General features: G+C 40.0%; 2 protein-coding genes across 3 annotated transcripts; one reads left to right on the top strand and one right to left on the bottom strand.

The window, feature by feature from the left end:
- The first annotated feature begins 17,865 nt into the window (after nucleotides 1–17,865).
- LOC131231825 (probable serine/threonine-protein kinase At1g54610) lies at nucleotides 17,866–38,128 on the top strand. Of its 2 annotated transcripts, XM_058228129.1 has the most exons (7): nucleotides 17,866–18,475; nucleotides 18,551–18,835; nucleotides 19,343–19,660; nucleotides 27,144–27,371; nucleotides 34,012–34,112; nucleotides 34,419–34,539; nucleotides 37,365–38,128. In XM_058228129.1, exons 1-7 carry the CDS (start codon nucleotides 18,113–18,115, stop codon nucleotides 37,692–37,694), a joined length of 1,746 nt encoding a protein of 581 aa, XP_058084112.1. In that variant the 5' UTR covers nucleotides 17,866–18,112; the 3' UTR covers nucleotides 37,695–38,128. The 2 variants fall into 2 exon arrangements, with proteins under 2 accessions (XP_058084112.1, XP_058084113.1); XM_058228130.1 differs by lacking the exon at nucleotides 27,144–27,371.
- A 2,340-nt stretch (nucleotides 38,129–40,468) lies between these two features.
- Nucleotides 40,469–68,089, bottom strand: LOC131231826 (uncharacterized). The gene is made up of 11 exons (XM_058228131.1): nucleotides 67,835–68,089; nucleotides 67,190–67,318; nucleotides 58,427–58,578; nucleotides 58,179–58,272; nucleotides 55,784–55,854; nucleotides 55,560–55,666; nucleotides 53,386–53,507; nucleotides 51,184–51,272; nucleotides 42,593–42,652; nucleotides 42,143–42,250; nucleotides 40,469–40,927 (listed from the first exon to the last, which is right to left on the bottom strand). The coding sequence occupies exons 1-11, from the start codon at nucleotides 68,034–68,036 to the stop codon at nucleotides 40,808–40,810; spliced, it is 1,254 nt and encodes a 417-aa protein (XP_058084114.1). The 5' UTR covers nucleotides 68,037–68,089; the 3' UTR covers nucleotides 40,469–40,807.
- Nucleotides 68,090–72,089: the final 4,000 nt, after the last annotated feature.

Raw genomic sequence — 72,089 nt, 5'->3', positions numbered from 1 at the left:
GGGTGTAGAGGCCCGTATTCTGAGATTGCCCCTTGGAGGTCTGACAAACATGACAACGTTGTACGGCTTTTTCCACATCACGTACTAACTGCGGCCAGTGATACTGCTCTTCCACAAGAGCTTGCGTCTTGTCTCGCCCCAAGTGTCCACCAAGACCACCTCTATGTAGCTCCTGAATAATTTACCCCCTCAGAGAACTTTGGGGGATGCACAATCGATTCCCTTTGAAGAGAAAATCGTCCTGTATATGAAGGTCACTGGGGTGACCTTCTCGACACTTCATCCAAGAATCTTTGAAGTCCTCATCCTCGGCATACAGCTCCTTGAGACAGTCGAACCCGACAATCTCGTTGCTCATTGTAACTAGTACTGATGCACGACGGCTAAGTGCATCAGCCACCTTGTTCTGCTACCCTGACTTGTGCTTCAGAACAAACGTGAATTTCTGTAAAAACGCAACCCATCTAGCATGCACACGATTCACGTTAGTCTGACTATTAATAAACTTTAATGCTTGATGGTCAGTGTACAAAACAAACTCTCTTTGAATCAGATAATGCCGTCAATGTCGCAGCGCCTGAACAACTGCGTACAACTCAAGCTCATAAGTCGACCACTTCTTTCGGGCTTCACTGAGCTTCTCGCTATAGAAGGCTACCAGCCTGCCTTCCTGTGATAATACTCCTCCAATTCTGACGTATGAAGCGTCACACTCAACCTCAAACAATTTTTCAAAATTAGGAAGCACCAAGACCGGTGTTGTAGACAAACGATGCTTGATCTCATGAAAGCTCTTATCAACTTTATCGGTCCACTAGGACGGTCCTTTTTTCATGCAATTTGTTATAGGCGCGACTATGGTGCTAAAATCTCGCACAAATCGACGATAGAAAGTCGCCAACTCGTGAAAACTCCTCACCTCATGAATGTTTGTCGGGATCGGTCATTCCCTAATAGCTCGCACCTTTTCATCGTCCACACGAATGCCTGTGGACGTTACAACAAATCCTACAAACAACAGGCTGTCAGTTAAAAAACTACACTTCTTCAAGTTGAGGTACAACTTGTTAATTTGTAGGACCTATAGCAGCTGCCTGAGATGTTTCCTGTGCTCCGCCTCATCTTGGCTATATATCAATATATCATCAAAATATACTACCACAAATCAGCCAGTGAACGGTTTTATAACTTGATTCATCAAACGCATAAAAGTACTTGGTGCGTTCGATAGGCCGAAGGGCATAACCAGCAACTCATACAACCCTTCCTTAGTCTTGAATGCCGTCTTCCACTCATCACCGGGTCGAATACGAATCTGATGGTACCCGCTCCTTAGATCTAGTTTAGAGAACACATTGGCCCCTTCTAACATATCGAACATGTCGTCCAACCGTGGTATTGAAAATCGATATTTGATGGTAATTTTGTTGATTGCTCGGCTGTCGACACACATGTGCCAGCTTCCATCTTTTTTTGGCGTTAATAATGCTGGTACGGCACATGGGCTCATGCTCTCTCTCAAGAGACCCTTACGGATCAATTCCTCCACTTGCCCATGAAGTATCTCACACTCCTTCGGACTCATCCGATAATGAGGGTGATTGGGCAGGCTAGCCCCAGGGACAAGGTCTATGTGATGTTGGATGTCCCTAATGGGGGGCAATCCATCAGGTGAATCCTCAGGCCAGACTTCTTTGAATTCGTTTAGCAATAGTCTTAAATTTGGAGGGATGTTTAAGGGTTCCTCTTCCTCGCCCTTCACCACTACAGCGTATACCTCGCCGGTTTCCTTGGATTCCTCCATAAAATCCCGAATGGTCAAGAGGAAACTCCTCTCCACTTTAGAGGCTTCAAGGTGGTTCTCTGGTGCCATAGGGGCAATGATTATTTTTCGACTATCCTTGATGAATACGTAAACATTATCCCATCCCCGATGGGTCGCATCACGGTCCGACTGCCAGGGTCGACCGAGTAACATATGACAAGCTTCCATATCGACCACGTCACAAAGTATTTGATCTTTGTAATTTTTACCAATTGAAAATGAGATAGTGCATTGTTCAGTTACCTTAATCTCATTCACCTTTTTTATCTAGCCAACTGAGTACGGGGAAGGATGTTTTATCATTGGTAGCCGTAACTTGTCTACCATTACTCTTGAGACGATGTTCTCGCTACTACCACTGTCTATGATCACATCACAGACCTTTCCATTGACGGTGCACCGAGTACGAAATATATTGTGTCGTTGTAGATATAATTCCTTTCGTGGGGCATACATCAATCGGCTCACAACTAGAAATTCGCCACGATCCTCGCTCGTCATTTTATCGCCACCTGCTACTTCTTCAGTGATTTGTTCATGTTCATCAAAGCGATGGTCTTCTTCTACGGCCTCATCTTCAGTGCCCCCTTCGTTTATAGTCAAGTATGCTGCGGGACGTTGAGGACAAGTGTTTGATAAGTGGCCTGGTTGGCCACAGCGGTAACAATTGTTCGACCTTGGTCGAGCATAAGGATTTGGAATCCTACTCGGACCCGCTGTTGTGAGTGCTGCACGTTGAGGTCTGGATGAGCCGCTCCCCATATCACGGTTTGCGGTTGTTGGAAGTTGAGGTACTGGGTCTTTTCCTCGTGGCAACACTGGATCCTGCGTGGAAACCATCATGGGGGGTCGAGTTGAAGGATATGGACGAGCAGGAGCTCTTACAAGTTGTGTTTCTGCCCTACCCGCCAATTGAACTGCTTCGTCCACAGTCCCGACTGGGTACATCTGAACTCGATCCTGAATTATCGGTTGCAACCCACCTATAAATCATGCCACCTTCTGTGACTCAGATTCAGACAGATCGTTTCGTGTAGCCAGCCGTTGGAATTTTTCAGTGTAATCTGTGACTATTCGATTTCCTTGTCTGCAATTTTGATATTGCTGGAATAATATCTGCCCATAATCACTGGGGAGAAATCAAAATCGAAGAAGACGTCTCATCCGTGGCCGTAATGAGATGGGTGCCTTGTTCTGGCGGGCTCGTGAGAGTTGTAATTGTTCCTACCATGCAGAAGCACTAGATTTTAATTTAAACGCTACCAATTTTACCCCTTTATGATCTGGCACGTCCATGTAATCAAACTATCTCTCTACTTCGGCTAGCCAATTGAGAAAATCTTCTATACGTAATAAACTATTAAAACTAGGAAGTTCAGCCTTACCTCGATAGTCTCTTTCACCATGATCTAGATGATCACCTCCATGGACTGGTCGTTGAGAAAAACCCTCATTAAGGTTCTCGTCGATAAAACTTGAATCATCTGGTGTAGCCCTACGGTTTGCCACTGGTAGTCCTCTACGAAAATCGGGGTTATGTCGTACAACAACCATGGGTGGTGGAGCACCGCCTAGGGCTCGGGGCGGAAGTAGCGCATCTGCAAGATGGTCGAGAGTTGCCTGCAACCCTTGCATGGTCAACTGACTCTCCCGGTGGAAAGCTTCCATTCTTTCCGAAAGATAACGAATCCCTGGATCACCGTCCACAGGATTTTGATTCATACCTTCGTTGTTTGCCATTTGCCCGAGGGGAATCCTCGCTTTGATACCAATTGACGCAGGGATGAACGTGATGAGGATAACTACTCCGAATCCACGGAGCTTCTCTGGACTCCTCACAGAGACTTCTCGAATCCACGAGGAAAGAAAGCAGAAAATAGAAATAAATTCTAATAAATTTGAAATTAATTAATTGATCCATAAAAATGAGTTCACAACCCTTTAAATAGGGGTACCAAGCAATAGGAAAGAAATCAGAATCAAACTACAACTCAAACTCTTAGAATCCACGACTTACTATAAATAGTAAACTTACTATTTATAGACGGTTGTGATTCTACTAGTGCGCAAGGTTTTCGGCCAAAAATAGTAAGTGTCCTATTTGGCTTCACCAAACCGTTCTCCTAATTATTCTAAGCTCTTTTCACGTTGGGCGCAACTCCTAAAGCCCGACGGATGAAGAGTTATAATCAAAATAAAACTTACTATTTATAGTAAAAACGAAATTAAAACAGGGAAACGACTGTCGATCCAGGGGTTTTTCGCAATTCTGGGCTGCACAACCCAACATAGCAGGTTGGTTGGCTTCAGTAGCTCGTTCTACCGCAAAATCATATATTTTACGTCAGGTAACTCATTCCGGATTGCAAGATACGCCCGATTTAAAGTTCGATGGTTTGGATCACTTCTGTCGTCGACCGGGCCTTTTCTGATCCATCTTGGCCATATAACTGTCCGCGACCCGCTCTACATCAAATACTGTCAGCCGTATTTAGGTCATATAAATGCAGAAACATGGCAACCCAAAATGTTAAATACCGCGAATGCAATGCAATATGCGGTGCGAATGAAATGACCAAGCTGGAGTGAAGTCGGGATGATAGTACGTAGTATCGCAGGCTATGGGGTCCATCACAAGAGACTTCTTTCCAAACCAATTCCATACCTAAATTTGGATAGCCAAACTCAATGTGGTAGACTCCTGATCTCAGGTTAGTCGTGCACCCAACCGAAATTTTTATCGTACGAAGGTACACAACAATTAGTTGCACACCACCAACCCGAGTGAATGGTGAATGAATGAATGAATGAGTATGCAACTCCTACTCAATAAGTCTACGTATCAGTACTGTACATCTTTAGGATCATCACCATGGTCTAGTACACTTCAAGCTGGCTGCCGCCCTTGCCGGCCGCACAGCCCAGTGAGTGGAAAAGACCTCACTACCCACTGCTAGCAGTATACCAATGCCTACCCGGCTCTTCGATAGCAGACCCATTTATGAGCTAGTCAAACTCAGCCTAGCTTACAGCTCCCTCACTCGGGGGGATAAGGCCATACCCCCTTCCAACCGACCACGACACAGTGGGAGACGCGGTCTACTAGTATTTTGCACTCGGGCACTCATGTATATCCACTCGGTCTATACGTTGGAGCATCTCCTGGCCACGGGAGTTTTGGAGACTTTCACCCTACGGACATGCAAAGTGCCCATATACTAGAATCAAACATTTTCGATATCCCATCTAGTCATCCACGATATGCTTGTGGAGGCTATGACCCTAATATCACCAAGGCGTACAGTAGTCACATCATACCAATGTGAGATGCATGAGTCATATCATCCAGCCCATGCATCAAACCAGTGCGTACCGTGCGCTCATGTGGGGCAACTCCGCCTATCAGGGAGTCTCATAAACAACCTGCCCAATGGCATATGCAATGGTTAACCACATCTCATAACAAATATGCAGATGATGCATATATGCATGTATCATGATGTATATGCTGTCACATACTCATAATTGGTATCGATAATCGACATCGATAATTGGCACTGATAATCGGCCTCGACAATCGACCTCGAAAATTAGCAATCGGCCTCGACAATCGGAATCAGCCTAACAAAGGGCCTAAGGAGAAGTCACAATGTGGATGTTTAACTATCATTGCCCATTAATGTAGACATTTAACCAACATTGCTCCCAAGGAGTGGTCCACATCTCACACAAGGGCCTACTATACATCGTAATGGGCCTCACTCAAGGGCGACATATACACTACATCGGGCCTCGCCATATGGGCCTTATGTACATCACATCGGGCCTCATTATATGGGCCGAAAATACATCACAATGGGCCTCATAATATGGGCCTAATACACATAATAGGTGGGCCCTGCACCTGGGCCTCAAATACATAACAGGTGGGCCCCATCACATAGGCCTCAAATATATCACATGGGCCATATCTCATGGGCTTCAAATACACAATAGGTGGGCCCTACACATGGGCCTAACACACGTCATGATGGGCCGCTCACACAGGCCTAAAACGCATCATGATGGGCTGCTCACATGGGCTTAATACGCAGCACAATGGGCCGCATGACATGGGCCTCTCATACATCAAGTGGGCCACACCAATGGGCGGCACCAATGGGCCTCAAACACATCAAGTGGGCCGTATCAATGGGCCACACCAATGGGCCTTAAACACATCAAGTGGGAAGCATCAATGGGCCTCAAACACATCGAGTAGGCCGCATCAATGGGCCTCATATACAACATATCAAGCCTCGCCATCTGGGCTATAAATACATCACAACGGGCCACAACCCATGGGCTTCATGTAGATCAAAGCGGGCCGCATGACATGGACTTCGGATCAAACACGTACATCACGTGGGGGCCACATGAATGGATGGTGTGAATATATAACATATATATCACGGTGGGTCCCATGTCCTGATGGATGGTAGGGGCTTGGATTACATCTAAAATCATTTCAATAGTGGCAGGTGCAACATGTGTATCACTGTACACTATCATAGGGGTACATGGCTCACTAATGTGATCAGCACTGTCCAAACATTGTCCAGCACTGTCCAACACAATCTGGATGGTGTGGATAAAATAAATACATCATGGTGGTGTCCACCATCCCATGGACGGAGCGGATATACAACACGTCATCAAAGTGGGTCCCATGCTGGCAAAACAGGTAGACGGCTGTGGATATCAGTCCCACAGACTGCTGATGTCATCACAGCAGTGGGTCCCACCATCAATGGACGGTGTGGAATAGCATACATCAATGTGGGCCCCATCTCCACACGTGCAGCACGTGTGGAGTGGGTCCCACTTCCTAAAAAAACATATGGACATTGTAGATATAATACATACCTTACAACAGGGCCCACAAACCCTACTGACGTCAATACAGTCTGCTGGCCCAGCAGATAAACGGTTTAGATATAACACATCAAAGGTGGGTCCACGTGGTGTGGCCCACCAGAGTTTTGGGTCAACAGATATTTGTGTTTTTACTTCGTCCAGGGTGCTGGACACCCACTGAACAGACGGCCCTGGATGGGGCATGTCACCAGGGTGGGCCCGAGATTTAGCTAAACTGGATGGATGGTGAGGACTGCACGTGTGCAGTGGGTCTCATGGACGGTGCAGATAAAGCACATACATCAAGGTGCGTCCTACTCAGATGGACGGCTGGATGAACAACACATGGGCTCCCAGCTGCTGGACATCATGGGGCACAATACATACATCCAGGGGGATCTCACCGTCCAGGCCTTTGCACTGGATGGTGTGAATAAAATATAGCATCAAGGTGGGCCTGCTAGCCCTGGATGGTTTGGATGTACTTGCATATTAGGTGGGCCACACATCATCAAAAAAATGAGAAAGAGGGAGAGAGATGGAGAGACGTGAGAAGGGGAGGGACCCCGCCACTATGGGCCCTTCCTATACAATGCATACATCAAGATGGGTCCCAAATCATGTGGACCCTAGATCAAAATCAAACGCTATGAATATCCACCATTAGATCTTGGATTCCTCCTTCCACCGATGCGTGTTAGAGTTCCAAGGAAACAATTTCAACAGTTAAGATTGGCTTTGGAGGGTGGGATTGGGTGGTAGGGAGTGGGCCACACTAGCTTCTCTCATGGAGAGCCATGGACGGTTGCTTGGAAAATGGAGAATGGGTAGAGAGAGAGAGAGAGAGAGTTGTAAGGAGAGAAAGGGATGGGTGAGTGAGTGATAGAGTAATGGGGAGTGAGTGATATGTACTTGACATGTAAGGGTGTGAGAGAGAGAGAGAGAAAGAGTTGACTTTAGGGGGTTGTTTGGGGATGGGGCATGTACTTGATTGATGGGATATGATGTGATTGATTGATGGGACACGTTCTCTTTAGATTGCAAACGTGTGGTGTTTTCTTCGAACTGAACGCGGGCCCACATCTCCTGGCCCGGGTATCGCCTCGGAGCGCGAGACACAGCATCGGAACTGCAGTGACGACCCGGTCGCTAGGGTACAAGTCTTGGGCCAAGCCGACTCTGGAATGTGGGATACGCCTCAAGATTGCAAGCAAACGCCGGTAACAGATCGCGGGTCACCAAAATTCAACTGGGAGGACCATGGAAGCCTACGGATCAGTATGATCTCAGATACGGGTCTTACATCCATCATCTTAGAGCTCAGATGACAGTCATTAATGATGAAATGTGGAGGTGAGTTCGATACCCTATTCTGCTCAATCAAAACTCAAGTGGGCCGCAAGAGATGAAAAAGTGCCTTGGGTTTATATGCCCTCTATGCTCTTCATAAGGTCATTTCTACTAGGACGAACCAAAAACACAAAATTATTAGCCCAATCCAAAACTTTTGTGGCCCCATGATGGTTTCATTAGGTGGACATTCATTCCCCACTTCCTCGTATCGTGCGGCTCACTTGAGCTTTGGATTTGCCTCATTTTTTTTTTTGGGTCAATGCCCTAACATGATCTGAAGAAACAAATGGACGAGGTCAATTCCTCACCCCACTTGAGTTTTGAATTTGCCTCATTGTTTGGGCCAATGCCCTAACATGATTTAAAGAAACAAATGGACAAGGTGGATTTCTCACAAACATCATAATGGGCCCCACCTTGCTTCTATAGCATGACATTCATGTGAATTGCTCTCACAGTAGAGGAATTCACCTTGATTTACTGTGCAATTTCTAGATACAGGAGAGATATTTCTCCATGGATCCATCAATGGTGCAGTTGACTCAAACACAGTGGAAAAGTAATGATGATCCAATTAACTAGAATTACAAGTAATTCCCTGAAATAAAAAAGGCCCTTATAATAGAAATTGAAAAGCAAGAATATATTGTACAATTTTTAGGTCGAATCGTTGTATAATTCTGTTCAAATTTAGTCATCCAGCCTATTCGATAGGTAGAAAAGCCTCACGAAAGAAAATAAATCACAATAATTATTTTCATTAGCATTATTAAAAAATGGATTCTATTTTTAGGAATTTATTTGTTTCACAAGTGAAATTTTAGTATTTCGTAAAGAATGATCACCTTAATTTTCTATTGTATTATATTAAAACATATATATATTTTTCTATATATATATATATATATATATATATATATATATATATATATATATATATATAAAGTTATTATTGTATAGAATTTATGGTTTTCTTTGCGTATCAAATAACAAAACATCTTGTGAGAGAAAAATCCTCTTTTCCTTTCTTTTCCTTCTTATCAAAGTAGGCACCTTAGACAAAATGCTATAATGACTCCTACTTGGTAAATCTATAAACATATGCCATGTTTCACACACATGTGAGATCTGGACCAATTGTTAGGTGGGATATGACCATGCCCTATACAATAAAAGAGACCAATATACTCATCATGTGGGCTATGTTCATATTAACCAATACCTTAAAAGTTTGACATTAACCATTAAATCATATAGTTTGTAATTAATGATTAGTATATCAAGTTGAGCTAAATAAAGACTGGTCAAGTCTCTTGAGTGGACCTGACCCAGTGGGACATTATGTCGAGTTGATTTTTCCAGTTTTCGAACTATGGTTGAAAAGGCAAAGAAACATGCTCCATCCATGGCTGGATTTATCATCTTCTTCTATGGAGGTTTACCCATATTTTAACACATGTATCCACCTATTTCTTAAAAAAGTTATACCATTCAATGTCCTAATAGTTTAATTAGGGCTCAACTAGCAGCGTAAATCAATAACAATTGGTGCATTTGGGAGGAGTGTATCTGATATGAAATGAAATTCAACAAAATTAAAAGGCATTAAAAAATTTTTTACATTAAAATCATGTGATTCCGTTTCATACGGATTTTAATTATTATTGATTCGCAAATCATGATCATCTTGTTAAGCTTCGTGGAGTATGATCATTAGAAATGTATTGTTTATCTAGCCTTATTAGGCTCTGTGGAGCTTGATCATTGGAGATGTATTATTCATCCAACTAGCATGTTCCCATGGTCTAAGAGCTATGCTTGGAGAGCAATTTTGTAATTTCACACCGTTTTTTTATATAAATCTTAATTTGTTTGGTATATATTTTGCCATAAGAGAGAGAGAGAGCCATTATTATATTGAGAGTTGCTTCTTCATTTTCAGTACAGTAGTGTGAATCCATGAATGTAAGAGAACAATAGAAATCTCTGTTATGGTTTGTCTTTTCTTTGATTTCTTAGATTTTGATGTTGATGTGTGTGACTGAGAATGGACCTCCTCCCAACATATCTGTTTCTCTCTCTTCTAAATATAGGCTACTAAACAAATTTTAGTGAATCTAATTAGAGGATTGTTGGATTCCAATGGTTTTCAATTGTGGTTGCTAAAAACACTAGTGATTCCAATTCACATGGATTCCTTAATAATTAACCATGTATATGGAATGCAAGCTATCAAACAAACCTAGAATGGGCCATTAAAGTTTACTAAGTCCACACTACTATACAAGGTGTTTTGTAGGCACACAACCGTATCTACCATCATTGAAGAATGTTACAAAATCCAAGCGGTCTACCAGGTAGTTCCAATCTTGAAGATGTTCTTGCAAAAGAATCAGGTTGGTTCACTCATGAGGTGGGTCTGGATGCATGAATCAAATGAACGGCTTAGAAATCTTCAGCCATGTTTTCTTTAGTTGTACATTTGTCTCACTAGCTATGGCCAACCTTATTAGTGGACTGATATGATCCTTAGGAAATGCGATCTACATAGAGGAGACCACCAATGCATGAATTAGATCTCATGGCTACATGCCATGTTGGCATATGTGGGGGCCACTACATGAACTGTGTTGGGATGGTTTCCACTCTGGTAATAGTTTTCCACACTTTAAAGATGGTGGTGACTCTTCAAACATACACATTACATGGTTGTAAGGCAATATAGATTTTGTGAATCTTTGGCTAAATTGTGGGCGGAGTATACCAAAAATTACATGGAGGAGATGATGGCAGCCATTTGATTTCATCATCTAAATGTGGACCACTCATTATTAGTACCCTAAGATTTTAGTAGTAGTATAATCGAAAAATCATACATACATTATTTAATAAAGCATCTGAATTTTCTCTCTTATTTTTATTTTTTATAGACTTGGGAATTCATCCAGTGGATTCAAGGATTTGTTTACTTAGGAAAGATAGTAATCTTCCTCTTATTGTTTCACACTCTTTCTTATATCAGCCCATCGTGATGTCTCCGTTAAATCCACTCCATCCATCAATTTTGATGACTTTTCTCAAGACTTGGCATAAATTTTTGGAAAGAACCGACAACTTGCATAGGCCACACCAAAAAAAAAACTTTAGAGATAAGGATGCCCACCATTAAAACCCTAACGAACCCATTTAAGTTTTGGATCAAGAAAATATATTTATCTCTCCTTGACTCGCCTTATGAATGGGTTGAGTGGCATATAATCAAGATGGTTGGCACCTAAGTTTTATATAAGCCCAAATATTTGATTCATGCCCTAAGATAAGATGGAGTAATTAATGGGCAAATTAGATTTCATGCGGACATCAAGGTAGACCCTAAAAATAATTTGTTGCGCAATCTCCTTATAATACCCACATCCGAATAAAACCAAGTGGTTTTTCTCATAAATTGCTCCCATCACGCCTTCAATGAGAGTGCAAGTTACCCCTCGCAAGTGATTTGCGCAAATCACTTTAGCATTTCTATTGTTATTATGCATATGTTCTTTCTCTCTCTCAAGCACACCAACACTATGATTGGCTTAGGGCATGTTCATAGCATACTAATGAATATTTGAATTTTCGGTGCCGAACTTTTTAAGTAAAATCATTTTACACCTCCATACATCCATTTTAAACCTTTTGAAATTTGGGTTTTCTTCACAAGATTTTACATTGCATTTTTCAATGCCGACATCAATGATGATAAAGCTTTTTGTTGTACTATGTTTTTCCCTTTTGGCCATGCCTTAAAGTTAGGGTTAGTAATATGCTAGGTTTGGCAAATGCCAATCCTAGCTTGGATTGGCCCAACACTTAAAAGCTAAGGTCCAAGCCAAGCCCATCATCGGCAGCAGGCCGAGGTCCGATTGGGCCAAAATTGATAAAATTCTTATTTCCCACTTGAATGTTGTTGGCCTAGCCCGTATATAAGGGACCATACATGCACAAAGAAATGGATGCTTAGACGCTTAGATGAATGAAATTTATCCATATGAAGTTGGGTCTGTAGGGTCGGGTTGGGCTAAAATGACTTGAGCACGAGCCCGGCTTGACTAGGCCATGCATGGGCGTAGTTGTGCGGAAATGACTTGAGCTCGAGTCCAGCTTAAAAATTAATCAGGCCATGGTCCTGGCCCATGGGCATGGGCCAGCTAGTCGATCCAGGCCAGTCCAAAGTGAGGTTGGGCTCATTGGGGTGGGGCCGGCTGCCTAGCCTTCGGGCCTAAATTCCTGTCATGGAGAACAAATGGGCTGGGCCTATGTTGGCTTCGGCCCGCCAACCCTTGCCTACTATATTGAATAAAAGTTTTATTTGGATCGTCAAATGTGCTCGAGCCAATTAACACGTGTGATGCATCTAGGATGTTCGGGGTCTGGGGACGACCATGGACATACCCTGACCAGAAAATCAATCAGGTCCGTTCATAAGGTGGTCCACAAGCATATGTTAAATGTAGACTGTTCGTTGTACTTCAACTAACTTTTCACTTTTCTTATCCATGGTGGCCCACTCGCGGACTAACTTGATTCTCTGGTTGGACATGCTCATGGTGGGCCTAAGAAGATGAATTGAGTGCTGCCTCTAACCGTACTGATATCAGTACTACGTACAAATGTAGTAGGATTTGATGGGATGACATGTCACTGTCAAAGATGAAGCCTGAGTAATTTAAAAAAAATGTATAAAAGTCATTTAATTCTAACAGCAACATACCATCCAATCAAATTCGGTTATGTTATCTCTTTACTATCTTTAGTAGAAACAAAGCATAGGCTTAATATACATCATTTGCTTCTATGCTTGCAGCAAGATGAATGGTTTAGATTTTAAAAATAAAATCCATTAAATGATTCTATCCATTACTTTGTTTGTTGTTTTATCCTACTGCTTGTTGGGCCTTTACCGTTTTGTTTTCAACTGACACTTTACCGGCAACGGCCAAATAGATAGGATGCGGTGTGATTTTGAGGGGAGAGGATTAGGTGAGACCCATATTCACTAAAGTGGTGGGACCCTGACTATAGGACTCACAGTGATGCATGTGCCTTAAATCCACTCTGTCCAATAGTTTTGAAAGCTTATTTTAGGGCATGATCCAAAAATTAAGTGGACCCAAATCTTAAGTGGACCATATAACAAGAACAATAGTAATTGAATACCACTATTAAAATTTTCATGGGGCTTCTGGAATGTTTATTTGCCATCCAACTTATTGATAAGGTCACAAAGATATGGATGAAGAAACCATATAAATATTAGCTTGATCCAAAACTTTTGTAGCCAATGAGAAATTTTTAATGGTTAATTACCACTATTTCCTATATTATGGTCCACTTGAGATTTGAATTTACTTCATTTTTGGATCATGCCCTAAAATAATCTTTTAATATAGATGGATGGCATAGATGTAATCACGTACATCACATTGGGCTCCATAGTTAAGGGTATCACCCACCCCAGTCAGTCTAGGGTGGGTGAGACCCTTAACTGTGGGGGCCTAATGTGATGTAGACCATCTATTTTAAGCCCATGCATATGAATGGATCCAATTTATCATATCACCCTTCCAAGTATACTATAAAGGAATGGCTATTTAGGTTTTTTCAGCTCGGCTGCATCTATCTTTCCCTGATTATTTAAAAGAACTCATGTGAAATGGTGAATGGGCATGAATAAAAAAATTTGACAATTCTAAAAAACTCATGTGAGACCTACAGTAGAAAACAATTGTGATAGAAACACTAATCATTAAGACCATTATATATATATATATATATATATATATATATATATATAGCCTTGTATAAGTTTGAATTGGGATGAGCTGAAAACTCTAAAACTTCAATGGCCCACACATAATTTCAATAGACTGTTTATTGTGGCATGGCCCACTTGAGTTTTGCATCAGTAGCCCACTTATGGGTTCTAGTCCTTGCCTGAGTGGTAGACTTTGAAGAGCTTCAACACCAGGTCTTGGGCTCGAAACCCACCGGTGGTGAAATCTTACTACAGCATGTGGGTGTGTAGCGGGTGCGTGTGTTAAAAAGAAAATGCATAAAAATAATAAAAAAAATAAAAATAAAAAAAAAAAAGAAAAAAGAAGAAGAAGAGTCGAAGAAGAGTCGAAGAAGAAGGAAAGGATAAGCTTCCATAACTAATGGACGTGAATATTAGCTGAGCTAATAGCATCCTATGTGAATTCAGTGCAACCCATGAGATTGGGGCCACCTTATTTTATGTGTTTTATATTTTCATTTTTATAGAGCATTTTAGAAAATTTCAGGTGGGCCATGGTAGAAGAAACAAATGGCCAACGTTAAAATCTCTCTACAACCATTGTGATATTTATTTACCATTCAACTTATTGATATGGTCACACATATCTGGAGATGATGGGAAAAACAAATATCAGCTTGATCAGTTTTGTGGTGCCAACGAAGTTTTTAACAATGAGCGTTTGATCATCACTGTTTTCAGTGGTGTGGTCCATCTTGGATTTTTATTTACTTCATTTTTGGGTTCATGCCCTAAAATGAGCTGCCAAACCAGGTGGACGGTGTGGATATAAAACATATACATCACAGTCGCCCCCACAATCACGGATCCACCGAACTCAGTAGTCCCGGGTCCACCGTACTCAAGGAAAACTCCACGCGTCACATTTCTATTGGATGACTTGTTAATTGCAGAAAAGAGCAGCCACGTCGGACGCCAGTGAGATCCACACTCTACAGTCAGTTTGACTGGTGGGTATTAGAACTTCTACCTCGGACTCTCTGAAGGCAGCTAAGGCTACTCGCGCCAGTGGCCACATGATCCTACACAAATACAAAAGTCTCCACAGGCCATACAAATGGAAGATCGGACCGTTGATCTGGATTCTCCTAACGTATTTATGCCATAGACCAAAAATTTTACCCCTTTCATCATAAAATGAGTGACATGAGTGCTAAAAGAGATGGATGGCTTAAAATAAATTGATCAATCATCTAATCTGACGAGATAACCGGCAGGATTTCATCCGGGCCGTGCCACAACGGTCCAAAGATCACACCTTCCACTCATTGGTGGGCCACCCGTACAACTATAGAAGAAAAAAAATAAATATAAATCAAACGTCCACCTTCAATACGAAAATGCGCGCTGGACAACTATAATGCGCTTTGAAAAATAAACTGTAGTGGCTGCACGATGAACGGTTCGGATTTATGCATATTTGTCATGGTGGGACCTGATTGCGTGCTGCCTTCTTGCAGTCTGAAGTTAGGTGGGCCATAATGATGTTTGTAAGAAATCCATCATGTTGATCCGTTTTTTCATCTCATTTCAGTTGAGGAAATGGATTGGCTACTCCCCCTGGCACCAGCCCCGTGGCTGGTGGTCGGTGCTCCGTGGGCCCCACCATGATTTATTTGTTTCATCCATTTCCACGTATCATTTTATCATTTGATCCCAAAAATTCGAGGTATATAAATCTCGGGTGGACCACACTACATGAAAACGATAATGACCGGATATCCATTATTAAAATCCTCCTTAGGCCCACTGTACTGTTTACTTGACATCCAATACATTGATTAGGTCATACTGGCCCAGCTGAAGGGAAAAAACAAAAATCAGCTTAATTGAAATCTTTTATGGCCTTAAAATGTCTTTTTAATGGCCAAAGCTCATCCAACACTGTTTCCAATAATATGGCCCATTATATAATTCCTTTTTTATTTCATGCCATAAAATGATTTGTAAAAATATATGAACGGCATAGATGAAACACATATATCATGGTGAGGCCCACGGAGCACCGGCCAGTAGCCATTGGCTGGTGTCAGGGGGAGTAGCCAATCCGTTTCCTTCAGTGGAGGCTGATGCAAAACCCGAGTGGGCCATATGACTGAAAAAAGTGAGAAGGAAAATGTATTCCGTTTAAACCTTGATGAGGTCCACCGGTAGGTTTTAATGCCATCTAAACCGTTCGTAAGGTCATTTCTAAGTGGATAAGCTGAAATGTCAAAAAATATTAGCCTGATCCAAATTTCTGTGGTGCCATGAATGTTTCAACAACACCCATTCAATCCACACTATTTTCTGATGTGTGGCTCACTTGAGTTTTGGATCTATCTAATTTTTTGTCCCATGGACTAAAATAATGAGGAAAAAAGGATGGACGGATGGATTTATCAAAAAACATCACAATGGACCCCACATGGCTTCCGACAGCAGGGACTTCTTGCAGTTGGGGTTGCAGACGGTCCGCGTCCGTCACGGTGGTTCGCGTGTAGATTCTATTTCCATCGGTGCGAGTAGGCATGCATCTTTTTCACATCCATCTCACAAAAATGATACGGTAGAATCGGTAGAACCGAAATAAGGTAGATAGCAGTACAGTTCAAAAGGTTATCTATTATTGGAACCGTCCATCCAGTGGGACATACCCTATATAAACACCTTTTAAAAATAAATATATATCATATATGGTCATAATCATCTGATCAAGCTTCTCAAAAAGAGTAGAAAATGAGCTAAAACTAACAATCCAGATTCGGAATAAAGAAGTGAAGAGAAATGACTGTTAAATATTCTAATTGAAACTACTTTTTAACAAACGACCCAAAAATAACATGGCCCACTACAATGATGGTCCCGATTGATAAATCATCCAGCCACGTGTACGGCAGAGAGATGACTCTACCAGGAGTATTCCGACACTACCGGTTATTTCTTCTCTTTCTGCATTTCCCGCGTGAAAAACTTTGATACTCTGGCAGACTGTGATGAATGATACACAGGCACTTAGAATTACTTACAAATTTGCGTATTTCAAATATAAGTAATTCAAATTAAACTGTCCAAATTATATATACAATCTTATATTGACCTTGAATAAAAAATTAACCTTATTCGATCATCCATCTATCTAATTAGTGAAAAATTACTGGACGGTTAAAAATAAAAAGCATGAAAGTCTTATTTAAACAAACAAGTGTCCACGGATCAGAGGCTATAATTGCTCTACGAACCTGACTGTTGGATTTGGAGTCAGATACAGCGAGTTTCACGATGTAATCGGTTTATTTTGACTTAAGTCATGCCACGTATACAGTTTCTGAGAGCCCGCGTATCAAGCGTGCGCAGAGTATCAAATTACAGTTAATTTCCAACCCGCAAAAGCTTGCGTGACTTTCGTCCGAATTGGCCGTTTACCTTTTGGCTGACATGGACGGAACAACTTAACGTGGATAAGATCCGACCGTTCATCAGGTGCGCTGTGTTTGGTATGGGCCCGAAAATTAGCCGGATTCAACGGTCACGTGGTCAACACCATACGAATTAGTTGAGATTGGAAGTCCCACTATCAAAACCGTCCATGTTGTGTGCCCGATCCATCGTGGTGTATAAATACCATCCAATCCATCCATATGATGTACCAGATAAGTACGAGTGGATTAGCTAAAAATCAGGACATTTCAATACTTAACTGGACCACACTACGTGAATTTAGAGGTTTCAGAATGAATTTCACCGTTACTTCTGGTATGGCCCACATAAGTTCTATATTTGAATTATTTTTAGGATGCATGGTAAAAATGTGATGGTTAATCTGATGTACGGGGAGGATCTGATACATGTATGTTCCATGGAGATATCAGACGGCGCATGTGCAGGCAGTCGGCGTGCATACGCAAGTCACGCTAACGTAGTCCTTTACGACCTCTCTCAATCCGTCTGGAAACAGTTAAAAGCACAGTCTCTCTCTCTGCATCTTCAATGGCAGATTCTCTTCTTTCCGCATTATGCTACCGTAAATCGCGGAACATGTGAATCATTGCTCCTCTCCTGTCTGTCTCCACGAAAATCTATTGCTTCTCCGAACCTGCGGACCACCCGAATCCCTGTCCCGCACCACTTCGTTTTTCTTTCCTTTACTTGTCCTCCTCTTCTTTCAAGGCAGATATGGAAAAGCCAAAACCCTAAAAGCGAGAGAGAGAGAGAGATGAGAGATGGGCTGCGTCTTCGGCAGACCGGATTCTTTGCCGCAGAAGGAGAGCGATCTTCCGTCGTCGGCAGCGGCGGCGGCGGAGGCCGATCGCAAGCCTTCTCAGATTGCCGTCCCGAATCTCGAAAGCGGCACTGCCGATCATGCGGTCAGGAAGGGTAGCCAGGAAAAGGCCCAGAAGGATCGGCGGCTGCCGCGGGGCGAGCGGAGACGGCACAGGCCTGACCCGTGGCTCAGCAATCCCCCGAAGAATGTGCATGGCGAGCAGGTTGCCGCCGGGTGGCCGTCTTGGCTGTCTGCCGTCGCTGGCGAAGCCATCCAGGGGTGGACCCCACGCCGAGCTGATTCTTTCGAGAAGCTCGATAAGGTCAGTTCCTAAGTTTTCTTTCTTTCATTTTTCAAAGATATTGGATTGCTTCTGATGGTGTTTGATTTTTATTAGATTGGACAAGGGACTTATAGCAATGTTTACAAGGCTAGAGATTCTTTGACGGGTAAAATTGTTGCATTGAAGAAGGTCCGGTTTGATAATTTGGAGCCGGAGAGTGTGAAATTTATGGCGAGAGAGATTCTTATATTGCGGAAGCTTGATCATCCGAATGTGGTGAAATTGGAAGGTTTGGTGACCTCGCGGATGTCGTGTAGTTTGTATCTGGTTTTTGAGTACATGGAACATGATCTGGCAGGGCTTGCTGCAAGCCCAGCGATCAAGTTCACGGAACCTCAGGTTAGCTTGGATTTTGCTGGATGGTTGCTTGGAATTTTTGAATTGGGTGATTCTTGAATCATCTCATTCGTGAATTGGGCAATGGGGACTTTAATCAAATGGTCATTTTGTTTGGATTGGGTCTCCATTTGCGAATGAAATGACTTTGGGTGGGACTTGTTTTCTTGTCATTTTTGAATTGGGGTACTGCATGTGTTTGGACAGCCACGAAAGCACGTGGGATGGTCATTTCACTGCTAGTGCTAGATTATTGCTCCAATGTGCAAATGAGGTGCTTTTAGTCAGGATATGTTTTCATCTCATCTGTAAATTTGGGTGCGTGGGTATTTGTACAACGATGAAGACACCAGTAGAATGGTCATTTCACATTTGGGTGTTTCCCCATTTCGCAATGAGATGATTTTAAGTCCAACCTGCTTTCATCTCATCTGGGAATTGGATGGTCATGAATCAGAGCATTTGCCGGTTATGCATTGATCATAGTTGATTTCCATTCTGAAATGGCAGGTGAAGTGTTACATGCATCAACTGTTATCAGGTCTTGAGCACTGTCACAACCGTTGTGTGCTGCATCGTGACATCAAGGGCTCGAATCTCCTCCTTGATAATGGTGGGATACTTAAGATTGCTGATTTTGGGTTGGCATCGTTCTTTGATCCGGACCACAAGCAGCCGATGACGAGTCGGGTGGTAACTCTATGGTATCGACCTCCAGAGCTTCTTCTAGGGGCCACGGATTATGGTGTAGGTGTAGACCTTTGGAGCGCAGGTTGCATACTGGCAGAGTTGTTGGCTGGGAAGCCTATCATGCCTGGACGTACAGAGGTAACTCCTATATGTATGTTGTTTCTATGCAGGAATACTGTTGATTGCAGCACATGGACATCTGTAATCTTGCTTTGATGTTGTTTCTCCGAAGCTTTCCATTACACTCCTTATAGATCATTTGAGGGATATTACTCTGATTGGAAACTTCAGTGATTTTTGTTCATGTCATTGCAGGACTTAAAGATACAACTGCTCTTTTTCATTGAAGGGTGGGTTTTGTGATATTTTGTTATATTTGCAATATCTTATCACTTATTCTCCTTCCCCAAATGAAACACCAAACAACTGCCAGACTGCTGGTTCATCATGACGTTTTGACAGAACATGTTGCTATATACCTGCAATACTATGTATTCCTTACCTAAGTAAATTTTTTGAACCTTCCTTAACTAAGTAATTTTTTTGAACCAAATAATTTCTAGGATACCTGCAATACAATGTGTTCTTCTTTTTAGCTAATTTTGAAAGAAATTAACTTCTATGATACTCATTAATAGCTAAAGTTTTGAGCAAAAGAAGATAAAGGAAATCAAAAAGAAAAAAAGACAATATCTCGGAATCAGTCAAGCTGATACATAGTTCTCATTTTTAATTTTGCACCTCAGGTTGTTTGGTTATGTTTTTGGTGCATGTTCCTCTCACAGTTCCAGTTGTTATACTCTCTCAAGTTGCTCATGTTAGCACTTAATTAACCATTTATGCATGTAACTAGTCCTGTTTCTAGTTTCCTTATTCATGGCTGTTCAAGAACTGCATTTCAGGTTGGTTTTGACTTTGAGTTCGATTTATTCATGCCCTGTAAATATTATACAAAATTATGTCATGTTGATGCAAGGAAAATCAAAAGCTGTTGCTCAAGAGATTTGCTTATCCTGTTATGCATTCAAAAGGGATTATGTGCCCTGGTAGTGTTACCTTTCAAAAGAAAAAAAAGGGATTATGTGCCCTTCATTAACCTACCAGCCCTGGTAGATGTCTATGATTTAACCCAAATTTAACTTGAATTTGACTGCGACCCAATTGTTCGCTATTGTTTCTGCACTGGGTATGCGGGCGTGCCAGAATTGGAATTGCGGCTCCAATTCGAACCGAACAACAATGACCCCGAGCGCCGAGGTAGGCAGACACGTAGTGTATGACCGAAATCTGGAGAGATCGGTCACCTATTCAGCCACTAACTCAATATGTAAATTGATTCAGGTGATATTTAGAGGGTAGGGTTTATCCTCTGATGATGGGTCACTTCTTTGCCTTCTGTACGAAATGACTTCTCAATATAGATTAAATGAAAAGAGAAAGAAATTCTTACAGTCAGTCGCGCGAAGCAGCTGAAGAACGTCTCCTCGATGGAATGATTTGAGCCCAGTGTGTGAGCGTAGACTCGAATTATAACTAAGATTACGTGCTACTGGATTACTGCTACGGTTTACGCTAAGAAATGTAAATTAGCAAACTTGGAAAGTAAAGATTGTTTCGGAAACGTAAACTTGCTTGATAAGGAAAGTAACAAATTACACTAGGAAATGTAAATTGATAGGATAATTTAAAAGATAGATTTGGTTTGTTTGGGTTGGTGTAAGACTATTTTCCTTGTTGTATTCCTCTTCTATTTATAGCTCTGATCCGGCTGTTCTGGATCCTTCCCATGTTCTGACGGTAATCATAACCGCTCTCCACTACTCGGCTTCTGGATGCTCCCCACATTCTGCTTCATTCGTTTCTCCATTTGCCATCTATCCTGCGATCGATCGAGCTCGACCGCTCTCCTCTCGATCACTTCAGTGATGCATGGCACCTCTTGATACGTCATGGCTCCTCTTACCGAGAAATCTCTTTACATATCTGTAGATCTCTGGGCACGCCATGCACATCCGTACAGATCACACGTACTCCCCTTTGATTGGTTGTTGCAAGGTACGACCGTAATGGGGATGAACACCTGTGAGTCGACTCGGTTCAACTCACTCGATTTCTTCTCTCTCTCCTTCTTTCTTCTACTTAGACCTATGTCCAACAAGGTCTCTGGATACAACCCAACTCGACTTATTAAACCAGCTTGTCGACTCGGAAAGTCTCTCTTTCTCTCTCTCTCTCTCTCTCACGATTTCTTCTTTCTTTCTTTTTCTATGTTGTAATTCAATCACTACCAATTCAGGGGGTTTTATAGTTTCTCTGGCCTCTCTCGAAAGCTTCGGAAACATGTTTGAAAGAATGGTTTTGCATCAAGTTGTTCTATGCGGAGAACATTTTAGCGACACACTTTTTTCGTTGTTGTTTCGTGTTACTGACATAGGTCTGATCTTGATTGGATAGATCTTGATTTCAGAATGATCCAACAACCCACTAGATGGTCGATTTGGATCTTGGATCAGGTTCTTTATAAAATAGCTACAATTGAGCTTCTTTATTCGGAAAGAAGCTGGATCTTCATCCGGGCTGTTTTTCCTCAATCTGTTAATCATGGATGGCTTGGATTGATCATATGGACCTTATGGAATCATAAGATTGAAGCTTTAGAAGGTTTTCATCGGTGGTTCACGTAGTTGAAGGTTTCGGGAGCTGTTGGCATGAGGCTAAAAAAGCGGATAATAACGGCTATTGTTTCAGTTTCTTGTAATCTAACCGGGAGTCCTAAATCTTCCGGATGCCAAAGATTGAAAGATCTTAGACTTGGATGGTCTTGATCGTCAGGTCAGAGGCTTCATCACGAACCCGTGTTCTTTCTCCAACTACGAGTTTCCAAGAAAAACGGTGAGAAGAAGATACAATATCTTCGACGCGTGGTATTCTTGTAACACAACTTGGATTCGAACAGAGATTGTGTGGTCTGAATTGCATCTAGTCAGTGTTTGGCGACGAGGAGGGAAAAACATGATTTTTTTTTTTGCTAGCATCGCTATCTGCGATATTAATTGATGACCATACTCTTGAAATTAGATGGCTATAACCTGTCTAATAGATGGTTTAGATCACACAGGAACAACTCTTCCAGATCGTAGTTAGTTTCAGATTTCCTGTCGTACAAAACGGAGAGGATAACTTTCCTTTGTTTGCTGTCTTTACTCTCGTTGGTGATTTTTGGGCTCCAATCTATCTATATGCACGCACATAGGTTGACAGGGTGTACCAAATTGGTTACGTATCGGCTGTAACGACTAATACGTAATGGTAACAGTCGAGTTTGTTACACGATACGGGGGTCAAAACGGTGACCCCCAAGTTTTTGGCTCGGATCGGCCATCGCGAGGGCTGTAGCGGTCGTTACGCCCCATAGTGGCCGTTACTGCCCTGTAATGGTCATAAACTGCCAATTATTTTATTTTATTTTTTCTCTTTTTAAGTTACAATTTTTCTCAATTTTGGCACTTTTCTCTTTCATATTCTTTCTTATACTATTTTATTACAAATTCTGACCACTCGTACCTTGAATTTGAGAATCAAAACAAGTTATTTCAAGGATTTTGTTGAATCAAAGCGCCGTGAGTCATTTTCAGGAAATCTTTAAAAATAGGTATTTATAAATTTTTTTTTTTTTTAAAATCTCTGTTGTTATGGTTGAATATGATGCGTTATCGGTATCACGTTTTTTTGAATCTCTGTACTAGTGTTTGAAATATCGGTATTACGTTACGTATCACACCCTTGGGATACAGATACATATCGGTTATCGCATGGGATATATCACTTATATCGCGTAATGCATCATTGTTGTTGGAACCATGGGAAAACATTGGGAAATTGGTCAAAATTTTCAATGAAACTTCAATGATTGTTAAAAAAGACATCAATACACACTTATAAATAAAAACAATACAAAAAAGAAAAAAGAAAAAGTGCACATAATATGTTTTCTTTGTATGAGGTCCTAATCTATGCATTGTCTAAGTGAATTGATGCAAGTATATTCAAAGTCTATTCATATGATTTATAAATGTAAAAAGATGTGTGGAAACACAATCAATACATTCAAAACCAAAAGAAGAATCACTAGATTAAGTTACATACGTGTTTGATTTTTTTATGTTTGGACACAGATTGCAACCGATTTGCGAGAAATTGGATTTTTTTTTTCCAATTTTTTGTAGCTTGGCCCATCTCCTCCAAATCTCGAAATTGAAGCTCCCAATCTATGATTTTTTCATGCAAAACATGAAAAATCATGGATTATAACAATTTGACACTGATTTAACATGATTTATAGAAAAAAAAAGGATTGAAAATCGAAAATGCTCACCGGATCGAACATGTGGGATCCTTGTGCGTTTCGTATCGCACAGGTGGGATACAAGATATATCGTGGGATGTATCGGCCGATATCGTTGATACTTAAAACATTGCTCTACACCACCTCTGGGGCTACTTTCACTGTCTTTCTTTTCTTAGATTCCTCCACCAATAGCTACTTGACTTCCTCCTTTGTTGAAACAATTCCCCCATTTTCCTTGGTTTTTTTTTTTTCCCATCAAGTCATTATCTCTTCCCCCCAAGTGACGTCCATATGAGATTTCCTTCCTTTGACCCTCTTGTCCTCCTGCTTTTGTGGATTGTCCTCCATGACCAGCCCCTAGATGGATCCACGTATTTCCCAGTCCTAGATTCCTGACAAGAATCTGGGCTGTATTTTGCTTTGTGCACGCTTATTCTTTTACCAGAACTTCATGCACCATCCATCTGGTTTGAAGCTTCATCCACCTGTTCAAGAGTAATGCGAAGCCTTGGATGACAACTGAGTGACACACCTGTGGAATAACCACTTCAATGACTCTATGGATCTCTTGAACACCCTGAAGAAATTGGTCTCCAGCCATATTCTCCCAGAAAGTACTCCACAGCGCCATGAAACCCTCATCTCTATTTCTGGCTTACCACCAGAATCCGGTCACCAATGTCTTCTCAAGGGGACTTAATTCGGACCAATTTCAAAAATTCTCCTATCACAACCATCTAGCCTTCTGTTAATCGGCCAATATATTAGAATCACATGGTCTTGAGCTCATTTCAAACCTAAATCAATGGTCTTTCAAAGAAGATGTGTCATTCCACGTCTTTTAGTATCCCAGAGTGGCCCCCCAAAACCATCATCATCATTATCATCTAACCTTTATCCCAAGTTCCCAAATAATTGGGGTCGGCTATAGAATCTCATCTGCCATTCCAAAAACTTAGTGAAGAAAGTAGTAGAGGCAGGTTGTCACTGACTAACCGCCATTGTAGAAAATAGCCCCAACCCTGTGGACCATATGCTCACAATTGGACCACCTTGTGGGGCCAACTGATCAGCCAGATCATTACGGGCCACAAAATTGTCTAGACAAATTGCAGGGACCGAGTTGCTGATCGAACTGACCGTGGACCCAATTCTCTGATTGGCGTTTGGATAGGCTGAATCCACTTCACTGATTGGATGGATCATGGAGCCCACTCCACCGATTGGGCACGTTGCCATTCCTGGGCTATGTCATCTTCATTGTGCATAAGGAGGTTGGTTGATTGTGGTGTTTACCAAGTGACGATCAATTCTTAATAGTTAAATGTTTACACCCTATTGTATCGATCCCTCTATTTTTCTTTTCTATCAATAAACCTCACTAGCATATGGAGATTGGTTGATTTTGGTGTTCTTAAAGTAAACCATAAATACTTACAGTTAAGTGTTTACTACAAATTGCAGTGGTCCATCTTTTTTCAGTGATTGTCTTTTGGAACATTATTGGGTACCAAGAATGAAAAATGCTATTGTGATGAGAGATCTATTCTCTCCATAGTTCATACAGCAAAAAGAAAAAGAAAAAGAAAAAGAAAAAAGGGGTACTAGTTTGGCCATAAGTCCCTGAGGTTCCTAAAGTACTAGCTCACACCATGATGGATCTTGATCGTGGACAACAGACCCAATAACTGTGCAATGTGGTTCTGTTCTGACATAAGCATTAGAAGACTGTCCTGTGGAGTTGGCCATACTATCCCCATATGCCTAATTAGTAGATCAAACCACCATATGTTTGCATAAATAAACATAATATCTTCATGTCTAGTCATGCTGTAATTTGATTGTCTGCCCTTCGTGGATCTAATTTTCCCTAAATTGCAAATCTTGCCGTTTTTCTTTTCTGACTATTGGTTATTGTAATGGACTTCTCTCATTTCTAGCCTGGAAATACAATCAGAACTTGGAATTACATATTCATGCTTTCGAGTTTGTTGTGTTCATGAGTTTGCAAGTCTCTGAATGGACTAAAATGAGGGTGTAGAAGTCTATTGCACAAGCTTGTTTTCCTTAGAATTTTAGTTTCACTTCCACTCCTCTGGGATTATGAAAGCATCTCTTTTTATGTAGAGTTGAGAAATAATCCTTCAATGGATGAACACAAGCTGTTGGTAATGGCAGCAGATATTAGCAGAGTTATTAAGAAAAGATAAATAAGAAGTAAATGATTAGGCTGGAAGAAAATAATCACCTTAATGAAAGATGGTGTGTGCAGATTATCTTTTTTGTGTGTATGCCCTTGACCATAGTTACTGACCAAGAAACAGACGCTGGAACTGATGTGAGGAGTGGTTGTGTGAAATGCATCATTTTGCAACAGTTGCTACAACATTTCTCGAGAAGTGTGAAACAAATGACCCTTTTTTTTTCTTTTACCTGATACACATGGTTGTGGGTGTTGCGTGTATCCGCAGGGATTAGTCTCACTTCAAAAAGAGGTGGGGACACCCTGTGTCTTCAAATAAAAAATTAAAAAAATGACCCTTTTTTTTTTTTTTTCTCGAGAGAGTGAAACAAATGACGGAAATTGGTTGCAATAAATGTTGGCATTTGTAAGAGGAAATGAGTTATCCAATTAACTACGCTCTAGACATGCATTTTAGATTCTTGAACTTGTGGTCCTTTCTGGTGTGTACACTATGTAAGACTTCAGATATCATTTTATGGCCAATGCTAAATATGCATGTGCTAAAGTTGCTGGCTTCCTTGTTGGCTAGACAATAATCGAAATTTAGCAACCATTCGATAAAAAAAATAAAATTTGTATGCCAATTATCATAAATGTTTTTCTATATTGGTTACTGCATGTAGCAAAATTAAATACTGGAAATAGTGTGGCACAAGAAGGTGTAGGCCATAAAGGGTGAATTCTTTGGGGACTTTTCTTGCTGGTTTGTGATTGATTTGGGTGCAATAACAGATGCTTTGGCAATTGCCTCCATAGTCATGACTGGTGTTCAGGAAGGCCAAATTGGTGGTTGCTTGGGGCCTTGGGGGTTGATCCTCAAGCCATTTGTCAGTTGCTCTTGAGTCATTTGATTCTTTTTGTCTGAGTTGTTGATTCCTCATCTTTGCCATGTTTGCTCTTTCTTAACAAAATTTGTGTTAGGTAACCCCCCCCCCCAAAAAAAAAAAGAAGAAGAAGGAAATAGTAATCACTAAATAATTTTTTTCTTTCACTTGGCAGAATAATTTTAAACTTCTTTTGTTTATTAGGTGGAGCAGCTGCACAAGATTTTCAAGCTATGCGGCTCACCTTCAGAAGAATATTGGAAGAAGTCAAAGTTGCCACATGCAACCATATTTAAGCCCCAACAACCATATAAGCGGTGTATAGCCGAGACGTTTGAAGACTTTCCACCATCATCATTGCCACTAATTGAAACTCTTCTTGCAATTGACCCAGCTGATCGCAAAAATGCCTCTGCTGCATTGAACAGCGAAGTGAGATTTTAATCCTAATAGTGGTTTTCTTCTCATTTATTCTCCCTCATATATTTAGGGGATGTAGCTAACGGCATGGCATTTGTGGCTAATAAGTAAAAATGGCATTGCTGTTGTATAATGTTTACCTTTCTTTTAATAGGATTAAACTCTTAATAAACTCATCCTACACTGGAGCTCTAGCCCAGCCCATTGCAGGCCTCTGCTCTATCACCATCAAACTTCAACTAACTTTTTCCTCTTTTCTCATAAAGATTTTTGAGGAGTTCAATGTTCACTTTTTCTATTTCTTCTTGGGTCCTCACCAGTTGGCCTCTTTTTGGGAACAGGATTTTCCTTTTCTTGCATTTGGCTTTCAGTGAAAGAATTCTTCATTTTATCCATTTCTTTGAGCTCTTCCTCACCCCAGTTTTGACTGTTGCTAGTGAATCACATCATTCTTTCATGTGGGATTAGTCTCATTCAAAAAGAGGTGGGGACACCCTGTGTCTTCAAAAAATTAAAAATAAAATTGTCATTTCTTCTGGCACTATTCTGGAAAAAAAATATGGTTACTTCTTCCAGCTTATCTGATGCATGAGTTTCCTAATGCGGACCTTGTTAATTCACTGTTACCTTTCAAAAATTTCTGAATTCCACACCTAAGTTGTTCCTTTCAACTCTTGGAGCCTGCTATTGAGATTGTTCTGGAGACATGGTCAAAGCCCAGCTTCATCAACACTACTAGGATTCAGACCGGTCGGTGATAGGGAGTGTTTATCCAGCTAATCCTTCATACTCAAACTCTCACCAGCACTTGCACAAAAGCCGCAGCCTCAAGCAACATATTTCAAACCTAAAAGGTGACTGATGCTTCTAGTTCTAGCAAAGTAGGAACATGACCTGATGCCAGCCTTCGGAGTGCTGAATAAGATACCCTCAAGAAGTGGGCTTCATCATTGGTAGAGACTACAAAGCAATCTAGTCTACACAGTATTGGTTCTCTAGATTGTTTGAGCATGTGAAAAATCACTTCCCAATGGCAAATTGATCAACTTATTTCTGGCCATCATCATCATGTAATCCATATCCCAACTACTTGGGGCAAGCTACACGAATCTTGTTTTGCCATTCCACTCTATCAAAGACGATATTGTTCAGTGTATCCCTGACATCATTGATATATCCCCGATATTATCCTTCCCACTAGCTCGGAGATATCGATAACACTGATAGTATTAGAAATTCTAGGTATCGGCGATATATTGCTAAGCAGTGTTTTAAATACATAGCATAGCGTTCAGCCCTTTGAAGTGTGACACGTAAGCTACATAGTGTGTAGCATAAGCTACACACTAATATATTTTTAATCAAGGTTGCGCTTGGTTACACCAGTTCATGATATTTTGCACCAAATTAGACTGGTTAATAGTAAAATTTAACAAAATTTCATGATATTTGGTGCAACCAAACGCAACCTAAATTAATAGGAAAGGGCAATTCTTAAGTATAAAAGTAAAGAAAGAGTAACGAAACTAATTTGATATTGTTACTTGTATTATTTTACTAAAATAATTGAAAAGATTAACTAATTTTTATTGAAAATTAAAAAATGTTACAAATCAATGAAACCATTAACTTATTTTAATGTTGTAGTAGAAGTAACTAGTAATGTGAGCTGCATAGCATGTAGCATTTGCTATTAATCATGTAGCATAGACTACATGCAACTTAAGCTATTTGCATGAGCTACGTAGCGTTAAGGCTAAGCTATGCTACATAGCCTAGCTATTTAAAACACTATTGCTAAGTATCGCCAATGTAGTTATATCACCAATTTATTGATATTGCCAATGTATCACCAATATTTTCAACTGTGTAAATTCCAAGTGTTACTTCTATCGCCAGTATTTTCGACTGTGTGACTTTTGGGTGTTACTTCTATCGCCAATATTTTTTACTATGTATATTCTAGGTGTTGCTTGTATCGCTAGTATTTTAGCGATATTTTGATAATATCCCCAATGTATTGATATCGCCAAAATTTTGTTTATTAGAAAAAAATCCATTTCATTTAAAAAAATATATATAAAATGGGTGCATGGTTGTATGATGAAATTCATGTTTGGACACGTGTATATGTATGCAATCATGGATGGATGGATGCATGTGTGTGTATGCGCACATGCATGAATGGATGGATGGATCATGCATTCATGTTTGTATGTATGTATGTGCATGCATGTTTGGATCCACCATTTTTCCCATGTTTCCCTAAGTCAACAATACATGCTTTTAGGCCCCATTAAAGGGAAACTTAGTATTTGATTCCTAAGTATGCAAATATGCGTCTTTCTCGCTATTATAGTATTATTTGATTCTTAAATATGCAAATATGTGTATTTTAGCATCTCTTATAGTATCATTGAAAAATTCCACCATTTCCCCCATGTTCCTCTAAAGTTTCCTTGAGTCAGCGTTACATGCTTTTAAACCCTCATTAAAAAGTATGTATGCGTCTTTTTTGCAATTCTTTGATTCCCAAATATGAAAATGTGTATTTTAGCATCTCTTAAAGTTTCCCTGAGAAATTCCACCATTTCCTTTTGTTTCCCCAATGGATATCGAAATCAAGGCTCCAACTCTATGATTTTTTATGTAAAACATGAACCAATGGATTGTAACCATTTGACACTGATTTTACATATTTTCAACAAAAAAATGGATCAAAAATTGAAAATGCTCACCGGATCGAACATGTGGGATATTCGGCACTTACATGTGCGTTTCATACTGCACAGGTGATACAAGATATATCTTGGGATATATCGGCCGATATCGTCGATATTTAAAACATTGATCCTAGTCAGCAATACATGTAATGATCCCGATACTATGAACATTGTTTCCTAGTACATCTACCCACGTCCTTTTGGGCCTTACTATTCCCTTTTAGAGCCTTCCAACTTGAAACAACTCGCTCCTAACTGGTGTAGTTCCCAGTATTTGTTGCACATGGCTAAACCATCTAAGTCTACTTTCCCCCATTTTATAACCTATTGTTGCTACTTCTAAGTTCTCTTGAATGTATTCATTTCTAATTCTATCATTCCTTGCCTTGTGACTCATCCATCTCTACATCCTCATTTCAGCTACACTCATCGTGTGAACACATTGTTCAAAAAATTGCCCAACATTCTTTCCAATAAAGCATGCTGATCTTATAGCTCTCTTATAAAATTTCCCCTTTTGTTTCATTGGTATGGGGCGATTACATAAAACTCCAGAGGCACATCTCCACTTCATCCACCCAACTCTAATTTTGTGACAACATCCTCCTCGATCTCTCTGTTCTCTTAGATTATTGACCCCAAATATTGAAAATGGCACTCTTACCTGGGTGGCAGACTCCTGGGAGTTTCAACACCGGGTTAAGGGTTCGAGTACCCACCAGTGGTGAAATCCCACAGCGTGCGTGTGTGGGGTGTGTAAGCGTGTGTGTGCATGTGTAAAAAATAAATAAAAAAAAATGGCTTGTTTCTGTTGAGCATGGCCAATCTCATTTCTGCCTGTAATTTCTGGAACTTTGTCATTCTCGATGTGATTCTACTAGGGGTGCAACTTGGGTTGGGTCAACCTGCACACTATTAGCCCAATCCAAACTTTAGGTCAAGTTGTGTTGGGTTGGATTGAGGTTAGTTTTGGGTTGCGGGTGGGTTGAGCTTGGGCTGAAAATCCTCAACCCAACCCAAAGTTGGCTTGGGGTTGGTTGAGGCCTCAGGCAACCTGACACAACCTGAACCCGATGTTATGTGCAGTTCATATGCATGTGAGTTATGACTGTTGACCAACATGCATTATATAAATGTACAATTATGGTCTTCATGAAAATGGGGTTCATGATTGGAACTGTCCATGCTCTGGACATATATAGGTTTTCTGATCCAAACTGTCCATGCATAATAAATAGGGTTCATGATCCAAACAATTGGAACCATCCATGCTGCGGACTCTATGCTGTGGGTAGTTATAGGGCGTTACGTTAATGGTGTTATTTGATAGTTAGATGTTTGACTTTGTGTTAGTTTAGTAGTTGCACATGTTAACCCAATCTAAAGCCAACCCAACCTGAATTGTGTTATGGTTTTGTATTCAATACCTTGGGTTGGTTAACTTGGGTCTCAGGCTGACACGCGTGGTTGGGTTGAGCCTCAACTGACCTGATGCATCTGAGTTCCATCTCTTGATTATACATCCCCAAAATACAATTGTCTTAATGTTAAAGGTCTCTACCGAGACGCCATGGAATGTTCCATCTGCCGTGATTACAATTTCATCTTTTTCTTTCCGGGTTCTTCAGACTGTAAACTGCTCTGGGTGTACATTGGATTTGTCAGCCAATGAAGTAAATATGATCAAAACTGGAAACGCCTGTCAAATTTCCACCTATGCTATCGCTACCCTGCACTACGGAGATCCCTCCTGCTGTTTCCCCTGCCAGTAGGAAATTACCTGCAGTCTTCTTACCCATAGAATAAAATACCCTCTCCTATTTAGCTCTTCTGGAACCTGATGATGTGTATCTTTCTTTAGTAAAATTTATTTTGTTTCAAGCCATTTTCGTGAACTCAAATCCCTCAACATTCCATGACAAAATCTTCTTAGATCTCTTGATTTTCCTCTCCTCTTGTCCAGAGATCATCATTTAAGGGACCGTTTGGCATCTCTACAAATAAGATCTTATTTGCTTATTTCTATAATAAAAAAGTCATTTTTCAAAAATAGATTGTTTGCTAATGGTCTAATTTTCCATCTTACTAATTCAGACATAAGAGGTTTTACCCCTTAATTCTCTAGGTATGGAAAGTTTACCTTCCCCCCCTTTTTAAGAGCTTATTTTGCTAAAGCTGGTAGACGGGCTTTACTTGAACAAGTTTTTCCCTCAACTTTTTAAAAAAATTCCCATATTGCTCACTTCTCTTCTCTTGTTGATCCCATCCATCACATCGAAGGTGGGCCCACATGATGAATGACCCGTAATGAAGGTTATGGTCCACATCAAAGGTGGGACGCACACGATGAATGGTGGACTCACATGATGGACTGTTGGCATCGAAGATGGTCCCACATGATGAACAACCCATATTGAAAGTGGGCCACACATGATAGATGATCCACATCAAAGGTGGGACCTACATGATGGATGATGGACATGGAAGGTGGGGGCCTACATGATGGACGGTTGACATCGAATGTGAGCCCACATGACGAATGACTCATATTGAAGGTGGGCCACACACGATAGATGGTCCACATCAAAGGTGGGACCCACATGGAGGTGGACATCGAAGGTGGGTCCACATGATGGACGATTGACATTAACGGTGGGCCCACATGGACAGTTGACATTGAAGGTGGGACCACATGATGAATGACCCATTTTGAAGGTGGGGTCCAACATGAGAGATGGTCCATATCAAGGTGGGCCCACATAATGGGCAGTTCACATCAATGGTGGGCCCCACATGATGGATGGCTCACGTCAAAGTGTGGCCCCGCATGATGGCGGTCCACATCCAAGGTCTAGCAAGGTGGCCCGACATGATGGGCGGTGGACATCAAAAGCGCGCCCCACATGATGGACGATGGAAATCAAAAGTGGGCCCTACATGATGGATGATCCACATCAAAGGTGGGCCTAGATGATGGATGGTCCACATCAAAGGTGGGCTGATGGATGGTGGACATCAAAGGTGGCTCCTCATGATGGACGAGTCGAAGACCCACATCGAAGGTGGGTCCCACCTTTGGTTGCCCATTCCTCTTGATTGGATGATTTTAGCCATCCAATCAATAGCCAAAAAATGAACAGTCCACATTGATCATAATGGAGTTTTAATTTTTTAAATTGACAGCAACTATCTTTTAAAAAAAGCTCTTATTTGAATGTTTTACCAAACGTTCTTATTTTCAATAAGAACTTTTTTCGGTTTTGAAGAATTGATTTTACCAAACAAGCTTATTGTAAAACAAGAGTTGGAACAAAAAGTCCTAATTCTTTAGCTCTTATTAATTAGATAAAAGTGTCAAATGGGCCCTAAGCAAATTTTCTCGACTCCCCTTGTCCTTTGGCAGTTGTCCCCAGACTAAATCTTCATTTGTAGCCCAATTATCTTCATTCCCCTTTTACAAAACAAACACTTCTTGATTGTTAATAGTTACAGTAGCTATCATGACACTGTAGCTCCAGATTCAAATTACAATAATTTGAATCTGCATATGGTATTATGATTTATGATTTGATCATATTAAACTGTTATAACTTTATACTTCCAGCGAGTTTCACCTATTGTTAAAAATTCACAATTATCTGGAAAAAAAGCTTTAAAATGTAGAATTTAGGAAAACATAACCAGGCTGCGCAACACATCTTTTGCCAGACCCTGATGTTGCCTTAAAATTTATCCTTGCAGATTAAATAAGGTAGTACAGAATCCTATTTTTGTTGACATCAATATAATTTCAGAATAGCAGTTATTTTTGTTGACATCATTAAATGCTGGAAATTCAGCAATCTTTCAAAAAAAAAAAAAAAATATGCACTCCGCACCACATTCAGTAGAAGGTTGTCTTTGTCACCTGATTGGTTTCTATTTTGCAGTTCTTCACAACTGAGCCTTATGCCTGTGAGCCTTCAAGCCTTCCTAAGTATCCTCCAAGCAAAGAGATGGATGCTAAACTGAGGGATGAAGAAGCTAGAAGGTTTCGTACTTTTGTATGCCTTGATATACTGAAGACTTTAGTATACCTTGGATTCTCCATCTGGTGCTGGACAATCTAATGCTGGAAGAGTGTTTCTAATCTCACGTGAAAATAGTTTTAAAAAGGGGGGAAAGATCTCACTTGAAATGGGGAGAAAGTGTCTGCACTCCCTTTGATTGGGAAATGGATCTGGTGCACTGTGTGGCCTGTGATTTACTCCTACCATTTCTTCTCGAGCATCTTTATCTAGATGAATTCTGTGGTTTATTCCTATTATGTTTCTGAATCTAGTTTATTGCTATGTAGGTTGAGAGCTGGTAGTGGAAGAGCCAACGGTGATGGTATGAAGAAGACTCGCATACGTGATCGAGCTGCTAGGGCAATGCCTGCCCCAGAAGCTAATGCTGAGCTTCAAGCAAACCTTGATGTATGTCATGCTACTGCCTCTATCTGCTACTTTTTAAGCTTACAAGAGAGTAATCAAATGCAGATGCTGAACAAAAACATAACGTAGTTGAATTATAGTCAGAACATGTTGAACTTTGAAAAATGTCAACAAGTTGTGTAGAAAAGCTGTCTGGCAATCTATATGCTACCTAGTAATAGATTGAGAAAGAACATAACTACAGCCACTTTGGCCTGTTTGATGTTATCCCAAATCACCATTGGATTAGATAGCTATGGTGATACGGAGATACATCGCATCAGCACTACATTTGGGTTGGCCCCGTTTTTGGGATTTGCATCCAGAAAAGGTGGGTTTTCCACTTCAAACCATCGCTATTTGGAAAACCTCTAAGGTCTTATTGTTATGTGGAGCCTCTGTTTTACGATTCTGTTACTCTGATAAAATGATTGTCTTCACCATCATCATGGCCTTGCTTCATCTATTTTGGTCATCATTGTGATGATTTTCTCAGCAAAGATTTCATGGCTGGCTGCCCATCTGACATCAACCTCCTTCAGCCATGCTTATGACCAGCTGGCTATCACAATGCAGAGTTAAAATGTGCTGATAAAAGACAAAAAGAAACCAATGCCATCGACCCTAGAAGGCAGAATTATCCAGCATTACCTCAGGCATTCTGGCAACTCACATTTTGATGATGCTTTTAAGAAGAAAGTGTGCAGATAGAATTAAAAAGGGAGGGAAATGGCAAAATGGTAGCTGTAATATCATTTTGAAAGAATTAATTCCCACGTGGAATGCAATATGATTTCTCACCTAAAACAGAATCACTGAGGGATATTGCATTCTGCCCATGGTAAATCTGTTTGTTTTGAGTTTATTGCGGCATTTTACTTTTACATAATCCTTGAACTGAAGTTATGTGTGTACAAGCGAGCCCCATGGCATAGGGATCCAGATGGTTTATTTCGTTGGCTCAAAACTTGGATGGGCCACGCCCCAAAAATCCTCCAAATCGGACAATTCTCCCAATCCCAGCTTTGGCATTTTGCCAACTGAGTATAGACTGTTGCTTCTTTCATTAACCATTTTTCAGGCACCTACTGAAAGGTTAATATTTTCTTATCAAGGAGATTTTATGGGAGTAATCTGTCATCTGCCTTTCAAATCAATAAATAAATAAATGAAGTGGTCCAATTTTTTGGTCTATCAGATCAATGTTTTAACTATCGACAATATCGGCCGATATATCCCACAATATATCTTGTATCCCACCTGTGCGATACGAAACGCACAGGTAGTGCTGATATATCCCACATGTTCAATCCGGTGAGCATTTTCAATTTCCGATCCCATTTTTTGTTGTTGAAATTATGTTAAATCAATGTCAAATGATTACAAATCCATTGGTCCTTCATGTTTTGCATGAAAAATCATGAAGTTGGAGCTTTGATTTCGATATCTATTGGTTTTTCATGTTCTCCATTTTTTTTTCCCGAAAATTTCCTTCTACCAGCTGTCATTTGAGACTAATTTAAAAGTATTTGATGAAATGATCATTACATATACTCTAATTTCGAAATTTGAGTATAGGTGGTCCGATTTGGGGGAAATTGGGGAAATTTCAAAATTTTCCCAATTTCTCCCAAATTGCTTGCAATGTTGCACTCCAAACATGAAATCAAGCATGTATGAGGGCTGATCCACTGATTTGTCTAGTCATTTTTGGAAAATGAAAATCATTTTTAATTAAAAATTAATAAAAAATATATATTTGAGACTAATTTCGAAGTACTTAGAAGTGCTGATGAAATGATTATCACATACACTCTAAATGTTATGCATTCAACTTGAATATAGTTGCAGTAGTTCAGCTAGTGCATAGCTTAGGACCATATATAGAGGAAACCTATTATATGCACTTCTTTTTTGAGATGATATGATTTAAAAGTGTGTATTAAGGTCTTTTTTAACAATCCCTAAAGTTTCATTTAAAAATTCAACCATTTTCTCAATTTTCCCCATGTTTTGCAAAAAGTGTGATAAATTACCCGATACAAACAATATATACTGTGCAATAACAGATATGTATCTGTATCCCAAGGATGCGATACGTAACGCGATATGGATACTTTGAACACTCTATCAGATCAATTTTCTCGGCCACACTTCCTTTGGGTGAGGATCATATGATGCCTCTTTACAAAATCTATAATCACTTATTTACTGCAATTAAAACTTCCTGTTGTTGAGAGCATGAGATCTTATAGTTTGTCTAACTATTCTTGATCATAATCATTTTTTTTGTCAAAGGTGGGCTCAAGTATTTCTATACAAGGGACTTCTATTATTGAAAAACTTCAATACACTGGCAGTGTGATGGATGATAAGCAGCCAATTAGAAACTGCACACGTGGCATGCAATTAGTCAAATTAAACTGTCCAAATTATGGTACCCAGTCTGTGTCATGAACCAAAAATTGAGCTTATTTGATTATCCGACTATCTATTGGACGATTAAAAATGAAAAATATCCAATGGTCCTATTTCCACAAACAGGTGTGCACAAATCAGAGGTTATGACTGTTGAACCAGTCTAATCTTAGGGTTGTGATGGCGACATCTACTTGTTTTTATTTGAGTTAATATATGCCATGTGTACAGTTTCGGAGGGCCCGCATATCAAGCGTCATCGGCAGCCTGAGTATCATTTAACTCTTTATAACTCGTTTCTGCTTTTCGTCAATGTCTGTCTTCAATTAGCTTATTTTTATTTATTCACTCAAGCAAATGTACCTACTCCAAACAATCACTACATTCATCATGTTTGTTTCCTGTTTCAGCTGAGGAGGCGTCTGATCACACATGCAAATGCAAAGAGCAAGAGTGAGAAGTTCCCTCCTCCACACCAAGATGGAGCACTCGGCTATCCACTGGCTTCTGTGCATCACATAGATCCCCACTTTGATCCACCAGATGTTCCATTTAGTTCCACATTCATCTATCCAAAGGACCCGGGGCTCTCCACTTGGTCTGGCCCTTTGGTGGACCCCTCGTTGGCTGGCCATCCAAGGCGAAAGAAACAGAATGTGGACCCATGGAAACCACCTTCTGGTGCAAGGGAAATTCGTAAGGGTAGTGTCCGGGTCAAAGGGAAGGAAAGCATGCCTTAGAACTGTCTGCCCACAAGCCAGAGACTTGGTTTTGTGAGGTGCTTTTATTGTGAGTGGCATTTTGTGATCAGCCCGGAATGTCAGAAAGTGTATGGTGAGGTATAATCTATCTTCTTCTTCTTCTTCTTTTTTAAATTCCATTTTTTGGTTAAATTTTTTTTTTTTTAATTTTATTTTGGATGGTACGCCTTGTTATAGGTTACAAAAGTAGCTTCTTTGATTTGTATATTTTATTTTATTTTTCTTTACTATTTTCTAGTGTTGAAAATGGGACGCTGCTCAGGATAGTAAGATCTGATAAAATATATCATGATCTTGTATGCAATTCAAGTGTTCCTCCTTGACATTGTTACTCTTGTGAATTACATTCATGTCAGTATCATTTGTTAATTCCACAGATTAATTAGTGAAAAGATCGATCTTGATAGCTACAATGGTTGATATTCTACCCCAGGAAGGGGATCTTCATTTGTTTTGTGGGCCTATAACTTGTGTTTGAAGAGGTATGATATGCTCCTCAGGCTGAAAGTTTGTACAGTATGGTTTTTTACTCGGTACGGGTGGGGTTCACAGTTCAGTGATCCAAACGATTGATATTATGGTCCCACTCCCAGATGGAAAATTCCTTGGATGGGCAACTTGGAAAGAAAATATGGAAACAGCTTGCATTCAACCAGAAGAGAGGCCAAATATTCAATAACTAGGATCTTTCGATCTTGGGGGATTGGCTGCATGGGCCATCCATGGCGAGGCCCATTGTTTCAACAGTTTTGTTCACTAAACCATAGGTTCCACTTGACAAACTAAAAATATGAACATATTGTACAGACCTGGGTCCTGAGCATTGTATTATACCTCGTGTTTCAATAGTCACTTGCACTAAAACTAGTGTTTGATTTAGAGTCGTTTTTGTAGCTCAAATGGAAGGTGCTGTTTTGTAACCTTGAGATTATTATATTTTTCACAACGCTATTTGGTTGAATTGCAATAATTGGTTTGATTATTAGGTTAAATGACCATACCGAAGTTACCCAGTTGGGGCTGGTTCTTCTACTATTATGGATGAGAATTTTGTGCAACTAGCAGTGCATGGGGCCTTCTGTCATGTGTATGGCATTCGACCCATCAAGTAGGGTCACCCACCATGAAAATGGGCTGGCCAAAAATCAACCTGATCCAATCATCAGGTGGGCCACACTGCCAACACCAATAGAAAACAATGAACCACCACCAAAACATATGAAAGTTTTAGGGATAGTTTTAAAAGAATAAGGTTAAATGTAAATGAATATGCTCTAAATGCATGTGAATAAGTTTTGTAGGGTCCTACTCATGGCTCAGAGGTAGACTCACAAGAGTTTCAACACAGAGGTCATGGGTTATGGTGTGTGTGTGTGTGTCGTGAAGAAATAAAGAAGTTTTGTAGGGTAATGTTTAATCTACAACAGTTGTAGAGGATCCGGCCTAAAATCTCCACCATGCATATGAAGGTATACGTTTAGGGTGATGTTGTGACTGTCAAGTTAGTGGACCACTGTGGATCGACATAGCTCAAGAACCATGCAATTGGCTGATTATAGTTATCTGGATCGTGCACTTCCCTCGAGTGGTGTTCCTTGTTAACTTTAATTTTTCTAATATTACATTTGATGCCCGAATTTCCATGATTTATGGTATGGCTCATGCACATGGTGGTCCACTCTATTTAACAGCTTTGATCACCCTTAATGTGGATACCATGTAACTATTAAGGCTAGACGATCTATGTGGTCCACCTAATTGAAAGCTTGGATCTCATGCGGTCACGCTGTGTAGGGCTCCACATGCCTGTGGATTTAGCAGACCTCTACCTAAACTACTATGCTTGCAAAGGAGTAGATATGGAGCCAGCAGTAACAAATCACTAGTGTCCACGGAGACATGGTACAACATGGGATATCAAGACGGCTGGTCCATTAGGCACGATGTGGCTCAAATTTAGAAGTAATTCGAAGATCCTTGCAGTTCTTTCCGGGTTGTTTTTTTCCCCTCCCCACCTTGTCTGAGCTGGGCGTAAAGATCCTTGCGGGTAGATCAATGCAATGTTTCAATTTCCCATTTGCATACCATTGTCTAATGTGACATTGGAGATAGCCAGATGATCTATCTACAGTAAGCATCAAAGATTAACTGCCCTGATTATTCTAGATCATGGCACTCTTGTGCTGGCAATGCTAGAGATCAGGAAGCCCATCTTCTAGCGCCACCCAGAGCCATGCAAATAAACCTCTTCATTAATCAATAATCATGTTTTCATGAGCAGAAATGGATCAGATCGGGTAGTGCAGGCAAGGAAGAATTGTTAGAAATTCACACCAATTTAGCATTTTATCACTGCTTACCCCTTCGGCACTTTGGCCGAACCAATCACAGACGCTTAAAATGAACTATAGGAATGATATATCCAGATTCCCCTTGCATGCAAACCAACCTTAATTGTGGGACCCTATCCAGTCGTATCCTTGCCATTAAGCATTCCTAGTTTGAGGTCAGTTCATGCCCATTGAATTGGACACATGGTTCGTATGTTTGTTCAATGTCTTTTAACCACCCATTCCTGGCCGCTGACATCATCCAAACAGTGATCCACCATATCAATGGTCCATGGACAAGCAAAAAACTTCTAGACCATGACCATGTCTTAATTGAAAAGGTTATATTTACCCTCACATATAAATTTCTACTTAAATAGAGACATGCGCTGCCCAGTCACAAACATTCCTAGTACAGGGGAAAAACTTAAGGAAGAGTATGCTTCAATAAAAAAAAGTTCTCTAATTAGAGCAAAAATTCCATTTTCTGCTGTTATCTCCAACGAAATTCAAATATTATAGAGGCCCAAAACACCATCGATCAAAATAAAATTGAACTACATATACCAAATACAACTTGCTAGAATGATGAAACAATTCCCTCTGAACAAACACCATGGAGCTTGAATCTTTGACATTTTACTCCGAGAAAAAACCAATTCATAGTCATCCTCAAGTCGATGCTGGAGTTAAACGTGCCAATATTGAAATATTCCACACGTGATGCTGCTTTCCACTTCCCTTCAACTATTTTTCTCTCTTTTAGGATGGAATGCCTTCTTTCTCGAATAAAATTTTCATATCCACCATCACCTCTAAACCCATTTTCAGCAGAGAGTCAACCATCGCTGGGATGTCTTTTCTCAAGGAACTAGCTAGTGCCTGGCCAGCATAAACAGAACAAGAATCCAAGAGTAAAGGTGCTTGAATAAAAATGAGAATAAGCAAGAACAAGAACGTTTTTATACAAAGGCATTCTCGAGTGTTTCTGATTTTAGCCATGGATGGGGCATACTCCATCCAGATCAGTAGTGAGACAATAACAGATATGAACCATTGCTGTCTCAATTTAGTTTGGGATGAAAAAGGAGCCTAATGCAGTCTCTGTTTTCCAAGCTGCAACAAACACAGCAGATTGGTTCCACTAAAAATGCTATGAAAGAAGTCCCAATTGGGGTGGCAGACAAAGAGGTGGTGGACCAGAGAAAAACAAAACAATAGTCTTTCAATGTCACCAGCAATTGAGTATTCAATAAGGCAGTCGCAGGGATTAATGAGTGCAAGACCCTTTTTTTTTTGTCTGGGTCCGGCTCCATGACTCAGTGGTAGATAGACTCGGTTTCAACACTAAGATCATGGGATTGAGTGCCCATGCGGTGTGGGTATGTAAAACAAACCAAAAAAGAAAAAGTGCAAGTCTCTCCCCTTCTCATTGAATCCAATGAAACGTGGCTAGGGAGACAGGTGAGTGGTGACCAAGAAACGTGATTGTGAAAAGACTGGGGGAGAGTGAATATTAGAAAGAGACACCATATTCACAATGCATTAAAATCAGAACAGCCTGGGCCAGTTGAATTCCGCCTGTAGTATCCAGACCAATCTCCAAAACCTAGCAATGAACTTGAAAATCATACGGTCCAAGATTGAAATGAGATCAGTGAAACAGGTTTTGGAAGAAAAAAAAGAATGAAAGAAAAAGAAACAGAGAGCTAGGGTACCCTATTGTGTGCATCCATGGATGCATGGGTTAAAATTACAAAATTCATCCATAAATCAACAAAATCAAAGACAATGTGATCAGGAAGTGTAACTGAAGCTTTTGGTTTTGTGGCACAAAACTGGCGACAAATTGTAAAATATTTGTTAAATCAATTGAATTGAACCTGGGATGCTTTAAATAAAAAACAATCAGTTGAGTTTATGGTCGTCTTGCCAACTTTACACTCAGATAAGAGCAAACCAAGTTGAAATGGCCAAGCTCCGAATCAACTTGGTGAATTCAACTTGTACCAATAACCCATTCTTGACACTATTAGTAAAAGATAACCCTTTTAAGATTGAAAATCCACCATAAAAATTAAGTACAAAAATGAATACCTTCCTGTCTTCTTCTTTCTTTTGCCGCTTTACCACCTCTTTAGGCCACTGACTAACCATCTTCTCAAGCTCAGCTGGGATAAGTGGCTTCTTCAGATCAGGAAGAATCTGTTGCATAAGCAGAGATTAATGCTGAATATCACTTCTATGTAGAAAGCACCCACTGACTAAAGAAAGTCATTTGAAAATGTTTCGATTTAATTGAAATTTTGAGGAAAAGGACCGGTTCTAATGGCTATCTAGCACCTTATTACTGAGCAAGCATATGAACTTCAAGCTTAGGATTTGTGCAGTGTCCTCAACCTTGAATAGGGACAAGTGGGCCCCACTTGTCAACATTCAAGGCTCAAGGATTCAATGTATGCCGTTGGCATCAAGTTCATATAATTAATCCTTGTTCGTTGTTACTAACTTCCTCAAAATGTGAATTGAGCATAATATATGATCCACCTGGTTGAGCATATGAATCATGGCAGCAGCATCCTCAGGCTTATGTTCAAGTAGAAATCCCTGGAAAAACAAACAAAAAAAAAAGAAGAAGCAAGGAAACCAAATTATAAGTCTTTCAAACCGTGCCATAAATGTACTAATAGCATAAGCCATATTAGTATATTCAAAATTATGGAAAATCATCATTTTTTTATTTTTTATTTTTTATTTTTGTGGGGATGCTAATTATAATCTACACACGAGTTGCCATTATAGAAAGATAATGCAATGTACTTATATAATGTTAGTATGTGGGTGTGTTGTGTACACAGTCTTTTGTGCTCTTCAGGAGTATGTAAAGGTGTTCTCTAGTAATATTATAAAAGTGACTTCTCTCACAGAACTCTCTTCTCTTTTCTTCTTCCTTTCCTTCCTTCACCAGTCTTCTTCCTTTCCCTTCCAAACCTCTCAAACCAACTTGATATTAGAGCAAAGGGCTTCGCGTTGAATGGCTCTACATGAGTTTGATGATGTTAGCAACTGTACGGTTTCTAACATTAGCTATTGTATGGTCCGTACAGCTCAGTTTTGATCGGGAAGAACATGGTTTAATAGATTTTGAATTTAAAAGAATTATGGTGATTTTTATGAGATTTTTAGAACCCATCTGAGATATATTTCATTCATTTTTCTTTTCCAGCAAAAAAAACCCTAAACCTCGATTTTTCTTGGATTTCTCCCAAATCAGTAGCTATTTCTTTGGACGATGGATCGGTTTCACTGTATTTGACTCCTCATGGAGTTGTTTCTAAGAGAGGAAGTGATTTGGGGGTGCTGTAAAGCCAAAGAGAGGGTTGACCATACCATGTTAGGGTCCTGGGGGATCTAACTGTACATCGAAGCTTGCCATGTATGTGCTCATGGATGATCTTCATGCATAAGCCAGTGTTTGACCCTCTCCATCATCTGAAACTAAGTTTCCGTAGATTTGTGATTGTTTCTATCTTGTGGTGCTCTCTTCAAGTTGTTTTCTCTTGGTTTTCTTGTCTGTGAACCCTTATGGAGGACAAGATGTCTCTAGGATCTGGTGTGGAACCTTTGGAATCTCATCCTGATGAGGGCATCACGTCACGTACACCCTTACGTATGTATCAAAGGAGGAAGCGGGCCACGCCGATTTCCCTATGGCTAGGCGAGTACTCGTGATCATGCTGGAGACCCCATGTGCATGTGCGAGCATTTGGAAGACCCCACACTCGGAAGATGTACTTGGGTTGCTTTATGGAGTGATCTAGACCGTTGGATCGGAGGGACGCGACGATCGGGCCATTGATCGTTGATCATCCACATCAGTTTTAGACTTTATCATATTTTGTGATTTAGTTTTTTATTATTTTATATTTGGACACATTATGAGTGTTTTAGTTGATTTTATTTAAACTAGGGCTATTTTCGTTAAAGTTCACAACACGGGAATTTTTGTAATTTTTGAAATTTCTCGGATCTATAAAAGAGGAGGGCGTGTGACCTCTCCCTCATTCAATTTCGTGATCAAAGAGAGAGAGAGAGAGAGAGAGAGAGAGAGAGAGAGAGAGAGAGAGCTCTTGCTTTCTTCTCCCATCTTCATGCGATTTGGAATGAAAATTGGTGCAAGACTTATCTTCATCAACGGAGGTGCAGGATCTCCATCTATCCCCACACCGTCTTCTCTTTTCTTTCCCCCATCCAGGTATTTCCTTCAGATTCTTAATTCTCTCATCCCAAATCTCCGTCTTCTCCCAAACCTAACTTTCCCATGCCCATCCACAATCCAAACCCTAACCCTAAACCTAAAATTCCCAATTTTCCTACTTTCCCAAATTAACCAAACCCTAATTTTCACCCCAGGTTGTATTAGGTTTCCTATTTTTAAATAGACTATAACCTATGCTAATTGGATGTCCCTACATTTATTAGATCCTAGTTTCTTTTTATTTAATGATCTTAAGTTACAATATTGGTAGCTTAGGCTAGGATTATGCATGGTTTTCTTTTGATTTTCATAATATTTGTGATGATTGTAGCAATGTTTGTGTTTTTTTTTTGTTAAATATCTTAATTCAGCTATTTGATCTCACATGTTACTTATTTCATGCATCAGTCCTGCATTGCATCCCTTGTTAACTACAACCGTAAAGTTGAATAGTAACAACTATTTGAAGTGGGCACAATCTGTAAAGTTGTTTTTAAGGGGGCAAAGACAGACTTTCATATATATACTGGATAAAGCTCCGGATTCTATAGATGCAAATTTCAAGTCTTGGACCATACTTTCAGGTCATGGTTTGGCTGCTTAACAATATAGAACCAATTGTGAGTAATTCTGTCATATTTGTAACTTCAGCGAAAAAGATATAAGACACCCTTCATGACATGTACTAAGAAGCTCATAATATATCAAGAATGTTCACATTGATCTCACACATTGGAAGATTTCAGCAAGATTCAAGATCTCTGAAGGAATACTTCTCTACGCTTCGAGGTATGTGGGATGACTTGGACCTCTATCATCCCCTTCCCACTAAGGGTACAACATACTACATCATAAAGATACCAAAATTATGTAGTTCCTTTCTGGGCTCAACCCTGAGTATCATTTTGTTCGAAGACAAATTATCATCATGGATCATCTTTAATGCAGGGGCATTTTACATCGGACTCGAGTGGGTTCGCCTGTGGGATGCAGGGGCACACTTGGGGTGGGTGGCCCATGTGATTTGGGACCCATGAGGTCTCGTGTTCGAGACTCCTCACCGGGGGTGATTAATGCACATTTCACACCGGGCTCGAGTGGGGTAGCCCGTGGGATGCGGGGACACACTTGGGGTGGGCGGCCTATGTGATTTGGAGCCTACGAAGGGGGTTCGACCGAGGTCCTAACCCATGAGGTGGGGCTTGGTCTATGAGATAAAGGGATTAATTCGCCATACTTTAACAGTTTAAGCGTTTAAAGCAAGTAGTTAATTGTCCTGCATCAATCTTCCCTCTCTAACAGCTATCTATGCCATGTGTCAAAGGGTCACTACATGGGGTACTCAAGGACGTGGACAAGATTCTAGATTGAGTACCTGAGGCAAGGGCTGTGACGTTAATCATGGGGGGCGCGGTAGTCATGGCCATGGTGGACGAGGATGTAGACATGATGGTTCTCGCTATTGTACTCACTATGGGGGTACTAACCACTCTATCGGTCATTGTTGGGATCTCGTTGGTCGCCCACCTTGGTTAGCTGTGTCAGTGGCTGGTAGTGCCACCACTAGTTTCGAGAAGACTTCAGAGCCGACTGCAACAGAGAAGTCTACCTCTTCAGAGCCGATTGTAGCAAAGAAGCCTACCTCAGGTGATTCCGTTCTCTTGTCTCGTGAGGCCTATGATGCCCCGATACGATTGCATGTGTGTGAGGTCCCTAACACTTCCAAAGCCTCTACAACCCAGTCAGGTATTACCCTTCATGTAGCCTCTCCTTTTACTTCCAGGGTTATTGACTCTGGAGCTACCTCACACATGACTGGTAAGCCTCATTTATTTAGCTCCTATTTACCTTCCATCCAGTCACACTTAGTCATTGTTACTGATGGAAACCAAACTCCTGCATCTGGATCTGGTTCCATCAAACACTCCTACTATGGACCCGTCCTCAGTTTTGCATTATTCCGCGTCCCCCTCAATCTATTATCTGTCAGCTCTCTTGCAAAATCCTTGAATTGTTTAGTAACCTTCTTTCCTTCTCATTGTATTTTAGGACCACTAGACAAAGTATTTTTTGGTGATGCACCTACAATAACGTCTAGTGCCTTGTACTTAGAAAAGGAGTTAGGGTCCCGATGGTATTGTTGTTTAGGGCATCCATCTTTGTTTAGGTTGAAACTTTTATTTTCTTCCATATCTGTATCAAAATCTTTAAACTGTGAAACTTTTGGGTTCTCCAAACATCATCAGGTTGTGTTTCCTCCTAGTTTATCTGAGAGGAAACCCATACCATTCAAGTTGGTCCACTCAAATGTTTAGGGTCCTGCTCCTGTTACCTCTCTTTTTGTATATAAATATTTTGCTACATTTATTGATGATTGCACATGAATGACTTAGGTTTATCTTTTAAAATCCAAGAATGAAGTTTTTGATATGTTTAGGTTTTTTTACAACGAAATGACCAATCAATTTCAATGGCCCATCAAAGTTTTACATTCTGATAATGGGGGCAAGTATATATCGAATGCTTTTTTGTCTATCTTGTAGGATCATGGTATCTTGTCCTGTGCATCATGTCCACGCACCCCTCAACAAAATGGTATAGTCGAGCGAAAGATCCGCCACCTTCTTTAAGTTACTCGTACCCCCTACTTGGCATGAATCTTCCAAAACAATTCCGAGATGATTCTTTACTAATTGTTGTTTTCCTAAATAATCACATTCCATCCCAAACACTATCACACAAGTCTTCATTTGAAATCTTACACTTACGGGACAAACCGTTTCCGTTACCCCCTAAAGTTTTTGAGTGTACATGCTTTCTTCATATTCTTAATGGGAATAATGACTAGTTAAGTCCTTGAGCCAAAAAAAACGTGTTTTCTTAGATTACTTTCAGTCTCAGAAGGGGTATAAGTGTTATGATCCTTTGACTTGTAAGAGGTATGTATCTACATATGTCACCTTCTTTAAAGAGATTCCATACTTTTCAAATGAAAGGAGATCTCTGCAACATCTACTTGTTAGTCAAGGTGAGTTTATACAATCTAATTCTAACCCTATACATCTTTTAGTTTTATGTCTAGATAAGGATATGGTATCTCCCCCATTTGTCCCAAAACCTATTCTTATGTATCATTGATGAACTAAAACTTCTACTGATCACCCTCCTACCACTTCATCTACTCCCGTTGGCAGTTCAAGTATAAACTCTCACTATCAACCTCATGACAATCTTCCCATCACCTTATGCAAACCTTCCCGCTCGTGCACAAAGCATCCCATTAGTAATTTCGTTTCCTACCACCATCTTTCACTTTCCAATCTTTTGCAGCTTGCATATCGTCATCTTCTATCCACGCAGTTTGAAGGAAGCCATGAGTAGCCTTAACTGGACTAAGGCTATGATGGAAGAAATATAGGCACTAGAGAAGAAAAATACATGGGAGTTGGTTTCCTTACCTGAGGGAAAACAAACTATTGGATGCCGATGGGTTTACACCATCAAGTATCGCCCAAATGGTTCCATCGACCATTATAAGGCACGATTGGTTAAAATGGGTTTTACTCAAACATATAGTGTGGACTACTTTGAGATATTCTCCCCGGTGGCAAAACTTAACTCTGTTAGTCTGGTTATCTCGGTGGCCATAAATTTGTTTTGGCCTTTATTTCAACTAAATGTGAAAAATGCCTTCTTACATGGTGATCTTGTTGAGGAGGTCTATATAGATCAACCCACGGGTTTTTCCATGCCTCTTAGTTCTCATGATTCACCCCTTATGTGTCGCCTGAAAAAAATCAATTTATGGTCTCGAACAATCTCCACGTGCCTGGTTTGATAAGTTTAGTTGTGCTCTTCTGGACTATGGATTTATTCGCAGCCAAACCAATCATTCTCTATTCATTTGTTGTCGACCTACAGGAGTTCTGGTGTTAATTGTCTATGTGAATGACATTGCGTTGTCTGGAGATGATATTGAGGGAATGAGGGTTGTTAAATCCTTCCTCAAAACTCGATTTGAGATCAAAGACCGACGAGCTATTTAGTATTTCTTAGGCATTGAAGCTGCTCGATTGAAGTCTGGAGTGGTGCTATCAGAGGAAAAATATGCCCTTGATTTGTTCTCAGAGATAGTGAAGCTAGGATGCAAGCCTACCACTACGTCTATGGATACTACTATGAAACTCAATCCTGATGATGGTGCTCCCCTCTTTGATCTAGGGATGTATTGTTGGGTGGTTGGTTGACTTATTTATCTCTGTTACTCGATCGGATTTTTCTTATGCTGTGGACGTTGTTAGTCAATTCATGCATACTCCTCGTACCACGCATCTGACGGTTGTGTATCGTATCCTTCGGTATCTTAAGTCCGCATCGGGCAAAGGTTTGTTTTTTCAGCAACACGGTCATCTTCATCTTTCGAGTTATTCCGATGTTGACTGTGCTAAAAGTTTACATGATCAATGGTCCACCTCTGGATACTGTACGTTTGTCGGTGGCAATCTTGTTACCTGGAAAAGTAAGAAGTAGTTTATTGTTGCATGCTCTTTTGCCAAAGCTGAGTATAACGCAATGACCCATGCAACATGTGAACTTGTTTGGCTTTAAACCCTCATACAAGAACTTGGCTATAATCCTTCCAATCCCATTCCTTTGTACTATGATAATCAAGTTGTCATTCACATTGCTAGCAATTCGGTGCTTCATGAGCGCATGAAGCACATTGAGATTGATTGTCACTTTATTTGAGAGAAGGTAGCTAACAAGGAGATTACAACTTCCCTCGTTTACTCTGGGGAACAACTAGTTGATGTCCTCACCAATTCTCTCACTTGAGATGCTCTTCTCCGCATTACTAGTAAGTCGGGCATGATTGACATCTATGCTCTAACTTGAGGAGTATAGAAAGATAATGCAATGTACTTGTGTAATGTTAGTGTGTGGGTGTGTTGTGAACAGAGTCTTTTGTGCTCTTCAGGAGTATGCAAAGGTGTTCTCTAGTAATATAATAAAAGTGTGTGTTAGAGCAAAATGTTCTAACACACAAAAAGGACTTCTCTCACAAAACTATCTTCTCTCTTCTTCTTCCCTTCTCCACTCTTCTTCCTTCCCCTTCCAAACCTCTCAAACCAATTACCACAAGGACAAGTAGCAAATAGTAAGATCCAAACCACTCACCCAGCAAGCCATCACCATTTATGGGTTAGCACAATGAGGCAAGCCCTCATTCTTTTTCTTCACATCGAGTGCTCAGGACAATCCAATGGACCTCTTTTTTTTTTTCACGGTGCATAAATGGTGTGGCAAATTGAATGACTGGCATGGATCTTGCCATGTTTTCCCATGGGAACTCATGCACAAAAACAAGTCTGAAATCTGCAGATTAGGCGAGGCAAGGGTAATAGCTTAGTGGGTGAGGGCCGTGAGGCCCTAGCCATGGGGCCCACCTCAATGTATGTTTTGTATATCCACACCATCCATCTGTTTTGCCAGATCATTTTAGGGCGTAGTCCTAAAAATGAGGCGGATCCAAATCTCAGGTGGACCACACCACAAGAAGACAGTGGTGATTGCGCGCCCGCAGTTAAAAACTTCCTAGGGCCAAATAGAGATGCATCCCTAGTGGGTCTCGAATGAGTACCTGTAGTTCAAAAACAACCAGACTTTAATGCATTTCTCTAGTTGTTGAAGATGGCCCAATAATAGTGATAATTTTTGTGGATATTTACTTTGTTCTCGTCTCAAATCTTCCATGCTTGTCTAGATAGATTTCTATTGGTCTTAGCATAGTCACATGCATACAGTGTTTGAAGTATTAGTATCCCTATAGGTTTTGCTAGCCAGGGATACGGAAACAATATCGATATCGCCGATAATATCGTTGATAACCAAAAATGTAGGGAAATATTGGAAAATTTGTGGAATTTTCAGCAAAACTTCAAGAGATGTTAAAATGTACATATTTTCATATTTAGAAATAAATAAATAAATAAATAATTATAAAAAGAATGCATACATAACAAGTTTCCATTTAATGGGGCCTTAAAAGCATGTGTTGTAAGAAATCAATCAAACCTTCCTATTCGACCTATTTAACCATCCAACCTTCCATTCAAACATCCATCGATATTGCAAAATATTAACAACACATGATATTTCACCAATAAATCATCAACAACTGGAAAGGAACCGAAAGATTGTGATCTCAATATCGCGCATGTTGCGATATCGATAATATCAAGATATTATCAATATTATCAATGATAAACTGAACACTACATACAATCATGTGCCCATGAAAATTTTTTTAAATAAATTTTATTCTAATAAACAAAATTTTAGTGATATTAATACATTGGCGATATTATTGAAATATCGTTGATACACTTATGATACAAGCATTACTTAGAATTTACATTGTCCAAAATATTAGAGATACATTGGCAATATTGATGCATTGGCAATACAAGCGACACCTTGATTTTACGTAGTTGAAGATATTGACGATTACATTAGCGATATTGATACATTGGCGATACTTAGCAATACATTGCTAATACTTGGAATTTTTTATACTATCAGCGTTATCGGTATCGCTACCAGTGTTATCAGTATCACTGAGCTATCCAATGAAGACAAAAAATGACATTTACAGGTACAAAAATCTTATCATTATGAATCGAAGTGATCAATTTAAACTCTCAAATCTGACAAATAAAAATATCATCTGAAAAAATACATAATTTTTTTATTACTAAATCATCATTTGCATTTCTTCATGAGGTTTAGAACTTGAAACTTGACCGCAACTTGATGAAGGACTGAGCTCAAGTTGATTCAAGTCATGATTTTTTTGATAAGGGACTGAGAAGAAAGTCACCTTGGCACAAGAAAACCCAGTGGCAAGAGTGTGCTGCTTCACAGACTTTGACCTCAGCTCTTCAATTTTCCATATAGATTGAGCATCTCCTGTAGAAAAGGTAAAACACTTCCTTGCATGAAAAGAAAATAGTTGAACACCATAATCAACAGCACTCAGATAAATAAATTGATTTAAAAAAACTCACATAAAAGAGTCATTTTTCCTCATCATGATGAGGCAGAAAATAAATAAAACAGTACGCCTGTCACAAATGACTCCAGAATAACAGTACACTAGCCCACACAGAAATTCCCATCTAACGAGCACATTTTGCGATCGAATACCTGTCTCTTAATTATAGATTCAAACTCTTTTTTCTTTTATTTTTGGGAAAAAAATTGATGAAATTTTATTAGAAACTCTCAGCAGTGAAAACAAAACATAAAACAACAGCCCTATACATCAATGGGGAAGCTATCAACAGGAACTTTTCAAAGAAGCCCAGCCAACAAAGACAACCTCCAAAGAACTCCCGACTCCACATCCATGCCAATCTAGAAACATTTCGATCAAAGAAACTGGAAAAAAAAAGAAGAAGAAGAAGAAGAAGAGACAAACACACCTGCACACACACACGCACATACATACATATTTATATTGAAAGATAAAGGAAGTATTATTGAAGAGGTGCCGAGATGGTGCCCGAAAGTTTACAACCCGATCGAGCAAATCGCAAGACACTATCTTTCAAAGAAGCAAAACAAGAGGCCCAATTGGCTACAAAAGATTTCACCTAAGTGATGACCAAAAAAGCATCATTCCCAATATTGTTGAAGCATCTCCCATTCCTTGCTAGAGGACCCTCCTTGACACAGAAAATCCCTCCTCAGCTTAAGAATAACAAATCTGAGACACCGAATAAGGACATGAAATACAGGGCATGTTCAATAAAGAAGCTTTAATGAGGGTTATACAACTGCCCAACGAGAGGAGCTTACTCTTCCGGGGGAAAGCTTTCTCCCAATCCTTTCAATGACACTGTCCCAAAGATGCAGCACAGGCTTCCCCACACACAGAGGCATTCCAAGATAAGAAGTGGGGAAGATCCTACCTTACATCCAAAAGATTCAACCAAGGTAGAAGTGTTTTTCCTCGACAGATGGATCCCGAATCCATTCCCAGTAATCCAAACACACATACTGAATTATTGAGAATAGCCATCCCACTACCCAAATACCATAAACAAAAACTCTTCATGGAGAATCTATTTCCCCGGAAACAAACTCACAACCCCTTTTAAGATTCTAGGGAGCCAAACAACCACTTATGAATCTACTTCCTCCTCCATCTACCATTCACAATCTTATGACAAAGGGATTATTCCTATCACCCTCTTCAACCAGGTTACCCTTGACTTTCCCCTCCACATTGCCTTTTTCCCAAAATCTCTTAGCATTCGAAGTTTCGAGACTAATGGTAAAGAACTTTAAGTTCCCATTGACTTTGGTGATAATTTAAGCTTGCATGTGTACCCCTTTAAAGTGAATATTCACATGTTCCAAATATGCTTAAGATTAACTTTTGCTGGAAGTAAATTAGGTGTGGCCCTGACCATGGGGCCCACCTTGATGTATGCATTGTATATCCATGCTGACCATCTGTTTTTCCAGCTCATTTTAGGGCATGAGCCCAAAAATGAATCATATACAAATCTCAGGTGGACCACACCACATGAAACAGTGGTGATTGACCATTAAAAACTTCCCATGGGCCACAAAGTTTTGGATCAAACTGATATGTGTTTTTTTCCCTTCATCTAGGTTTGTGTGACCTTATCAACAAGTTGGATGGAAAATAAACATTACATTGCCTAGGAAGTTTTTAAAGTTTTTTTCCTTCATCCAGGTCTATGTGACCTTATCAACAGGTTAGATGGAAAATAAGCATTACAATGCCTAGGAGGTTTTTAATGGTGGGCATTCAATCACCATCGTTTCCTATGGTGTGGTCCACAAGAGATTTGGACATGCTTCATTTTTGGGTTCATGCCCTAAAATGACCTGGCAAAATGGATGGACGGTGTGGACATACAATAAGTACATCAAGGTGGGCCCTACGGTCAGGGCCGTGCCGTGTTGGGGCTGGGCTGCACCTAGTCCAATCCCCTTTTGCAAAGGTTTCACTCTTTTCTAAGGTAATAAAAAAGAAGAGTAACATTACCTATTTTGGCAGCAAACTCCATCCATATGTCAAATGCAGTTCGATGCAGTTTCACTCCCTCCTTGATAAATTTCTTTGCATACTTTGAGATTGAATCCCAATTATCCGCATTGTAACAAATGCTGCAGCATGTTAACCCAAAATTGAAACCAGAATCCATAGTAAATACAACATCTGGAACTATAAATATATTGAAACAACTAGAATATTGTAGATTCGTGAAGAATATAAACTACCAGATATAACCTACAAGCTGCAGCCTTAATATCTATTTTATGATGGAGACTCCATACGATATAATCTTTTCATATCCTTGATATATCTATTTCTTCTAATTCTTGCTTCCTATACCTTGTGTATGAATTTGTTTTGGAGAGATTGGAGCATTAAAAGCATTCACACTATGTGCTGCTTGTATTGGAAAATTGAAGGGGACAAAAGGTACATTCATGAACTGTTTAAATTGAAAAAAAAAAATCTTGACTTCAATTCTCAGCTCTGGTTGCATGACATCACAGAAATTATAACTTGTGTTTTCAGGTGGATAAGCTAGTACGTTCAAGGATACTCTGTTGTGGATTTAGCAAAAAACCTTGACAATGATAAGCACACTTTAGCACATGTTTTCCTCTTAGGAGGACTTGATATAAGCACACTTTAGCACATGTTTTCCTCTTAGGAGGACTTGATATTTCTTGTTCAAGGGATAGGGTTGTGTTGCCCGGGTAAAAAAGCAGCAGTATACATCGCTTATAGTGTAGCAACTACACATGTCGTCTAGATAAAGCACTTCATAGATGACTCGAAGCTTGGCATTGCACACAGGCCAGTTCTCTTCTCTCTCTTTTTTTTCTTATTTATTTATTTATTATTTTTTTTAAGATACACAGGCCAGTTCACATATGTTGTGATTTCCTTAACTAACAGGAAGCACATAACTAAATGGGAAAACACATTGATATTTAGTATTGCTGCATTTGAGATGAAGTGTAAAGAATGATGTGAGTATTAATCATTTACAATCAGTGTATACAGTAAGAAAACCCTCTAAACAAGGTTGTATCTATTGAGATTTTCCAAAAGCATGTGAGCTTAAATGGACTTAAAAAATTATTTGAGATGCTCAATTGCTCACACTTTTATAAGTCATGATCTGTCAATCCAACAATGGAAGTAAAAAAATCATGGCAGGTAAATGGTCATAAAGGTCAAATCCTTAAATAGGAGGAGAATCCTTATGAAAGGATGCATTATATGCATGGATGTTGCATTACTGATGAAGGGTAGAACTAATACTGAGAGTAAAACCTCAGGATGGGGACTAATCACAATTCGATAATTCAAATTTGGTTAGAAAGCCTTGTCACAACTCACAAGAATGTGCACACAGCCTCTACGGCTAAGTGGGAGACATTAACAAGAATTCATAACTAAATGTAGGGCTGTCAACGGGTTGAGTCAGGTCGGGTCCTAGAGTACCCGTAAACCATGGATGATCAGGTTTCGGTCTTGCTCCGTCTGGGTCACTTTTTTTTAGGACCGAAACCTAGATCCAATAGGGCTCGGGTACCCATCAGGTCTTTGTACCTTGGTTTCAAATGTTTCGGTCAAATAAGGGCATTAAGATGGTCAGGCCCACCTGATGAATGGATTAAATTGCACATACATGTGCCACTTTTGACACATGCTGGTGTGTAAACAGGCTCTCTGACATGTGTGTGGCTTAGCAAACCTCCTGCATTGCAAGAATATATATATATTATATATATATATATATATATACATATATATATATACACACATATATATACATGCGTGGATATATGTATGTGTGTGTGTGTTGTGTGTGTGTGTGTGTGTGTGTGTGTGTGATGGTGGACCCAACCCAAACCCAACTAGACCCAGTTTTAACAAGGTCCAAAATGGTGGACTCAGATCCAGTTAAAATCGGGTCAGGACCGTCGGTTACCTGCAAGTTCAGGCACACAATCGACAACCCTAACCGTTTTCCTTTCCAGAAAGGAGCAGAAGAAACAAACCCCTAAATCAGAGTTTCAACTTTCAGCCAAGATTCAGCAAAAAGATTTTCCTTAAGACACAAAATTGTTGCAGGTTTTCCAGAACAGAGCTCTAAGCAGAATAGAAGCACAAAGTAGTCATTGCAAAAATGATACCTGAAAACTATGTCCGCTGTACCGGGTTGTAGTGGCAATGAGTTCCTTTTCAGGAGTTTCATGATTCCCACCATAAGCTTAGTGTTATTGTGTTCTTTGGCATGTAACTGCACAACCACAACACTGGATATGAGCAATACCAGAGAATAAGAAAAGCACACTCAAATGAATATATGTTTGTTTGTGTAACTGAATTCATAAAGGTACAAAAAATCATTAATTACAAGTAAATAATGAGCGGAGCCAATGCTAGGAGTTAATCCATAAACATTATGTTGCCACAGTGCTCTCTTCCCTGCATACACAGAATAGAAGCTAGAATCATATCAGAACGTATTCCAGGCCCGATTTAAATAGCTAATCATATCAGAAATTTATTGGGAGAAAAAGGAACCTGTGACACTTTATATGAGACAAAGTAACATTGCAAGACAACTTTGATTTCTGACAGTAAAGAAGTATAATTGGAGGTTGCAAATGGTAATCCCAAGTTCCAACCCTTCTTGATTGAAATATCTATCCTACAATCAAATGCAGTTGTACTCCAAAGACCAACATAACAAACAAACGAATATGCCTTCTTCCAAAGGTGGCGGTGTTTGGTTGGCTTGCAGGAAGGAACAGAATTTTAACAATTGACAATCTGATAAAGGGAGGAATGGTCCTGCCTAATGTGTGTCTTCTATGTTACCAAAATGAAGAAACGGTGGACCATCTCCTCATCCACTGCCAGTTCACTTCTGACCTGTGGTGGAGTGTCCTTCGTCTAGCGGGCATCTCTTGGTCCATGCCTTCTTGCTTGGGAAAAGAAAATGGCAGATTATACTCTTCATTGTTCTTTGGGCGGTGTGGGCTGAGAGAAATAACTAGTGCTTTAGAAGTCTGAGTGGTATAGAAATTGGGCGCCTTAAGAGCTTCTGTTTTGTCTAGGGCAGTGTTCGAAATATTGGTATTGCATTATGTATCGTGTCTATGGGATACAGATACATATCGGTTATCGCACGGGATATATCGTTTGTATTGGGTAATTTATCACACTTTTTGGGAAACATGGGGAAACAATGGGAAAATGGTTGAATTTTCAATGAAACTTCAGGTATTGTTAAAAAAAGACCTTAATACACACTTTTAAATCATAACATCTCATAAAAGAAGTGCACATAATAGGTTTCCTTTGTATAGGGTCCTAAGCTATGCGTTGTCTGATTAAACTAATGCAACTATATTGAAATTGAATGCATAACACTTAAAGAGTGTATGTGATGATCATTTCATCAAGCACTCACAAATACTTCGAAATTAACCTCAATTGACATCTTGTTAAAGGGAATTTCAAAAATAAAATTAATATTTTAATAATTTTTTTTTGTTAATTTTTAATTAAAAATGATTTTTACTTTTCGAAAATTGACAGGGACTTGACAAATCAGTAGATCAGCCCTCATACATACTTGATTTCATGTTTGGTGTGCAACATTGCAAGCAATTTGGGAGAAATTGGGAAAATTTTGAAAATTTCCCAAATCGGACCAACTACACTCAAATTTCAAGTGGGATACAAGATATATCGTGGGATATATCAGCATTACCAGTGTGTTTCCCAAATCGAACGAGTGGGATATATCGGCATTACCAGTGCGGTTCGTATCGCACAAGTGGGATACAAGATATATCGTGGGATATATCGACCAATATCGTCGATATTTAAAACATTGGTCTGGGGGAGGGTCTCTATATTTTTTATTTTTTTGTTTCTTTTCTTCCTATTCCTTCTCTTTGTTTCGCTTTTTTCTTTTCTCCTTTTCCTTTTCTTCCTTGTAGTTTTGCCTTTTTCGCCTTTGTTCTTCTCAATAAAGTTTCTCATCTTTCAGGAACAAACAAACAAATGAATAAATAAATCTAGCTACGCCCATATAGACACCTCTCCTGAGAAACATCTTTCATGCTTGAGGTCAGAATCATGCCGCATATGTAGTTAGTATTAATGATTCATTTTCTTTTGATTGGTGATTAGTCATTGAATTCTTTTACTAATTTCTTATCTAACTGGTGCCATTTCTAATCTAAAATCAACCTGGAAAAGATCCCTCCCTCCCTTTGTGTGTGTTTTGTGGGGTCAACTTCATGGGAACTTCCCATGAGGTCAACTTCTATGGGCGCCACCATTATGTGTAATGGACATCCACGCTGTGCATTTCATAGGTCCCCTTTAGGTTATGGGATGTGCTAAAAATCAGTCGTATCCGGAACTCAGGTGGGCCATACCATCTGAAATCATGCCTAAAATATATAAAAACACTTGGTGGGGCCCACCTGAGAATGGCCTTAAATTTGGTGTGACCCCTCATCCAAGTGAGACACACACAATGGATGGGCTGGATGTCAAGACGACATCTCACTCGGCCCTGTATACAATTAGGAAAGTTTCAATGGGCGGGCGTCTACTCTCAACAGTTGTCTGTGGTGTGGCCTGATTTCTAGCCCCATAGCTTCCCATGCACGCGTGTGTCTATATATATATATATGCTTTGCCTAAGATAATTATTAAATCATGAAATAGTTATTGTGTGGAGAAAGTAATGATTACAAATAGTTCACTTGAAAATTTTAAAAACATACCATAGTCAAGGGCACCGGCACGAGCACATGCCTCCGCAATTCTTAGACAAAGATGAGAATTAAAATTCGAATGGATGCGAAGGTTCGCTAGCCTCTGCAGACAAAAGACAGAACACAATTTAAGCTGTTAAATAATGGTGGTTCTTATTCCAAATTAAAGCAACATCCATGGTGCAAAAACATTACGCAAACAGAAAACCAAGAAAGGAAACAGCAGGTGAACTTATTGAACCGTCAGAATAACTAACAAATCTTCGAAGGTTCTGCAATATTTGGAATAGAAGCTCTATGTCCTCTCGATTTGCACAGTTTTGAACTAGTGACCACAGCCAAGCATTTGGAGGCATGGTTTCAGCTTCAACCGATTGAAGCATTTTCAGATATAGCTCCCTTACAGTCTCTGCAGTCAATATCGTGAAGGCATTCCATCAGCAGAACATCCAATAGAAGCATTATATTAATTGCTTTACTAATAATGCAAGGAAGAATTAGAGGAGTCTTAGAATTTCCAGTTTAAAAAATGACTTATCCTTACAGATGCTGATATGATGCAATGGCTAGAAGTGGCAATATCAATAATCAAACTTATGATAAGCACCAAATCCAACCATGCAGAAAGAACTACAATTACCGAAAATTAGACAACATGCGGAGCCGAATAATGGAAGACAAATTTAACTCAAGACTCTGTCATGACCACGCCAACTTGATTTTTTCCTTGATCATCATATAACAGCAGCATCCACTGCAGATTTAAAAAAAGAAAAAAAGGCAGAACCTCATCAATGCAGGAAGACAAGCAATCACCAAAAGGTTCCAAAGGTGGACCCCGGTGGCTGGCTGGCTGAGAACAGGATGAGATCCATGATCCAATTGGACAGTGGGGCCCATGGATCCAATAAGATGGCCATAATTAGAGCCGATTGAACTTTGGGACCAACAGATCCCAGAAACAGTCATTTAAGGGGGTTTTGTACAATCCATACAAAGTAATTAGGGATTTGTACAACTGCAGAGCCTCTTTGAGCCATATGGTTGTGTATAGAGTGGATAGTTTTGAGTATTTGTAGGATTTCTTTTTCTTTTTTCCCTTTCTTCTTCTTCTTCTACTTCTTCTACTTCTTCTTCTTTTGAACAATTAGTGTATTTTTTAGGATTTCTTCATTAGTTACTTTACTTTTAGGTAAGACATGTTAAGCAAGTAATTAGGAGTCTTATGGTTAGGGAAACAAGCAAACTGATGTCTAAGTGGGAATTGTATTGTAAAGAGGCCCATACATAGCCTAGAGGCTATAACCTAAGGACACGTGCATATATTCAATAAAACAATGAAGTTCCTTTTTGGGAACCTGCTATTAGAATTAGAATTCCTTTAAGTGAGATTCTTCTGAAACCCTAAGGGTGAGACTCCTCTATTTATTGTGCGGTTGACTCCACACTACTACCCTTTTATTTCTTTTGGACTTCCTGCTATCATCTCCTATTCCGCGTATGAGTTCATTGGAGAGATTGAGATGATCGAAGCATCCCACAACCTGCAGCTAGTGTTGTACTCTGTGGATGAAGGTGCTTCATTGAATGCTCTAAGATATAAACAAATCAGGACTACAAATTTTCGATCTGTCTCCATCAACTATGATATCATAGCCCCTCTAGGGAATTGTGTTTTTTTTATTTCTCCTTTTTTTTTCTCAAAACCTGTTCAACTACCCTAAACCCTAAACCTAACTCTGGTTGGCCTAATTTTCCTCAACCATATACCCTAAACCTCGTTCAATAACCCCAAAATCCAGCCCTAACCCTGCTCCAGCCCCTACCCTTGCAGTCCTAGCATAAGTGCAATCATCCTTGCAAGTTGCAACTCAAATCCTAATCTACCCTTATTCTCCCCAAACCCACAATCATAACCATTGTGGTTTCACCAAAAATCCCATTTTCTACTAACTAATACCCAACTATCCAAATCCTAACCCATTACAATCCCCAATCCAACTAATCATAATTCTTTTATGAATTTTATGAGCGAGGTATCATTTCGAAAAATATCCGCGCCTCTTTTATTGCTCTCATTCCAAAAAATGAAGGTACAAAAGAAATGAAAGATTTTCAACCGATAAGCCTAACTGGAGGTCCATATAAGATTTTAGCTAAGGTGCTCGCCATAAGGTTTCGTGAGGTTTTATCAAAAGTTATTTCAGAGTATCAATGAGCTTTTGTGATGGGCACACAGATTTTGGACAGCGTGTTAATTGCAAATGAATGTATTCATTCGAGATATCGTGATGAAAGAAAAGGATTGGTTTGTAAGATGGATTTACATAAAACGTATAATCATGTTGATTGGGATTTTCTCGACTACATGCTTGCGAGGTTTGGATGTGGAGACAAATAGAGGTGTTGGATATATTCTTGTCTTCAATCCACTTATTTTTCTATTCTTATAAATGGTTCTCCTAAGGGGTTTTTCAAATCATCTCGGGGAGTTTGGCAGGGTGATGCAACAAGGAGAGGTGGCTGGATTGATAAAAGGCTTTCAGGTATCAGACTCAAGCATCACCATTTCCCATCTTCAGTATGCTGATGATAGTCTTATTTTTTGTGATGCGGATGAGGCAGTGGTGGATAATCTTTGAAAAATCTTAGTTTGTTTTGAAGCGGTTTCAGGTCTTTAAATCAATATCACGATATCTAAAATGTTGGGTATTCATTTGGAGGAAAGGGAGTTGGGGAAACTTGCTTCTTTTTATGGGATAGGGTCATTGAAAAGGATACAAGTTTCAAATCGGGGAACCCTACGATTAAAAAAAGGGGTAAATAAATTGGAATTTAAGATAATCTATGGTTAGGGTTAGAGAAATTTAGTAAGAGAGGAAATGAGGGACCTGACGGCAGTCCACGTGTGTGGACAACGGGCCAAACCTGACGCACGTGCGTGGGGGCCACAAACCCGAAAGGCGACTCCTTGAGTCTGGTCGGCCAAGGGTAGACTCTAAAACCTCTAAATTTCAGGCCGATAAGATATACGGTTTGTACGTGGTGCTCTGCCGAAGTTCTCGCCCTACTGCAGGCCAGATTTCAGAAATCTACTGTAGAAGAGAAACGTCTGCAAAATACTGATGGATTTGCAGATGGGATGATTGTAGGAGAAGAGAATTATGGATGGTAGAAGGTGGGGGCGAATCGGGATAGGTATGGCTTCGCACTACAATAGTCAGCCCTTCGAGGAAGGGAGGGTTTCACACCCAATTGGATTTCCATAACTCAGAAACTCAAAGGAGTAGAAAAAACGTAGAAATTTTTATTAATCTTCAATAAGAAAAAAGACTACAAGGGATGCCTATTTATAATAAAACCCTATACCCCAAAACTCGCGCCATGTGCGCAACCTATTACTTGGAGACGAAGTAATAAAAAATAACAACTAATCAAAGCAATCTAAACCGTCCATGATATTCCTAATAACAATAATAAGCAAGACCCAAAGTACTAGATTAATTAGAATAGTGAGTCACGATCATGAGAACCCATACTGAGATTCACATAACTATCGGGTCCACTTCAATGAACCAAAACGAAGTCCTCTAACTAGGAGGCCCTCTTTGGACGTTGTCATCGATTCAGATCAATGGTGGGGCCCTCCTCCTCCTTGCATACGTGCTAGGGGGTGTGCGTGTACGCGTGATGTCCCCATCAACTCTCCCCGGCTGCGAAGATTTCGCCACTGGCAAAACAAAACTCCTGAACCGCTCCAAGATGTCAGGATCAAGTCTCTAAACCTCCTCCTCAGTAAGTCACGTACTATCTGAAGCTGGGCGTGACTTCCACTTAACCAGTTACTTCTAAAACCTGCCGTCCAATGTTGATACTATCTGATGGTCCAGAATATCCTCTATGTCCTCTCTACGTGTGGGAAGGGTAGGTATGAGAGGTAGAGGTTGGGAAGAAGGGTCGGGAAGAGGCCATGGATCAAGGGACAAATCTGGGGAATTAGGCTGGTTGGGCGAATGGTCGGACAAAGTATCGGTGGTTCCCTAAAAAGTAATTAGATCCTCCACATTGAACGTGGAACTAATTCCCATGGAAGGTGGAAGATCTACCACATACACATTGAGACCGTTTCGTTTTATAATTTTGAAGGGTCGAGCGCTAAGCGCGTGTAATTTACGAACGGCCCCCTAAGGGTACCGCTCAGGCCTAATGCGGACCATCACAGAGTCCCCTATATTGAATTCCTTGAAACATTTACACTGGTTTGTAGAAAATTTGTAATGTTCATTACTAGTAGTGATCCTTCACCTGATTTCTTGATGCAATGAATGAATGTGATGTGCAAAGGACTCTGCAGACTCTGAGGGCCTATGGGACAATAACATAGGTACGAGATCAAATAGGCTTCTTAGGCTTATAACTGGTAACGACTTCAAAAGGACTTAGACCTGTGGACCTATTGACAGAATTATTGAATGCAAACTCGGGTATAGGTAGTACGGTGCCCCACGTCCTGCTGTGCTCCCCTACTAAACATATGAGCAAACTCCCTAGGCTCCTATTGACCACCTCAGTCTGACCATGAGTCTGAGGGTGGTAGATAGAAGAAAATTGGAGCCTAGTATTCATCATGTGCCATAGTGTCTTCCAAAGTAACTCATGAATCGCACGTCACGGTTAGACACTATGGTTTTTGGTAACCCATGCAGTTTGATGACTTCACTAAAGAACATCTTGGCAACATGAGATGTATCTGAGTTCTTATAACAAGGAATGAAGTGGGCCATTTTAGAAAAACGGTATACGACAACAAATATGAAATCGTGTTTCCGACTAGTCTTGGGGAGTCCAAGCACGAAGTCCATACTGATGTCCTGCCAAGGGATGAATGAAACTGGTAAAGGTGTGTATAATCCTGTATTTTGCTTTCTTTGCTTTGCCAGTTGACAAGTACGACATTGCCCTATAATTTTGACCACATCTCGCTTGAGGCTTGGCCAATGAAACTTATCCTCTACTAGGGTAATGGTCTTGTCTTGACCGAAATAACTTGCGACCCCTTGTAAATGTAACTTCCAGACAAGAAAATCGCGGAGGGACGTGCGAGGTATCCACAAGCGGTCACTCCTAAACAAATATCCGTCTAAAATCAAGTACTCTCTGCTAGCTTTTGACGGACTCTCTAACGACGATACGTACACAACTCCAAAATCTAGATACTCAGAATAATCTTCTTGGATGCGCTCAAGGCCCATGACTTTGACACTCATAGAATTGAATAACACGACTCGACGACTCAACGCATCAGCAAACTTATTCTCTACACCGGCCTTATGCTTAAGCACAAAAGTGTACTCTTGAAGGAATTGAACCTACTTGGCGTGCTTAGGGTTTAATTTCTTCTTAGAGTTCAGATATCTCAAGGCGTCGTGATCTGAGAATAAGACAAATTCTTGCGGCAATAGATAATGACGCCAATGGCGCAGTGATTGCACTACCACATAGAACTCTTTGTCATAGGTGGAATATTTTTGTTTCGCCTCATTCAGTTTCTCACTAAAAAAGACGATAGGGTGCCCTTCCTGACTAAGTACTCCTATGCCGACTCCTGACGCGTAACATGCGCAAAAGCTTTTGAAAAATCCATAAGTCGCGTGATTGGAGCTTCGGTCATCTTGACCTTTATCTCCATGAATGCCTTCGAGGGTGCCTTTGTCCATTGAAACTCTCCCTTTTTTATGCAATCCGTGATGGGAGCCATAATGGAACTGAAGCCTCGAATGAGCCGCCCATAAAAGGTGGTTGAGTCGTGAAAGCTGCACACCTCATGAATATTGCGGGGTTTAGGCCAATTGACGATGGCCTTGACCTTCTCGGGATCCGCCGATACGCCCTCAGCTGACACAACAAAACCTAAGAAGATAACACTACTAGACAAAAACGCACACTTCTTTAGGTTGGCGTACAATTTCTCGGTTCTAAGGATCCCACAAACCTGCCTCAAATGGTTAAGGTGTTGTTCCTTGGTCATGCTATAAATCAAGATATCATCAAAGTATACGACCAGGAACTTCCCCATAAATGGCCTTAACACTTGGGTCATTACACGCATGAAAGTGCTTGGGGCGTTAATCAGCCCAAAAGGCATAACTAACCACTCGTATGGCTCATCCTTCGTCTTGAAGGCCGTCTTCCAGTCATCACTAGGGCGCACACGAATTTGGTGATCACCACTTTTGAAGTCAATTTTTGAGAAGATAGTAGCATTAGTTATCATATTCAACATGTCATCAAGATGCGGTATGGGAAACCGATACTTGACTGTGATTTTGTTGATGGCCCTACTATCAACACACATCCTCCATGTGCCATCCTTTTTAGGTGTAAGAAGGGTGGGCACGGCACACGGGCTCATGCTCTCTCGGATGAAGCCCTTTTCTAGGAGCTCGTCAATCTGTCTCTTCAACTTAGCAGCCTTACACTTATGAAATCGGCGCTGCCAGACATGCAGATCTATTTCATTTCATCATTCCAATGACCTGTTTAACATCATAAAAAGTTGCCAAGACTTCTAATAGATTGATTTGTAGTGTAGAGGAAGATAAATTCCAGCTTGTGGAATGGGGAGAGGTTTGCAAGTTGCAGAAGAAGGGGTAATAGAGCTCAGGAATATAAATCAACCCTTCAAAAAAGAGTTATGCAGCATTTCAAGGAAGAGAATGATACCCAATGGATGCATTCATTTCTCGCAAATATGCGATGCAAAGAGGGGAGTGGTTTATAAAAGCATCTTCTCAATTTAGAGAGCTGGGAATTTGGAATGTGGCCTCTCTAGAAGAAAATTTTGTTTCTCAAAAGGGACGTTACTTCAGAATCAGGGATAGATCTTGGATTAGATTTTGAGAGACCTATAATGCAGAAACAGACCTTTATGCTAGGATTTTTCCACGATGTACAATTGAACCACTATGAAGGAAGTTAAGATCGAGCAATGTTTTTTGGTGTTTAGGGGATACGTGTACAGGACCTTGCTTTCGAAAAAAGAACAAAGAAAAACCTTTTAGACTAAGAGACTGAGTACTACTTCAAGAGCAGCTTCATATATCAGTGCCTTCACTAACCAACAAGAACAAATGGCTATCAAGATTAGATGGCTCAAGGGATTTCAAGGTGAAATCTTTATGTAAATATCTCAAATTCTCAAAAATCAGTGACGAGGACAGGAGAGGAGCCCCTACAGCTAGGATTTGATCTTACCAGGCCCCACCTAGAGTTGTGGCATTTGCTTCTATGAAAAAAACCGGCACGCCGGCTAGAAAATCTCAGCAAAATAGAAAAAGAAGTCGCCACCAACCAAAATTTGGCAGATCCTATGAGAGACTAAAAACCATAGAGCCACATATGCGGGTGCTTCATTAGAGATTTGATTGAATTACTCCACTTGGAGTCTAGATTATCTAAGATTTCAGGTAGGGGCCTTGGGGAGAAGGATGGTATTAGGTGCCCTTCTTTGCCATATTAAGACAATCGGTACTTTTCAAGAATCAAAATTCTAGGATTACAGCTTCAAGCAAATATCCTCAACACAAAGAAATAGATGAAAATAAACAAGGAGAAAAAGGTGTAGAGGAAATGTGGCAGTGTGTTGTCTATAAAACTGTCTTGCAATAGTTTTTTGCTCCCTAAGGAGGGCCTGGACTTAGAGATTTGAGGAAGGAAAGAAGAACTTCAAAATCCCCATTTGCAATGGTTTGGAAACCGTTTCTCAAAATCCGAAGGACTGAAGCGCTCTCCCTTGCAAGTGCCTTAAAAGAAGATTTACAAGTCCAAAGGCCCTTTGCTAGGAGGCAAGGGATCTTATCTATAGAATTTGGGGAGTTTTTCTATAATTTTGGAGTATTTGAGAGACATAAATAAATAGAGGATACAAGGCAGCACCTCCTAAAACCTAGGTGTGGGGAAAGGAAATGCTTGGATAGCCATTTCTTAATAAAAATCAACACGAACGGGGGCTGAAATCCAATTTTTGTGCGTAATTTTTATTTTATGGAGAAAATAAAGGGGGTGGGGCCGATGACTTGATGTATCGTCTGATGTCCATACTATCTACTGATACATACTAGTATCCTCTCTAAGCAATACAGGTGTATTGACCCAATAAGGGCCCGAATCGAGCAATACAAACCCATATCATTGGTGAATGATACAATATTGAAAAACCCATTTAAAAACTATGGTGGGGAAGTTGTGATGCAACTCTGCCCTATCAGTCTGGTCCTAAATGGAGATAAATCTTGTAAAGAAGGGTTTGGGAGCAACACCCTCCTAATCGAATCCGATCGAATGGTCGTAGGGGTGTCCATGGTCAAGTGGAGTGTTTACAGCTTGGCCAATCAGCAAAGACTAGCCCGTTTCTCTACTGAAAGGGATAATGATAATTAAGAAAGGTTGTATCCCATGTTTGTGCAATGCAAAGTCAGTGGAACACCATGCCAAGGTCGATTTTTTATTTTTTTTCCATCCTTGGAATTAGGTATCCACGTTAATAGGCAACAGACATTATGGAGGATGTCTCTGTTGGCGGGGCTTTGGACAGGTTTTTAGGAACAAAACAACTGAATTTTTAACGACCAGTCAGAGTGGTCTGACTCTGAAATAGACTTCCAATGAGCAAGGAGGAAGATGATCGGCTAGCACTGGGTCTTCAGGCTTTTATTGGATGTTGAAATGGGTTTTTTGCTTCTAGAGGTGGAGCCTAGACTCATGGGGCTCATGTGATTTCTCATCATCCTTTCTGTGCATAGTCATGGGTTTGTGTGGTTTCTAAAAAATTATTGTTACCATTAGAAAATAATAATGATAATAATAATAATAACATTTCCATTCCATTTAAATTGGAGAAAATGAAATAAAAAAATCATTCGAATCGAAATTCAGCCAAGCCAGATCAATAACTTATTGAGAAGAAAAAGAACACAGAGAAGAATAATCAACAAATAATGGGGAAAAAAGACAACCACCACCTGTGGAACTTTCATTCACTTGAGTTGCTTCCGAGGTTAAACACGCCCTTGACATCATCGAGCACAGAGGATGATGACCCATTGGCCGAACATCGGCACTTAAATATACCCTATTGTCATGAGCAATCCCTGCAACAATAGCAGAGTAGAGCAATTATTGGGGTCCTACTGAAACATCCAGTTTGTTGACATGTGGGGCCCACAGCTCCCCAATCCAAACCCTTGATCTGAAGCAGGGATGCCCCAAAAATCTCCCAGAATGGAAGACCCATGCTGCTCTATCTTCAAACAGTATCTCATCAATGGCGACCAGTTGCTGCCTTTCGTCTTTAACCATCCATCTGTAGGCCACCAACAAAGTGCCGTGATCTTCCAATTTCGAAGATTTCCAAGCGCCCATAGCGGGGCCCACTGGATCGACGGTTTGGATTACCAAATGCAGACCCCATGTGTATGGAATTCTGCGGATCGGTGAAGAATCGAGCATATTCCCCTTCAAGTCATTGAAGTAGTGGAAATGATATTTACACCCCCATTCTGGATGCATTTGCCCCTATTTTTTAACTTTTGGTAGAGGGGTGAGAGAGAGAGAGAGAGAGAGAGAGAGAGAGAGAGAGAGAGAGAGAGAGAGAGAGAGAGGAAAACCTGCAGGAGGTAGTATTGAAAAGCCAGATGGAGGAGGGATTGAAAGAGAGGAGAAGAACGAGTGCTGCTGTTGTTGCTGCTGCTGCTGCCATTGGTGAGTGGTATAAAAATGGTCGGAGGAGAGAAGAAATCGGTGGGATTTTACAGAAATCGGAACTCTTAGAAGAATCGGTAAGCTGCGGAGTTTTGATGACATTTGCATCTGTCTCTCTCTCTCTCTTTCTCGTTGGGGTTTTAGGGAGGGAGAGAGGGCAACAGGGACGGGTTTAGCAGCAGCGCCTGGTAGTGTAGGGCCTGGGCTTGGGCCCGAGAACTGGACCCGAGTCAATGATGATGCCTAGCCCGACTGACGTAGATTGCCTGTACGAGATTCCTGCAACCCTAGGCCCTGTGGGACCCACCGTGATGTATGTGTTGTATCCACTCCGTCTATCCATTTTACAAGTTTATATTATAAGATTAAATTTTATGAATTCTCATCTAGATATATTCAAGTTTGTTAAAAAGAAACATATGTTTAAGATTCATTTGATCAAAGTCGTTGAGAAACTATTGCTTTTGGAAAGATATGAGAGAGAGACTCTCTCTCTCTCTCTCTCTCTCTCTCTCCCCCCTGCTTCTCTTCCTCTTATAAGGTCATACACACGGAGAGGTGTCCAAGACTCTCTCTTTCTTTATTAGGGTTTAGTTCAAAACATAATCAATTTATAAGGAGTGAGACTTTAAGGGAGACTAATTATGGTACTATATCATCTTACAATTTTTCATATTTTCCATTGTATGGGAGTTCTATGATCATACCTTATCTCATGTACTTATATATGATCCAATCTTTTCACCGTCAAAGTCATCCACCAAAAACTCAATGTCTATGTAGATTAAGTAGTAAAATTTTAAATTTGGATTATTAAATTATCATCAAGTGCAATTTTATTTTATTTTTGAGTGTTGGATCTAACCGAAAAAATACTTAGGTGAACAAATCATTTAGATTTAAACCATAAATTCTTAGAAAATAATTGGATCCCTTATTGGCTTATTTGAGTCGTCTCAATAGACCTTGATGGATGTGTCTGATTACACCCACTTTTATTAGCTATATGATGATCTTGTAAAGCCAGCCAAATGACATATAATTAAGATTTTGAACTCTCGCGCATCCTTAGGTTTAAATACTAATCAAATCCAATCCATTCTTAAGTTGATCATAGTCTAGGTATGATGGTATTTCAGTATAGAGTTTTGATCTTCATTTACCAATGCAAGTGTCTAACATGTCTAACAACGAAAGCATATTCTCGTGGCATACCCACATTATTATGTGCAGTGGGGTGAAAGCACACTAACATTGTATGTCCAATAGTGGAGACCTTCAATTCTAACTCACCATCTATCCCCTCACACAAAACGATGACATCCATCATTATAATGATAAGAACAAGCACTACAAGGTGATCATGGAAAACATGGTATTGAGATCCATTGACAATAACTCTCCTTTAGTAATTGTTATGTCTAATCTCATGATTTTAAAGCTAACTAGAGGAATTCCTAACCTATATCTATGTATATTTATGCTACTCCTTGATACAGGGGCATTTTAACACCAAGTTGAGTGGGGTGGCTTGTGAGATGTAGGGGCACACTTAGGGTGGTTCACCTGTGTAAGGCGGGTGGCTCATATGAAGTGGAATTCATGTGAAGTGGGGCCTACAAGAGGGGTTTGACCGAGGTCCTAACCCATGAGATGTGGAGCCTAAGTTACGAGACAAATGAATTGATTCGTCATACTCTATCAGTTCAAGCTTTTAGAGCAAAGTGACTAATTGTCCAATATCACTCGTATATATTAATTATGATGCAATCACATGTTCACTTAGAATCTATGATCATTATGATGTGTGACCAAGATCATCAATTTCACATTCACTTCACTGCAACTCTAACAACATATCCAAAGGTTAAGTGCACCACGTGATAGGAAATAGTAAAGATAAAGATGTCGAGTATTGAAACCTTCATTTATTTTCCATCAAATCTGTTCATAAGGTAACTTATAACTAAGTGAAGGGAAAATACAAATATCAGCTTGATCCAAAACTTTAATGACTCTCTATGGTGGGTGCACAGGTGTTTAATCACCACTATTTCTTATGGTTTGGTCCACTTGAGCTTTGGATCTAAAATGAGCCTACAGAGCTAATACACAGAGTGGATATAACCCATACGTGACAATGGGCATTAAGCTTAGGGTTGTAGGAATCCCCTACAGTGGCCAATTTGCATTGTAGCCTGACTCATCGATGAAAACGGATTGGCTACTCCCTCTACCACCAACCCGTGGCTGATGGTCGGTGCTTTGTGGGCTCCACCATGATTTATTTGTTTCATCCATTCTGTTCATCCATTTTTATAGATCATTTTAGGGCTTCATCCCAAAAATGAGAGGGATATTAATCTTAGGTGGACCACACCATAAGAAAACAATAGTGATTGGATATCCACCATTAAAATCCTCCTAAGGCCCACTGTACTGTTTATTTAGCATCCAATGTGTTGATTAGGTCATATAGGAACAAATGAAGGGAATAAACAAATATCAGCTTGATCCAAAACTTTTATGGCCCCCAAAAGTTTTTTCATGATTAATGTTCATTTAACACTGTTTCCTGTAATGTAGTCCACTTGAGATTGGTATATACCTCATTTTATGTCTCATACCATATAATGATCTGGAAAAATAGATGGACAGCACGAATGAAACACATACATCATTGTGGGGCCCACAGAGCATTGACCACCAGCCATTGGCTGGTGGCAGGGTGAGTAGCCAATTGATTGCTTGCCTCCAAGTGCAGAGGTTCGTAAGTAATATCCCCTGAATACAAGGTCGATCCCGCAGGGAGATAAATTACGAGAAAGAGAAAATTAAATGCAAAATAAACTAAGTAATAAAAACTAAACTGATGATTTGATTTTGAAATTTTTGAATGGATGTAATTTAACTGAATTAAAATAACACTTAAGCTTCAAAGTTCTACACATAGGTTAATGTTTCAAAATCATGATGACTTGGATAACACAACTAGGATCTAAGCACTATGTTCAGCCTAATCGAAAAATAAAACAGTTTAAATATTTTAATAAATTATATAAATATTAGAAAATCATGGATTTGCACCACTGATATATATTCTCAAGCGCCGGTGATTTAAAAATTCAATATCAATGAGATAATGAAAATCAAAGAGATATAACTGGTTGAGAACCTCTCCTATCTAGAAAATCTGATTGACCTAGGGTAAGCCTATCCATCAATGTGGATCTCATATGATGGAAACATATGGATCTCATAAGAGAATCAAAAACAAAACTTAAATAATAGATAACATGCATACATTATTCTTCTCATCATTAAAACAATCAATCGTCATAACTTAAAGAATTATTAAACCCATGTGCTTCCCTTCTAGCTTGGGCTAGAGAGAACTTATAAAAACATAATTAAATTATATATAAAAAAAGAAATAAATAAATGCAAATAGAAAAGATCTAAAGGGAAAAAATAACTTATAAAACTTTAATAAAATTAAAAACTCTTTAAAAACTCTAAATCTTGTTCTTGAATACTTTTAATGGTGCTTAGGAATGTCCTATAAAGCCTTATTTATAAGTAGGGAACTCCAATTTTCATACAAAGTTGGAAAACTCTAGAAACCGCCTTAAATTTACGTAGTTTCTCAAAATAGACTTCTCGCTGCACAGTTGGTTTAAAATAGATCTCCCGCTGCGTAGTTTCCCAAAATAGACTTCAGAGCTTCAGACTACACTTTTGTAAGATGATTTCAGGATTCTTCACTTCAAATCTTCGATTCTCTTCATTCCTCACTTAGTTTTCTTGAATCTTTGGCATATGAATTCTTCAATCTTAGTCTCATAAGATTCATCCCTTGCCTTGGTGATTCTTAAGCATCAAATCCATGCTTTTTAGCACATTTTTCAATCAAAGCTCTTAAATTCACCTTGCAACACATACATGAGTAAAATAAAACATTAAGCTGATTCATATTCATAAAACCAATATATAAATGGGAAAAATTATGCATTTTTTAAATCTCAACACACCCCCCAACCAGCATTTTCTAGTCCTGAGCAAAATAAGCGAAGAAAAATAAAAATAAAAATAAAAACTAATTTTAGAAACAAAATTAAAATGAAAAAAATTCTAACTACACCACTTTTACAGGTAATCTCG

The sequence above is a fragment of the Magnolia sinica genome, chromosome 17 (genome assembly GCF_029962835.1).
Source record: "Magnolia sinica isolate HGM2019 chromosome 17, MsV1, whole genome shotgun sequence".
In the NCBI taxonomy this organism is placed as follows: Eukaryota; Viridiplantae; Streptophyta; class Magnoliopsida; order Magnoliales; family Magnoliaceae; genus Magnolia; species Magnolia sinica.
This window is presented reverse-complemented; position numbering and strand designations above follow the sequence as displayed.

What these genes read in the sequence shown, in the direction of transcription:
- LOC131231825 (XM_058228129.1), top strand. Translation starts at nt 18,113, where the DNA reads ATGGGCTGCGTCTTCGGCAGACCGGATTCTTTGCCGCAGAAGGAGAGC. An exon ending in TCAAGTTCACGGAACCTCAG is followed by an intron (nt 18,836 to 19,342) that starts GTTAGCTTGGAT and finishes CTGAAATGGCAG; the next exon opens with GTGAAGTGTTACATGCATCA. An exon ending in AGCTTCAAGCAAACCTTGAT is followed by an intron (nt 34,540 to 37,364) that starts GTATGTCATGCT and finishes TTCCTGTTTCAG; the next exon opens with CTGAGGAGGCGTCTGATCAC.
- LOC131231826 (XM_058228131.1), bottom strand. Translation starts at nt 68,036, where the DNA reads ATGCAAATGTCATCAAAACTCCGCAGCTTACCGATTCTTCTAAGAGTT. An exon ending in TTCAATACTACCTCCTGCAG is followed by an intron (nt 67,319 to 67,834) that starts GTTTTCCTCTCT and finishes CTATTGTTGCAG; the next exon opens with GGATTGCTCATGACAATAGG. An exon ending in AGTGAATGAAAGTTCCACAG is followed by an intron (nt 58,579 to 67,189) that starts GTGGTGGTTGTC and finishes TATTGACTGCAG; the next exon opens with AGACTGTAAGGGAGCTATAT.